The sequence below is a fragment of the Arachis hypogaea genome, chromosome 16 (genome assembly GCF_003086295.3).
Source record: "Arachis hypogaea cultivar Tifrunner chromosome 16, arahy.Tifrunner.gnm2.J5K5, whole genome shotgun sequence".
NCBI lineage: Eukaryota > Viridiplantae > Streptophyta > Magnoliopsida > Fabales > Fabaceae > Arachis > Arachis hypogaea.
In genome coordinates this window covers 25488972-25560480 of record NC_092051.1, presented here as the reverse complement: position 1 = coordinate 25560480, position 71509 = coordinate 25488972, and the positions used below count along the sequence as shown (strand labels likewise).

The window sequence follows — 71509 nt, the reverse complement described above, 5'->3', positions numbered from 1 at the left end:
AACAATTCGAGGAGTCTAAGCAGAACACATTCTTTATCAAGAGGCTCAAAGCAGTGCTTCATAACTTGATCCCTCGCCTTAAGGCTAGCCTTTCTGTTAATAACCATGATTTCAACGATTTCTCAGACGTTGATGGCCTTTTCAGTGAAGGCTTGCTCATTAAGTCCCGCTTGAAAGACGACCAATCTTCTGTCTTAAACAAAATCCCACTCCCAGAATTGGTCACTAAGATACAAGAATCCAGCCAGGGACTTCTTAAGTTTGACATCCCCAAGATTATTTCCCGTAAGTATATATAATATCCCTTATTTCTTTGTCTTTTAATTTCCCTTTCGATTTGAATCTTAATTGGATATCTCAATACTTCATTTTAATTTTTCAAATTATCTATCCTAAAATTATTTGACATACTTTTTATAAATTAAAATTAACAATGATATAATCTTATCTTATTATTAATATAAAATTTTAAAATATACATAAATATAAATTATTTTATTATAATTTTATTTATATTTAACTATAAACAAATTCAATATAATAATAATATTTATGATAAGTTATTAGATATATAAAGTAGTCAAAACATATACATGTACAAATGATATATTATTATTATTATTAAAATAATATTACACATTTAAATTTTTTTTATTAACTAAATTCAACCAAGTTAATTTAACATAACAAAAATTACATTCAAAATTTTTTTGTTAACTAAGTCCAACCAAATTGGTTTAACGTAACAAAAATCAGTTATGATTAGTATTATTTTAAATCTTATTATTTAACTTAGTTGAATTTGATTTATAAAAAAATTTGAACATTACTCTTCTTCTTCTTTCATATATATATATATATATAAAAAAGAAGAATTATCCATCTATGGACATTCGTTCTAATAATTTAATGATGAAAAAATGTGAATTTAAGTATTATGAGACTAGGCTACTGACAACTTCTAGAAAGATATGATAATTTTATATTAAATTATGGAGAAATATTAGAAGATAATATTTTTTGTTAATATTTTATTTTTATATTATTAAAATTTGAAATTTAATATTTAGTAGTAATTTAATCATGTTATATTTTTTTCTCATAATTAATCAATGATTAACAATATATACTTTAACGTGCATAGTGGACAAGTTTGCCTGGCTACGAGACGACGAATTTGCCCGCCAAGCAATAGCAGGAGTCAACCCTGTTAACATTGAGAGGCTTCAAGTTTTCCCACCCGTAAGCAAGCTTGACTCAAGAATATACGATATCCAAGAGTCTGCCCTTAAAGAAGAGCACATTTTAGGCCAACTTAATGGCATGACAGTACATCAGGTACCTGCCTTGGGATTACATGCTCTTCCATACGCACACACACACACGATTATTGATCTAAATTTATTTTTTTGAATTTTGCAGGCAATAGAGGAAAATAAATTGTTTATGCTAGATTACCATGATATCTACTTTCCTTTTCTGGAAGGGATCAACAGCGTTGACGGTAGAAAATGCTACGCTACGCGTACCCTATTTTTTCTGACACCCCTTGGGACTTTGAAGCCTATAGCTATAGAACTTAGCCTGCCTGGATCAAAACGAGTTGTTACCCCTCCTGTAGATGCAACTACCAACTGGATGTGGCAGCTTGCCAAGGCTCATGTTTGCGCCAATGATTCTGGCGCGCATCAACTTGTCAACCATTGGTAATTAACTAGCTAGAGCCATAGCCCCGTTAAATTCATCTTCAATTTCCATTATCAGTAAAATTGAATGACAAATTATTTTATATATGAATTAGAATTCATTATTTTTTATTATTAGTTAATCATTAATATTTAAAAGTATAGAATAAAATATGTTATTTGATTAATAAATTAAAAGAATTAGACTAAATAAATTAAATTAATAATCGAGTAGTAGCTAAAAATAATAAATTTTGATGACCTAGTATTTCTCTTATTTTGATATTTTTTTGATATATTAAAATTAACCATCAACTAATGTAAAATATGTATTAAATATAAAATATAAATTAAAAATAATTAAATTATATACATATTTATTATAAATAAATAATAACCGATTCAGGGACTAATTTTTTTTATGCACCTAGCAGCAATTTTGAAAAAAAAAATTGCTAATTATGTTATGTATTTATAGGTTACGCACACATGCGTGCATGGAGCCTTTTATATTGGCTGCTCATAGGCAATTGAGTGAAATGCATCCTATTTTCAAGTTGTTGGATCCACACATGAGATACACATTGGAGATCAATGGCATAGCTAGGCAGGCCCTTATCCATGCCGATGGAGTCATCGAGTCTTGCTTCACTCCTGGACGCTACTGCATGGAGATCAGTTGTGCTGCTTACAAGAACTTGTGGCGCTTTGACACGGAGGGCCTCCCCGCCGATCTCCTCCGCAGAGGAATAGCAATACCAGACCCAACCCAACCAAATGGCCTAAAGCTATTAATACAAGACTACCCTTACGCAACGGACGGGCTTCTCATCTGGTCTGCTATAGAAAACTGGGTCCGCACTTACGTGAACCATTACTACCATGGCCACGATGGCCAGCTTGTTTGCAATGACAAAGAGCTACAAGCTTGGTACTCAGAGTCAATCAACGTGGGCCATGCTGATCTCAGCCATGAAAGCTGGTGGCCCCCACTGAACAACAACGAGGATCTCGTCTCCATCCTCACCACCCTCATCTGGACAGCATCCGCACAGCATGCAGCTCTTAACTTCGGGCAATACCCTTACGGTGGTTATGTGCCAAATCGTCCCCCGTTGATGCGAAAACTAATCCCGGAAGAGGGCGAGGCTGAATATAAGAATCTCATAGCAAACCCGCAAAAGTACTTCCTAAACTCTCTACCGAGCCTGCTGCAGGCCACAAAGTATATGGCTGTGGTGGACACACTCTCCACTCACTCCCCTGACGAGGAGTACCTGGGAGAGCGGCAGCAGCCCTCCATATGGTCGGGCGATGCGGAGATCGTGGAGGCATTCTACGCGTTCTCGGCAGAGATCAGAGACATAGAGAAGGAGATTGATAGAAGGAACTGTGATCCAACACTTAGGAACCGCTGCGGGGCTGGTGTCTTGCCTTATGAGTTGCTTGCACCTACCTCCCAACCTGGCGTTACATGTAGAGGAGTTCCTAATAGTGTCTCCACTTAAATCATAAATCATAACATTAATTAATTCAACAAATTATTAGTCATCATGCATGTTATTTCTCACCATCTCATTCTACGCTCCATATTTTGTATATATTTAGCGGTATATATCATTTTTTATTTAGTAAGGCAATAATTCAAATAAACTTGTATTAAATTATGGGTCACACTACTGTAAAGATGTAAGGTACAGAGATTTTTTCTGAAATTTTTATCTATGGACACGTGTCTTTATTGTCTCTTGTAGTAATCAGCATGTGACCATGGCTGTAGAAAAACTGGTGGCTTGGCTAAAAGCACATTTGAGCTAAGTGATCATATATAAAAATTTGACAATTGACAACCTTATTTATTTTTTATTTGAGAGTTTTAAGAGTTTTGTTTAAGATTTTTTTTGCCTAATAACAATTTTATAGTAATATAAATTTCTAATGGAGGTTTATAAAAAAATATTTTTAACAAAGACTACACGTTTTTTTAAATACACTAGTGTATATTTCCGTACATTATACGAAATAATTAATAAAAATATATAATTTTTTTTATTAAAAGAGATTAAATAAAAATATATATAATAAGTATTATTATAAACATTTTATAAAATTATAATTAAAATCAAAGTTTAATTATTTTTAATATTAAAAATAATTAGTATTTATTTTAACTGATTTGGATTGATTGAGTGATCATCTCACTCGTCTACCTAATTAAGTATTAGAATTTCGAATCCCGTCTTGTGTATGTAACAACTCATTGGCTAGTGGCAGACCCTTAATAAATGGAGTTTCAATCCGTGGATAATTAGTTCTCGATCTGCCGAGTTGGAAAATACAGTAAAAAAAAATAGTATTTGTCTTGAAAGTAGAACAATTCTAATTGATGATAGCAATACTTATGGAGATTTGCCTTTGTTAAAATTTAACTGTGACAATTTTATTTATTGGTATCATATTTATTGAGGAAGTCAAACAATATGATCAACGTTATTACGGATTAAAATTTTATATTTTATTACATGATTTTCAAGCTTCTAAACTTATAAACTTATGTCATTACAAAAACTATTAGATTGATTAATATTTTTTGGCAATATTACCAAAACACTGTAGTTGAATATATTAATTTGTGTAAAAAGAAACTATAATAACTTTTGATATTCAATATATAATTTATTCTATTGAAAAATGAATTATTATTCCTAAATTGGAATATATGTTTTTCTCCATTTTTAAATCATTTTATTTGATAATAATTGCTATTAAAAAAAATAAATGACTATACTATTTTATAATATAATGTACAAAATAATTTTTTATTTTAAAATTAATTTTAGTTAGTGAAAAAAATTCAAAATATTTTCTTACAGGGATTTAAATTTAAATTTAAATTTAGAATTGATTAACAACTTACCTTTTTTAAAATTTTAATAACAAAAACAAAATTAGTTAGCTGCAAAATATTCAGTATTTAATAATTTTAATAATTTAAATTTTAATTACCAAAAATTGAGTTAGAAATTAATTATAATTTAATAATCGATGATATAATATATATATATTAGTACACAAATAATAATATCTAATATATCATTTAATTTTTTTAACAAGAGCTAATGTATAATTTATTGAGAATTGATTTATTGTCTAAATTTTTTTATAAACTTTGTAGTATATGAAAATAGTGATCTTATTTTTTATTATTATTTAAAATATTATTCATAATTTTTTATTATGTAATTAACTTAATTAATATTATTCATTGTCTTATATATTATTTATTAAATTATTTAATATTTATGTGGTTTAATGAATCAAACAAAATTTTAAATAATTTAATATCTATTCTAATTAAATTAAATATTTGATTAGTTATGATGGATGTAATTTAATGAATCAAATAAAATATTAAATGATGGAATATTATTTATTCTAATAAAATTAAATTAAATATAATTAATTAGTTATAATTAATACAGTTGAATGAATCAAACACGTTAAATTAAAAAATAATTTAGCTAACTTGTCTCTTAAGGACATATTTTAAAAAATATTTATTTTTCAATAATTTTTATAAAATATTTCTTTTTATAATGTTTTTAGCCTATGCTCTAAGGGCACAGTTAGCAGAGCCCATAAAAAATACTTAATTAGTTAATACAAATAATTAGTATACTTGATTTGGTTCAATATTAAATTAAAAGAAATAAATGTGAAAGGAAGAGATAAAGAAAAAGTGAACGAATAAAAATGTGTAGTTATCAAAAGACAATAAAAAAAATCTTTTTTATTTTTCTATTTATTAATTATTAATTTATTTAATTAATTTTGCACCATTTATTATATGTTATTCATCTTACAAATTAACACAATTAATTAGTTTAATTATAGATAATTATTTATAATTGATATAACTCATTTTACTATACTTTCTAAAAAATTAATTAAAAAGGCACGTTTTAATTTTTTGTTAAAGTAAAATAAAATAAAATACATAAATTGAATAGATATAAATTTGAAAATTATAAAATTTTATTAATAATTCAAATAAATTAGTACCATAAAACTGAATTTAATGTCTATTTAAAATAATTACTGAGCTTCTATTCTTCTAATTATTAATAATTTAAACATAATAATACACTATAACTTATTTTTTTATTTATTTTAAGTAATTACTAACATTTTATTTTTTTAATTATATTCTTGTCTTTTTTATCATACATGCTTTCGAATGGCAAAATTACAAACATTTTTTTAAAATGCTCAAATGCGTTATTACTTTCCATTAATGGCAAAATTACTCGGAGATTCAACGGGATGAACGCATATTGGATCAGATTGGATATAGCCAAAATTTCGATCCGATCTGCACTAAAATCATTGGATCCAATATCCACAGTTTTTAAGTTTGGATTCGCTCTGATCCGTACATTTGCGGATTGGGTCAGATCAGATATATTCGCAAAACACAAAAATATTTTTAAAAGTTTATTTTTATTGAAAAACCTATTATTCACTTATTGACTTGAGCATTGGAGTGTTTTTTACAGATATTCACTCCCTTATTTTTTTAATACCGACATATAATTCATCTCGATGAAAAAGCTTGCAGAAACTTATCGACAAACGAGCTATATAACCACCAACCTTCACAAAAATAATAATAATAATAACTCTAAACTTAAACCCAAATCTTATACTCTTAAATCTTAAACAATATAAGTTAAAGCTTACCCCCTAATGTGCAATAGCTTTTTTCTGTTTATCAAAAAGCAAAAAAAAATTACATTTTCAAAAAACCAAGATGACCCTCATTTTTTTGTTTAATGAAATTAAGTTCTTAGATAAAAAGAATTAGTAAAAATTATTTTTAGCATAATTATTAAATTCAGTTTGATTTTGTTAGTCGAATTGGTAAATTCAGTTTGACTTAGTTGATTGAATTAAACATTTGGTCATCAATCCATATTGGTCGTTAAAAATAATAACAAGAGGTCGGGTTCGACACAGGCTCCACTATAAGGAAGTCGGGAACGAGGGTTAGCTAGCAGATAACACTTATTTGAATAAGTAATTGCCCCTAAAATCTCTCAACCCACTTCCAAGAGTCAAACCTCAACTTCCCTAAGATAAAGGGACGGTTATCCTCCTTAAAAGGCGGAACTACTCCAACGGTGGTTATGGGTTCACCACTATAACTTGTTGAAAATAACTTAGTGTAAGTTGATTCAATTGGCACAAGTATTAGTGAACACATCTATTTTAAATTTTAGTTTCACACTTTTGACTATTTTATATTTTTTATCTATGCAATACCGATTTTATCGGTTTAACTAATAATTAATCAGTTAAACCAAATAAATAGTGAACTAGTAATTTTATCGGTTCGATTCTTACAACTATGATTCAACTCATTCTACTGATCGGTTTATCAGATTATGGTTTATGGTTGACTGACTTCGGAATACAAATTTCAATTTACAGATTCGGATTCAACATTCACATCTCATCCTCCATGGTTCAAGGTTTAGGGTTCACGATTCAACGTACATTATTACGATGTCCTTTTACTAAAAGAGATAAATACATCAACTGCGATTTATGATTCCGAGTATAATTTTTACGAAATTTGGTTCTCTGGCTCCCAGACCATGGTTCACCGTTTTCACGGTTGCGAATTTCTGGGTTCGGCTTGCGGGGTTCAGGTTCTAGAATTAATCTTGCTGTGTACTGTTCCAAAAAGGAATAACCAAATCAATTGACTTTTTACGGTTCAGGATTTGACTTTTAGAAATTTGTCTATATCGTTTCGTCTCTCAAGGGTATACAAATTGTGTTTTGTAGATTAGGGTTACGATTTTCGTTCTTTGGGTCTTCCAAGTTTGGAGTTCAAGGCTCATGGTTTATATGTTTCGTTATCATATTTATTATTTATTAAATAATTCGATATTTACTCTAATCAAATCAAATAATTAATATAATTAAATAAATTAATTAATTTGATATAATTAATTATAATAAATGGTAAAATTTGAATGTCTAATCAAATTAATTAATTGATATAATTAATTAATTATAATTGATTTGCTTTAACGAATCAAATGAAATAAATCAGGAAACACCTTAAGAGCATGTCGCATTAGTTCTGTTATTAAGTGCAAAAATCTTATTTTTATATAATAGAATAGATAAATAATAAAGATATTTTTTTAAATTAGTATAATTGTGTATTATTCATTAAATATTAATTGTAATATTGTAATATAATTATAATAAAAATATTTTTTTAAAATAAATTTATTTAGAGAAATATAAATTGGTTATTAATAACCGGTGCCATTATCATATAATTATCATATTATTATTATTATTATTATTATTATTATTATTATTATTATTATTATTATTAGTTGATTACTTTTTTGTTCTCGGGCCCATTCATTGCAAAGGCAAAGGCATGCAATGATCCAACTATCTATTTGGATATTGTCCAAAAAAACAAATTAAAACCAAACAGAGCCATCCACCATTCCAGCGTAGGAAGCTCGGCTCTGTAGTGGGTTAGCTTTCTCTGCACAATTCTACGCTGCTCCCACTATCATGGCTCATGGACACGTGTTGTTATTATCTTCTTCTAATGGGAATATCTGTAAATCTTTATACACTTGCATCTGTACATTATAATTATCCTTAAATTATTGGTATCATATTACACCACTGATTATGAATTTTTTTTTCTCCCTCAGTTATCTCTATTTTATAAGCATAGACTTTCTTCAACTTCCTGTTCATACCTCTTTTCATCAATCGTTTCTAAAATTTTTTTCCCCACTCAAACACTAAAAAATCACTTGAAATATATTAAATCATTATTTTAAAGAATTTTATGTTAATTTAGCTTTTTACGGCATAAAATATCTAATTTAATTATTTTGGAGTGGTACCTCCGAGAATTGAGTTTTTTGGATGGTTTGTGTTTGTGGGTAGAGTTAATTCCAATGAGAGGTTAAGTAGGCTAGGCATTATTCTGCCAACTGATAACATCTGTGTACTTTGTAACAAGGAGGTAGAATCGGTCAAGCATTTATTTCTTCTCTGTGAACTAACATCGCAGGTGTGGTGCGGTTGGTTGCGGTCCTTTGATGAAGTTTGGGCTATTCCTGATACCATAAGAAAACCTGATACCACAAGAAAACTGTTTGAGAGTTAGACTGGTTGGCATAAGCAAAAACAAGAGTAGAAGAGGTAGCTGACTGGGTTCTTTGCAGTGATTTGGAACATTTGGGTGGAATGTAACGCTAGGATCTTCAATAATAAGGAAGTAGTGTTCTTTTTGGTTGTTGATGACAATACCGGCATTGACAGGAATGTTATGCATTTCCATGTAGTACTTGTTGTTTGGCTTATTTGCTCTACTTTACAGTGTCGAGCTTCTTTGTTTCAAAAAAAATTAAATTGATGGTTAATTAACAAGGATTATTAAGAAAAGGGGAAAAAGGCTCACAACCAATTATTTTTAGGTAAAAATTTAGGTGAAGTCGACTTTACGTGAATTTAATACCTGACAGTCGTTAAATGATTTAACTGATTTGACTAAATTTTCATCTAACAGCTCTCAGGTATCAACTTCACGTGAAGTCGACTGTACCTTATTTTTATGCACAATTTACAACGACAAATTGAATTTCATAAAGAAGTCGTTCACTAAAGTATTAATTTGGGTGAAAATTTAGGTGCAATTTATAGGCAATAATTTGAGTATAGATAATAATTTTATTCTATTTTTTGAAAATATTTTTATTAAAAAATATTTTTAAAATATTTAATTAATCATATTTTTATTTTTATTGAATATAAAAGTAAAAATACTCAAATCAATCAATTAATTTTTTATATTTTTAATAATTTTTTTTAAATTATAATTTTAACATGTGTCGTAAAACACAAGATAGCAAAATTCATATTAAAAACTTTACTTTGTAATAATTTTTGCTTTAAAATTTTCTCCAATTAAACACCTTATAAATAGCTCAACTAGTTTCTTTGGACACTTGTTATTATTGTCAGGAACACTTGTTATAGTTTAAGCAATAACTTGTTCACGCTAAAACACTAGAATATTCTAAACACAAACATTTGGAAACCTCGGGCCAACAAGAAAATTACAAAGCATGGTCTAGTCATCTACTATCAAATGAAAGTGTGTAACAAATTTCAAAGCAGAGAAATTAATTGCATGCAAACAAAAAAGAAATAGGGAATATAGGGAATATAGTAAAATATAAACGTAAAAGTCTATTAGTGTGATTGTTTTGGCTTCGGTTCAAGTGAAAAAATTTTATTTTTTTCAAAAATAAAATATTTTTATTAAATGTTAAACATATTTAAATATATGTCAGTATTTTTGTTAAAAATTAATTATTTATATTTTTCTAAAAGTTAATAATATTTTATTTGAAAAATAGAAATATTTTTTTTTAAAATCAATCTAAATTGACTCTTACTCTGATTTATTTTTTGATATAAAAAAAGAAACTATACTGTTTTTATTTTACTTTATTTGTCACTTTAAAATATTTGTTTTTTAATACAAATTCATATCGTAAATATTATCAGATAATTATTATCATCATTAGTTAATTTGATACTCTTCTGTTATTAATATTAGTGTTGATTAATTTATACATTATTAAATTAAATATTTATATTATTAAAAAATTGTTGAAGATAGTTAATATATATATTCTAACCATTTTATGAATGTTATAGATATATATTGTTTTTAACTGTTTTTTTAAGGTTTAATTTAGATATATTAATAATTTAAAATATTTTATATATTTATTCAATTATATTTATGTGATTAAATTAAATAATTATTTTGTTAGTAATATTATATAATTAAATATATGTGTAAAATTTTATATTTAATGTATATCAAAATTAAATTATAAAAAAAACAAATGAAAAAGAGAAATGTTGTTCATTTGATCCAGAGGTGGTATTTTCAATTGTTGAAAATTTATGTACAATTGACTTCACGTGAAGTTATAGCTGAGAATCGTTAGATAAAAATTTAGTCAAATCAGTTAAATTATCTAAGAACTTCACATGAAATTAACTGTGAGTTTCCTCTCCAGATGGAGACATACGTGGTTGCTAATAAAGGGCAAAGCAGTCATGCAGCCACACCATACACATACAGCACAAATTCAAACTAACACCTCCTCAGCTTGGCCACCAAATTCCTAATAATATTGTAGAATTATACCTCCATAAATACAGCACCTATAAGCTGGTCCCCGATGCTTCAAACCTCTTCATTCCAAATTCCAAATTCCAATTATGGCCAATTCTCTAAGACTTGCCTTTCTTGTTCTTTTCCAGAGCTCGTTGGCTCTGTCTTTAGCTCACCGTTACCCAACCAAGTGCAGCTTTGACAAACTAGTCGCACTCGAACCCACCAAACGGGTTGAGTCTGAGGGTGGTTTTACTGAGTACTGGGACTCCAAGAATGACCAGTTTCAGTGTGTTGGAGTTTCAGCCCTTCGCTACTCAATCAAACCCAAAGGGCTCTTGTTGCCTCACTACATCAACGCTCCAAGACTTCAATATGTACTTCAAGGCACGTATATGCATGTTAAGCCATTACAATCATATATATAGTATCATACGCTTCAATTTGTTCTTTCTAATTAATTAATCATCTGATCTATCTTAGTTTCCATCATTGCATGCATGCAGGAACAGGAATTTTGGAAACGGTGGTTCCAGGATGCCCTGAAACTTTCCGAGAGCAAACACGGCACGGAGACCAGCATCAGAAAATCCATGCCACGAGGGAGGGAGATGTTATCGTAGTTCCAACTGGTTCTGCGCAATGGATTTATAACAGTGGTGAAACTGATATGGTTATATTTTCAGTCATAGACTCTGCCAATGAAGATAACCAGCTGGACCTGAAAGTCAGAGTAATAAGCTAATTCGTTAATCATTATTACCATTTCATATTGTTATTATTATTATTGTCGAATGTGTGTATATTATACTTAAGTATAGATAAAATTATTGCAGAAGTTTTTTCTAGGTGGGAAACCGCAAGAAGAGAAGGGAGAGGAAGGCAACATGTTCAGTGGATTGGAATTGAAGACAGTGGCGGAGTCGTTGGATATTGATATGGGGATAGCAGGAAAAGTGCAAGGAGTGGACGATCCAAGAGGTTCGATGATCATTGTGGAAGATGAGCTGGAGACTTTAAGCCCCGCGGTGGAAGAGAGTGGTAATGGTAACGGCCTGGACGAAACAGTGTGTACTCTGAGACTTGTTCATCAGCTAGCTGAGTCCACAGATGCTGATAAATACAACCCACGCGCTGGATTCTTGACTGCTCTCAACACCCCTAACCTTCCCGTCCTTCAATATGTCCAACTTGGCGTTGATCGAGGTGTTCTCTACAAGGTATATACATTATTGAAAATAAATAAGTTTTAATTTCTGACAGTAACAATGAATTATTGACGAGATGAATGTGCATGCAGAATGCTGTGATGGCGCCACACTACAATTTGAACTGTCACGCTGTGATTTACGGAACAGAGGGTAGGGGATGGATCGAGGTGGTGGGAGAAAATGGAAGAAAGGTGTACGAGGGAGAGGTGAGGGAGGGGCAGATACTGATCGTGCCGCAGCAGTTTGTGGTGGCGAAGAAGGCTGCAGAAGGCAGCGATGAAGGGTTTGGTTGGATAGCGGTAAAGACGAGTGATAACCCAATGATAAGCCCTCTTGCTGGAAAGCTTTCACTAATCCGGGCAATGCCTCTCCCTGTGCTCATGAACTCCTTTCGCTTGACCGCAGAAGAAGCTATCAGCTTGAAGAAGAGAGGGGAGCTAACTCTCTTTAGCCCTGACCCTGCCCAGACTCAAATATAATAATTAAGTTGCAGACATTCTGGGCCACTGTCTCTATCTATCTATGTATGGAATAAATCACTCCTCTTCTCTTCTAGTCCAGTGCTGGAACTAAATGAAAGAGCCAATCAAATGCTAAAAGAAAAAGGGCACCACTACCTTTACAAGTTAAGTGATTAAGGTTTATATAACAAAAATCTAGAAAACTAATTTTTAGGTAGTTACCATTAACTAATTTTAGGATTTAGATTTATAAATTAAAATTTAAAATTAAATATTTATGATTTAATGATTAAAATTTAAAATAAATAAAATAATGTTTAAAAAATTGATTACTTAACCTTATTCTAAAATGAATTCATAAATTTTTCCGGTGAAATAAATTTAGATTATATATGGTATGCAAGTGAGTGTGTCATGTATATCATGTATATAAATATAGGATTAGATTTATATTACAACAAGAAGGATATGATTTATAATAAAACTGAACGAGTACCTAAAAAATATATAAAGATAACGAATGTTGTGTTATATATTTTTTGATTGAAAAAATTATAAAAATAAAATTAAATATATAAATTAAAATTATAGTCGAATTTATATATTTTGTTAGCTTAAATTTATGAGTTGGTATGAGACTTTTTCTTGAATAAATTTAAAGAGTAGTTTAATAATCTATATGATGAAAAGAAAGAAGAGAAAAAAGGAGATTTTTTTAGTGATTTTCTTTCTACCAGAAAATAATATCATAAATTCGTAAAAATTATATGTACAATATAAAGTTAATATTTAGATTAATTTTTAAAGTTACACTTGTATCTCAATTTAGTTTTTTAATTTAATATTTGTGATTCACGTTAATCTTAAATTCTGCTTTTGTCATAATAAAACCAATATGAAATAGACAGATTATTATCACACTGAATTCTCTAATTATTATCTAATATGATAATTGAAAGTTTTTATTTTAACTTTTTTTTAAAAAGCCTTTAAAACACTTAAATGAGATTAGTTTTAGGATTTAAAAGTCTTCATATAAAAAAAATTAAGGTAAATCCTGCGTAACAGCCGTTAGCACGCCGCTAACATTTTCACCAGCACACCAAATAAAATAATTGAAATTTTAAAAATTAGATTAAAATATAAATATAATTTTAAGAACCAATTTGAATAATAATTCCACAATAATGTCATAAAAGTGATCAGACATAGTAATAATATCTACAAAATTAAACAAGTTAAAGTTAATAATCTAATCTATATCTATTCCAATCTAATGTAGTATATATAAAAAAAAAGTCACATATCCAAACAATAAAATTGGTAAGATCGATGACATTATGATACAACTTGAATAAATAGTAATGTTTTGAAAATTGAATTGGTGATCCAACTAGTAAAATAACTAAAAAAGTATATTTTTAAATATACTTTAAATATATTTTAAAATGCATCCAAATATATTAAAAAAGTATTTTTTATTAAAATATAATTGAATATAATTAAATATAAAAAATTACATATGTCTAATAGATATCAAATAAATATTATATTGGGTAAATTATATTTTTTATTTTTATCACTGAAGTTTGGCAAAAGTTTTAAAAATATCCCTAGATTTTATTTTGTTTCAATTTTGTCCCAAAAGTTTTCGATTTGCATCAAATATACCCTCAACGACTAAATTTTCAAAAAATTTAAGACTAATCTAACAATAATACATGAAAATTATGCTTGATTTGCTTGTGTTGAGGATTGTTCTTATAATATTATTGTTGAATTAATCTTAAATTTTTTAAAAAATTAGCTGTTAAGGATATATTTGATGCAAATCGAAAACTTTTGTGATAAAATTGAAACAAAATAAAACTTAAGAATATTTTTAAAACTTTTGTCAAACTTCAGAGACAAAAAATATACTTTACCCTATTATATTCAAAATATATCTATCATATATATACCGTAACTCAACAAAATATTCCGTACCTGATAGGTTATGTCGTTGTGGTTCAATAGTTAAGACATGTCAAGGGTATACCTATCAAGTTCTTCTCCTCTGCAATTACAAAAAGGCCTATCTATAAAATAAGTTAAATTACTTTACACAAACTTTAATATTCAGAAAGGTCACATGAGTTTTTTTTAATCCTCGTAATATTTTATAGTGATTTTTAATTTTAGTTGTTGTAAAAAAAAGTTAAAACAAATAAAATAAAATAAAAAAAAATATTTGTGTATACTCACGTCTAACTTGTTTATTTCCGTTAATAATTAACAAAAGGCCGGCTGACATATTATATTAAAATAAATTTTAGAAAACCAACAGTTTCAATAAAAAAAATTAATTGGTATTAATTTAAACTAAAATATTATATCCACACCAAAATTGAACTACTATATATTTTTTATAAATACATATACTAATTAATTTGTTTTTTTTAATACGTACTAGTTAATTTTGGTGGAGAGCTTACGTACTTGTTTGTTTTATTAGTTTTTGACTTGTTTGTGATGGGAGGCTTGGCAGTTGGCACTGGGCAGCAGCCAAAGCAGCAGTGTATCACCAACATAATGTCAACGATGGACTAATGGACAGGTTGTAATTTCGAATATGTCCCTTGATTCGGAGACCTCGACTGCCGCCACGTCCGGCAGAGATTGGTTCTTCCCGTCACCGTCGTTCTTTCGCTCTTCTTCTTCGCAATACGGCCGTCGATTCTACTCAAACCCAAAGCCTTCCTCCTCTCATCCGATCTCTAATCGGCCCCCGGCAGCGTCAGCCTCAGGCATCCGTCATCGCCGGAGAGTCAAATTCGCTCGGAATCCGACTCCCGCCCCCACTCTCGCTCCCACTCAGGAGCTACCACAGATATCCGATGCCAAAAATGCTTCCAAACACAACCTCTCTTTCCTTTCTCAATTTCGTTGCCACTTCGCACTCGCGGTAAGTAGCTGCTCAACCTTCTCTTTATCCATTCATCTATCTATCTATGTGTTTCGTTTGTTATAACTTCAACAATCGCGTGGTGTGGGAGCAGACGTTGACAATTGCTGCTTTATTGTTGCTGCTACTCAGAAATATGCATCTTCAGAGCCAAGTCAAAAAGCTGCAGGCAATTCTTGTTCTCTATAATGCTACATATATGCTCATTCTTTTCTGCTTAATCAAACTTTTATCCTTAATCATCTTCATTTACTTTTTTTTCTTTCGTAGGGTGAGATTCTCAACCTCAACCTCAGGTTACGTGCATTCCATGAGTTGGACTCCATGAACATTACGAGTTCCACATTACTGGGCGATCATTTTTCAAGTGAAAACTTGAGAAGAAATCTATCTCTCTTTTTCTCTTTTACACTTCTATTCATCCCCATTTTTATTTTCAAGTATATAGACTACGTATCAAAATCAAGATTTTCTGACAATATATCAGAACAAGTTTCACTAAACAAGCAAATAGCATACCGGGTTGATGTATTTTTATCAGTTCATCCTTATGCTAAGCCACTTGTGCTGTTAGTTGCAACATTACTGCTAATTTTACTAGGAGGATTGGCCCTTTTTGGGGTAACTACTGAGGATCTCGCTCACTGTCTTTGGCTATCTTGGACCTATGTTGCTGATTCTGGCAATCATGCTAGCTCCCAAGGATCTGGTCCGAGGTTAGTTGCGGTTTCAATTAGTTTTGGTGGGATGCTTATATTTGCAATGATGCTTGGACTTGTCTCTGATGCCATTTCTGAGAAGTTCGACTCACTGAGGAAAGGAAAAAGTGAGGTAGTTGAGCAAAATCATACTTTGATTCTTGGCTGGAGTGATAAATTGGTAAGATTCTGGAGTTAATTTCTACCGGATTTCATTGTAGTAATGAATTATTCGTTAAAAACAAAACAATTCAAACATATATATGTCAGCTGTTTATTTATTTATTTACTTTTATCAAGATTTTGTGCATCTCCGTTTGGATATTTTAATTTCTCATGTATCTGAACCACAATAATATGATTGGGTGTGCAGGGTTCATTACTAAATCAACTTGCCATAGCCAATGAGAGCCTGGGTGGAGGAACTGTTGTAGTGATGGCTGAGCGAGACAAAGAAGAAATGGAGCTTGACATTGCAAAAATGGAGTTTGATTTCAAAGGAACATCCGTCATATGCAGAACTGGGAGCCCACTGATTCTGGCTGATCTTAAAAAGGTATATGATTCTTCTTTATATTTTCATTTGGAATTGTTATTTCCTGTTGGTCTAGTTTGATATATGAATTCTAACATTTACCAACATATTAAGAGTGTAAACCAACCTCAAGTATCCATGTTGATCCATGTCTCACCAATTTCTGTTGAGGTCTGGCCAAGGAATTATTAAGGAAAGGGAATACCTTTCTTTAAGATGGCTATTTGTCTTAGTTTTACATGTTTTAGATAATTAAATGAGTTCATTGTTTCTTTTAGGTCTCTTTTCCCGCTTGAGCTCACACTATGTGATCTACAGGTATCTGTTTCAAAGGCGCGTGCAATAATTGTCCTTGCTGAAGATGGGAATGCTGATCAGGTCAGATTGAGTGAAATCCACTACAGGTATTAATAAGAAGGGACAACCATTAACTTGCTTTTAATCTGGTGCAGAGTGATGCACGTGCTTTGAGAACAGTCTTAAGCTTAACTGGAGTCAAAGAACGATTAAGAGGGCACATAGTGGTCGAATTGAGTGACCTGGACAATGAGGTCCTTGTTAAACTTGTTGGGGGTGATCTTGTTGAAACTGTTGTAGCTCATGATGTCATTGGCCGCTTGATGATTCAATGTGCCCGGCAGCCTGGTCTTGCACAGGTCATAGTCTACTACTTTTCATGATAAAATTTTAGTTATATGATGCATAAGGTTAATCTAGTTTGTTTTTTGCTTACTTTTTTTGTTAAAATCTTTTTAATAGAAAAAAAAAATTGTTTGCAAGCCTATGATTAGTTTATAGACCTGATTGGAAAAACTATTATGAGAAAATTGAATGTGTGTTATATGATGTTTAAAATTGTATAAATGATCTACAATATATCGTACTGCAATTATCACCCACTAATTGGTAGATACTAATTTGCTTAAACTGTTACAAGTCACATCTTATCGTATACGATAAATATGAACATATTGAGCCTATTTGGTTGAGCTTTGCCTTTTATGAAAAATACTAATTCAAAATCGGAAGTAGAAGTATTTTCTATAATAAGTAAGAGTTGTTAAATTCTTTGGATGTAAATAACATAGAAGTACCTTTTTTTTCTTTCAAAAAGTTACAATTAAGTATAGGGAGAGAATGAATATGAACATATTATACACAAAAAAAAAAAAAAAAAAAAAAAAAAAAAAAAAAAACTCAACAAACTACATTGTGGTTGATAGTTTACATTTACAAATTACAATGTATCATGTATCATTTATATTATTTTAGGCTTCTTCGCTATATTGAGATTTTTTTTATAGGATGATGTTGTTTTTATGACTTCCGTATGGTATGTTCTCTTAGTTTCCATTACAGATCAGTTTGTGATGATATTATGACTCTATCCCTTTTATGATATCTCCTCTATAATAAAGTTTAACCTGCTAGTAAGTGAAATGCAAACTTGTGGGCTTTCATTGTCAGATATGGGAAGATATACTTGGATTTGAAAATTGTGAGTTCTACATCAAAAGATGGCCACAGTTGGATGGAATGCAATTTGAAGATGTATTAATCAGCTTTCCTGCTGCAATTCCTTGTGGGATCAAAGCTGCAACATATGGTGGTAAAATTATTTTGAATCCAGATGACTCCTATGTTTTACAAGAAGGGGACGAAGTTCTGGTTATTGCAGAGGATGATGATACTTATGCCCCAGCGTCCTTGCCTATGGTGCTTTGTGAACTCTTAAGCATGACAGAACTGATAATATAAAAAATGGAATTCATTTTTTTGTTTTGTTTGTTAAGGTCTAATAATGAGCATTTCACAGACTGCTCAAAGAATAGTCCTAGCCCAAGAAGTCAATAATATTATATTTTGCAGATGGATGAGAACACCAAATGATATGGTTCCTTAACTCCATTCCTTGTTGATATCAGGTTTGGAAGGGAAGCTTACCGAAGGACTTTGTTTATCCAAAGTCTCCTGAAAGAATACTTTTTTGCGGTTGGAGGCGTGATATGGAGGACATGATCATGGTAATTCTATTTTTGGTTTAGGAACCTTTTCAAACTCATCACTTGGTTGTGACGAATTGAACTATTTTTGTGAGATTACTGTTACATGTTGATTGCTGACAGAGAATTTAGTGTTAAAATGGGTCAATCATCTTGCTGAATAGGTTTCTTGCGAAACTGCATACTTGAATGCCCTTAAAACTGACATTGATTTACATGATTCCAACATTAAAGGATGTGCCATGTTTGTCATCAATCATACCATGTTTTTATTTGTTTGAATTAATGTTCTTATTATGTTAGTAGTCTTATGTTAATAATCTATTCAGCTAGGCTTGTACAGTTTCACTACACTAGTACTTGATCCAGATTAATAAGTGCCGCTTGTCTGTATCTAAGATTTTAATATAAACATCTCTACGTATTATTTTTTATGAGCTATTATACTTTCTTATTTTGGTTGTCCAAATTCTCTCTGTTCCTTCTAGGTTTTGGATGCATCTCTAGCACATGGTTCAGAGCTCTGGATGTTCAATGATGTTCCTGAAAAAGAGAGGGAAAAGAAACTAACTGAGGGCAGCCTTGACATAAATCGGTTGGAAAATATATCTCTGGTTAATCGTGAGGGGAATGCTGTGATACGTCGTCACTTAGAAAGTCTTCCATTGGAATCATTTGATTCTGTATGTGACATTTATGAAATTCCTTTTTAGGCATTATTACTACATGTTATCCAGTAGAGATAATTATGGTAGTAGCATGTAGCTAGTGCAAGTAGGGTTAAAGTTATGCTATCATATATGGTGTTAGTTTTTAAATTGTGTCTATATAATTATGCCAATGCTATTTAATTATGTTGGCAACTTATTTTAGTTTCTGGCATTTGTAGATATTAATTTTGGCTGATGAATCTGTAGAAGATTCAGCAATTCAAGCTGACTCCAGATCTCTTGCCACGCTACTTTTAATCCGCGACATACAAGTGAGTATAGAGTATGGAGCTTTTTGCTACTCAACAAGCATTCTTGTCCTTAAACTGTAGACATAATGCACAGAGCTGTTAAGCTAAAGCAATAATAACATCTAAACATATTAATATGTAGGATTACATGATCGGATATTTTGGCAGAATTCCATTATTTGTTCTATATGGTTTTGTCTTGTGGCAATGCTGCCCACGATGTCAGATATCAAACTCCCATGATGCAGCATGTAGTCCACATTGTCCCATTAAATTGCTTTTAGTTCAGTATATTTATAATTGGATCATCATGTGTGGCTTCCTTTTTTTAAGTGTTACAACCATTATTGCTCAAGTTCTTTGGTTTGTATTCTAAGTCTAATTGGTTGAAAGAATTATAATTTTCTTCTTACTAAATTCAGAGGCTTTAGGATTCATCTACAAGGTAAAATTTCATGGTAGATGGTAATGTTAAGTTTTTTCTATTCTCTAGTGTCTTAGGCTAAAAAGTAATACTAGAATTTTCTGGGGAACTCCTCTGTCTTAGACTAATACTAGAATATTTAGTTATCTTTTCTTTAATGTTTTGTATCTAAAAAGTATGTATGTTTTGAGTTCAGGCTAGACGTCTTCCTTATGAAGCTATGGCCAGTCAAGCTCATGGAGGAAGCTTCTCAAAAGGCTCATGGATTGGGGAAATGAAGCAGGCTTCGGATAAAACAGTTATAATAAGCGAAATTTTGGATCCTAGGACAAAAAATTTGTTATCTATGTCAAAGATTAGTGATTACGTTTTATCAAATGAACTTGTCAGCATGGCTTTAGCCATGGTTGCAGAAGATCGGCAAATAAATGATGTATTGGAAGAGCTCTTTGCAGAGGAGGTACTGTTCTTATAGCAAGAACTGATAAACTAGTTATTTGATATTAGAGGAGCAAAAAGAGCAAGTTTTTTTAATTAATTAATTGTAAATGCGATATTATAATTTTTTGTTTTTAAATTACTTCAGTCTTTGATAGTTTAATCATTTCTTTTCTGGATCTTTATCAGGGAAATGAGATGCACATAAGGCAAGCAGATCTCTACCTCCGTGATGGTGAGGAATTAAGTTTTTATGAAATAATGTTACGAGCTCGGCAGAGAAGAGAGATAGTGATAGGGTACCGTTCAGTGAATGCAGAAAGGGCTGTTATTAACCCCCCAGCGAAAACTGAAAGACGAAAGTGGTCATTGAAGGATGTCTTTGTGGTCATTACTGAAAAGGAATGAGTTATTTGTCATTTGTGGGCAAGGCAAACGTGTATGTTATCCACACTGTTGATCTTGGAATTCTAAAGTGCTCTTGAATGCTCTGGAAAATGAAAAGAATCGCTTATTTGAAAAATGCTGATATATACTATACCAGTTCTGAAGTCTTGTGGAAAACACTTGTTTGCCCGAATAGTTGGTGCTTTTTGGTGCATTTTCATATGCCCGACTAAATTCTCTTGTAATGTCTTTATTTATTCATTTATTTTTATTTCAGATACTTCATCTAATGTGTTTTAAGTAGTCGTCTTGGTATTACTTCTAGGAGAACATTGTGGCTTTCTGAAATTGTTTGGAAGCCGTATATTTTGGTAATATGAAGGTAAGGTATCCTTTTTAGTTTTTATTAGTAGTTTCGCATTGCAATGGATTGCTTGAACCAATGCAAAAGTTTAGTTATCCAGTAGCATACTTTTTATACAATCTTCATAAAGATGATTGTTTTACTATTTATGGAGTTCTTGTGTGAAGTAAAACGGAAAAAAAATAAACAGTATACGTATTATTTAAAAGAACAGTGTGAAAATTTGTAACTATGGATTTTGTTATCCTACACTCATCATGAGAATTAGGAAGGCAAACATCTTCCATATTTTTACCCAACTTATCTTCAAATATGTAACCAAAATATTTTAAATTATTTACTAAGTTTATAGGCATACTTAAGATTATTGAGATAAAAACGTGGTATGGGTGAAAAATTGTTCTTCAATGCTGGAATCTATTAAAAAGAATATATATAATTAAAACTTTACAATTTTTACCAACTTCATAGGGACGGTTAAAATTAAATATTATTTGAGATAAAAATTAAAATTTATTCTAAATACAACCTACTATCTAAAAGGTCTAAATTTTTTTAGATGTAACCTATGGTCTAAAAAATCTAATTTCCACTCTTTGGACTCTTTTAAGGCCCACATATTTTTGGATCAGTTCCGTGCAGCTTGATACCGCCTTAATAGCTTTTCGAATTCATCCTCAAATTTATAACTACCCTCAAAGATTTAAGATCTAATAATTATCCAGCTAGTGCTATATAAAGAGGAGCATTCAACTCTTTCAGATATGGAATCCATCCTACTAACCTTGCATCTAAGATACCCACTAACTTGAGCGTTAGAGTATCTTTACAAGTCACTACCCCCTCTTTTTGTTGACGTTGCTTGGCAGCCATCTGTGGACCGAGAAACCAAATTGATGGTTATCAGTGGCTAAGAGAAGGGGGGTTGAATCTTAGCCCCCTTTTTACTTGATAATGCTTGCTGACTTTTGAAACCAATCTTGGAAACCTTTTGTCTTTTTATCTCATGATTAGCCACGAGACTTTTTCTTTTTTCTCGTCCCCAGCCACGAGACTTTTCTTTTTGTCTTGTCACTTGACACGAGATATTTTTGATTTTTGCTCCTGTGTAGTAGAAACAGAAATGGAGTAGAGAAGAGAGAAAATTGCACCCAGATATATCCTGGTTCAGCTGCTAAGTGCAGTGCAGCCTACATCCAGTCTCAATCACAAACATGATGGAATTTCACTATAATCTTCCTGATTACAGACTGTAAAGTGCTAACCCAACTTACAAGGGGATTCCCACAGAATCATGAAACACAACACAGATGTACAAAGGAACTCTAAGGACATCTATGGCTTTTTCTCTTAATTTTGTACTCTCTGCCTCTTTCCACTCTATGGCTTTTTCATTACAAACCTCACTGTTTACCTTTTTCCATGAGACTCAAGACATGACAAAATTAAACAAAAAAATTACAAAATGAAAAACATTGAAGGAGAAGAGGAAACTATTAGCTCAGGTAGCTCTGAGAACACTGTGCCTTGCACTCTCAAACTTTCTCCTTGAATCAAACCCTGACTGTTCACCCATACTTATAGGGAGAAGCCTCCAAGGTTGAAACCAATAAACCTAGCCAACTCCTTCTTCTCCAAGTAACAAAACTGGTTCGGCCAGAGAGAGAGAAGAGATAATCCATGCAATAACCAACATGCAATTACCTCTGGTCCTTCTTTGGTCATCACTCTTCATCAATCTAAGCTCTCCATCCTTAGCTTGCTCTCCAAGATGGATTTCTGGCCCTTGATGCCTCATGATGATGATGACTTCTTCTGCTCCACTTTTGCTTCCTTCCTCACGTAGCCACCCTAGCTACCTTCTGTGATGAGTGAACTCAAAAGTAGTGACAAGCCATCTCCTCCAAGATCTTCTCTTTGCTGGCCGAATCTCCTTCTCCATTTTTGGTATGGAGGAGCCAAGATCTCATCACCATATCTTTCCTTTCATGGTTGCAGATCTTAGCCACTACATTTTTTATATTTTCTTGCTATCATTATGATGGCCTTTAGACGTGCCTTTCCTTCTTTTCGGTAGCTCAATGTAGCTTCCGTGGCTTGCTGTGTAATGACCGAAGAGAAGAAAGAATGAGAGAGAAGAAACAAATGAAAGAGAAGCAATTAAATGAATTAGTCAAAATGAGTGGAAAAAGTTGCTTTTACTTCCCTTGCTTGAGTGGCGTGTTGCATCAACAAATCAATCATGACACTCACACACTCTCTCATTTATGTTTCCAATGCATGTATTAATTCTCTTCAATAAAGCTTTGAGTTCCATTACATGCTTAAAGAAGAGATCCGTTGAAGGCCTTAGCAAATGATAACATTTGCTTTCCTAATGAATTTATTTTCGGATCATGCATTGGGGGAACAATTTTGGGCTTGTATCAATAATGAGTAAAGCTGGCCCAATTAAACAAAATATAGTTTCAGCCACAATAATTTAACATCAAGGCTGAATGAGAATTATTCCAATGGACTTGCTTAAATATTATGTTGTTCATAAAGGAATCTGCACAGCAAAAATTATTACAATTAATATACTTTAATAAAAAATAATTTAATAATTTTGCTGGTAATAATGTTTGATCATCATCAATTTAAATTAGAGTTTTCCAAACTCATCAATCTCTCCCTTGATGACAAACATTATTAAAATTGAAATGGAAAGAAATTTAAAGATTAGAGTATAGAGTACTCCCTTTGAAGATTTGTTTTTCTCCCCCTTTCAAATTGTCACAAGACTCCCCCTTAATATTTGCCATTCTTATCAAGGGAAGCACTAACATGTAACAGTTTTAATCAAGCTCAAAGTAACAATGTTATTCAACATATTAATTTTGAAATGTTGAATGCTTGATTTATGAGCAGAGTTGGATTGATAATCAAAACTCATTTGTTATCATAAATTGATTTTCTGCTCAAACTTTACACACATCAATTGAGTACAAAGAAAAAAAATGATGTTTAAAAGATTTTCAAATATTTTCCAGTCAAGATATCAGAGCAATATTATTATGGCAAGGAAAATATTTTTGGAACACATATGATCACATGGCAGCTTTTAGATTTTACATATCAAAGTTTAAAGGAACTGCCAAAAAAATTATCAAGCCAGCATGTTTACCAAGATGAATCAGAATATTCTTATTTCAATAGAGGCATGCATATTCATCAAGATGACTCAACAACTAGGCATTCATATAATCAAAACAAATGCATTGCCAAACATCATAAACCAAATGCATTTCCAGCAGTAGTAATCACAGTGAAACAAATCAAATATTATTAACATGTATCCTTTTAACAAGGGTGATCATGAATTTTCAAACGAAAATTTCCTCCACAAATCAAATATTATCAACATGTATCCTTTTAACAAGGGTGATAATGAATTTTCAAACGAAAATATCCTCTCCTGTTCCCCTGTTCATCCCCTATTTTTCATTTCAATTTTCAACACTTTCTCCCCCTTTTGTCATCAAAGGGGCACCTGCAAGAAGATTTAACATGAAAACAGAATATGCAAAATATAACCCAAAAGTGTCTACAAAGTATCGCAGAGTTATTGTTCCAACGGAAACAAGCCAAAACAAAGTACCAAATTGAGCCTAAGTGTGCCAATATCAAACAGTAAACATAAGTTTAATCATCAGAGAGATTAAAGTCAGATCCCTCGGCCCCTGCTTCACTACCCACTTCATCATCCAGGCTTTCTAGCATTAGACCGACCCTTTCTTGGCATTTCTTCCAGGCAGACTCATTTTCATATGCAAGTTTGCGTGCAGACTCATGAAATTGAACCATGAGATCGGACATGTTTGAGAATTCTATGAGAATGTCTCGGAGGGAATCGGTCGCCTTTGAGGATTTTGGCCGGCTTTCAAAATCATCATCCGAAGCCATAGATTTCTTTCCCTTTTTAACAGCGCCGCCTCCTTTGATCATAGAGACTTTGTTTTCTACATCCTCATTTGTTAAATCTACCTTAAAGTACTCAAAGATGCATGTGAGAAACATTCCATAAGGTAAATTAGCCTTTTTTGTACTCTTTACAGACTCCCACATATGTCTAATCATGAGATAACTAAATGAAATAGAAGATGAAGTAACGAGAACAAATATTATGAGACAATCAGATACGGTTATCCTGTTATGAGAGCCACTCTATGGGGTAAGAATGTGAGTTATGATGCGGTGCAGTAGTGAGTTGGTTGGTCCAAGAGCCTTGTGAGTAGGAACGGTGCCGTCTAGTCCAAGAGCTTGATTAAAACTTTTACAGGTTAGTGCTTCCCTTGATAATAATGGCAAATATTAAGGGGGAGTCTTGTGACAATTTGAAAGTAGGATACCATAATCTAAAATTACAAGTCCCCTTAATGTATCTAATGATGCATTTAACAGCCGTAAGATGGGATTCTTTTGGTTGAGATTGAAACCTTGAGCAAACACCCACACTTTGGACAATATCCGGTCTAGAGGAGGTAAGGTACATAAGTGAACCTATCATTCCTCTATACCTTGTTTCATCCACATCTTGGCCATCATCATCCTTTTCAAGTTTTGTGTTAGGGTGCATTGGTGTACCCATTGGTTTGGAATTTTCTAGGCCAAACTTTTTGATAAGTTCTTTTGCATATTTTTCTTGGTGAATAAAAGTACCACTAGGAGTTTGTTTGATTTGGAGACCAAGAAAGAAAGTTAGCTCTCCCATGAAACTCATCTCAAACTCACTAGTCATAAGTTTTCCAAACTCTTCACACAAGGATACGTTGGCCGATCCAAATACAATGTCATCAACATAAACTTGAACAAGGAGTATATCATCATTAGATGCTTTAATAAATAAAGTAGTGTCGGTGGTACCCTTTGAAATTGATTTTCCAACAAGAAAGCACTAAGCCTTTCATACCAAGCTCTTGGAGCTTGTCTAAGACCATAAAGAGCCTTAGATAGTTTAAAAACATGATTTGGGAAATCTTTATGTTCAAAACCGGGGTGTTGAGCCACATACACTTCTCTATCAATAAATCCATTAAGGAAAGCACATTTAACATCCATTTGAAACATTTTGAAACCTTTATGGGTAGCATAGGCAAGAAGCAACCTAATTGCTTCCATTCTAGCTACCGGAGCAAAAGACTCATCAAAATCTATACCCTCTTCTTGATCGTAACCTTGGGCCACTAATCTAGCCTTGTTACGAACAACTTGTCCATCCTCACCAAGTTTATTTTTAAACACCCACTTAGTACTCGTAACTTTCTTACCATCCGGATGAGGTACTAGTGTCCAAACCTCATTCTTGTCGAATTGAGCAAGCTCTTCTTGCATTGCTTTGACCCAAGATGGATCTTCAAGAGCTTGTTTGACATTGTTGGGCTCCATTTGTGACAAGAGGGCAAAATTACTTGGTTCGGATTGCCTTTTGGTGGAGGATCTTATTGTTACTCCTTGAGAGGGATCACCAATCATGAAGTCATGAGGATAACCCCTCATAGACTTCCATTCTCTAGGCTTCCAAAGTGGTGTTGAGCTTTGATGAGTTTATGGTGGTCTCACTGTTTCAGTTTCTCGTGTCTGCTCAGGAGATAAAATGAAAATGTCTCCTCCAATCTGACGAGACAAAACTGGATTGGCAGATTCTTCATTTTGAGCAGATTTGGGATTTTCTTTACTTGTTCCAGCATCTTTACCATATGAATTATTATCTATCACAACACTGGGAATTAAATTAGAATCACAAAAAGTAACATGTATGGATTCCTCTATGGTTCTATGCTCTTTGAGATAAACTCTATATGCCTTGCTTGTGGTGGAATATCCAACAAACATTCCTTCATAGGATTTTGGATCAAATTTTCTAAGGTTTTCTTTATTGTTAAGTACAAAGCATTTGCATCCAAAAACATAAAAGTACTTAAGATTTGGAGGGGTTCCTTTCCATAGCTCATAAGGGGTTTTCTTCAACCCTTTTCTAATGATTGTCCTATTCAAAATGTAACAAGCTGTATTCACAGCTTCAGCTCATAAAAATTTAGGAATCTCATTCTCACAAAGCATAGCCCTAGTCATCTCTTGAAGGCTCCTATTCCTTCTTTCAACCACCCATTTTGTTGGGGGGTTCTAGGACATGAAAAGTTATGAGAAATTCCTAAGTCATCACAAAATTTTTCAAAATCTTGGTTTTCAAATTCTCTTCCGTGATCACTTCTTAAATGAGCAATTTTTAAATCCTTTTCATTTTGAATTTTCTTGCAAAGAGTGGAAAAGGCATGGAAAGCATCATTTTTATGAGCAAGAAAAAGTACCCAACCAAATCTAGAGTAATCATCTACCACCACAAGACCATAGTGTTTACCTCCTAAGCTTTGAGTTCTTGTTGGACCAAAAAGATCAATATGTAACATCTCTAATGGCCTTTTGGTTGAAATTCCATCTTTTGGTTTAAAGGAGGATTTTACTTGTTTGCCCAATTGACAAGCATCACAAGCAAGATCCTTATCAAATTTGATATTTGGAATTTCTCTAACCAGATTTTTCTTAACAAGCTTAGAAATTTGGTACATGCTTTGCATGACCCAACTTTCTATGCCATAGCCATTTTTCAGATTCAAGAGATGTAAAACATGTCACATTTTGTTCTTTCAAGTCCTCAAGAGTTAATCCATACACATTATTGCATCTTTTAGCTTCAAATAAAATATCCCCAGTTTTCTCACAAACAACCAAACATAAAAACTTCTTAAAAATAACTTCAAAACCTAAATCACACAATTGGCTAACACTAAGTAGATTATGTTTCAAACCATTCACAAGAAGGACATTATTTATACAAGATGAAAATTTTTTACCAACTTTCCCAACAGCCACTATTTTTCCTTTTGCATCATCACCGAAAGTGACAAGTCCTCCATCATATTCATCAAGCTTTATGAAGAAGGTTGTCTTTTCGGTCATATGCCTAGAGCATCCGCTATCCATATACCACATAATTCTCTTTTCGTTTGGATGCTAGGCATACCTACAAAACAAGCTTAAGTGACCTCAGGTATCCAAATCTTCTTGGATCCTTTTACGTTAAACCATCTCCTATGTCCTAAGCCATTGTAATAAAAAACAACTTTATAAACTTTATCACCAATCATTCTTTCACCAAAAAAATATTGAATAGGAAAGTGTCCATTTCGATTGCATAGTCTACAAAATCTTGGAGTTGCTGTTTTGTTAAAGTAGGTGGGGTCTTGAAATCTTGTATCATTAGAGGATGAAGCAAAGTTTTCAAAATGAGATTTTTCAGCAGATTTATAAAACCCCAGCCCAGCCTTATCATAAAGAGGTTTTTGACTAGCCAAGATTTGATTAAGATTTTCAAAACTTTGAGTGAACTTGGCTAAGTCTTCCTTAAACCTTTTAACCTCTTTAAGCAACTCTTCATTTCTTTTAAAACAATCTACATATGCAAGAACGGAATGATCACTTTCACAGCTCTTAATTTGGGCTTTTAACTGCTTATTTTCGTCAACAAGATCACAAGCAGTTTCGGCCTCCCTTACTTTTTCTTTAAGAAAACTGTTTTCAGCTTTAAGAATGGTGATTTGTTGTTCAAGTTCTTGATTTTCCAACAGGAAGCATCTTATTTTTTCAGAAAGGTGGTCTATCATGAGATGAAGATCTTCAGTGTTAGGGTTATGAAAGACTACCTGATCTATGTGATCTGCCATGAGACAAGGTTGTGACTTGGTCTCGGATTCCTCATCATCATCATTCGAGTCATTTTCCAAATCTTCCCATGAAGCCATCAGTCCCTTCTTCTTTCCTCTTTTTAGCTTCTCTTCCTTCTTTAACTTGGGACAATCAGATTTGAAATGCCTCGTTTCCTTGCAGTTGTAACAAGTTACTTTGCTAAGGTCTTTCTTCATTTTCCTTGAGCTGCTGCCTTTGCCTTTGAGCTTTACCATTTTCCTGAATTTTTTTGCAAACAACACAAATTCATTTTCAGATGAGTTATCACTGGATTCATCATCCAGAGGGTTAGTGACAGATGAAAAAGCTATTCCTTTCTTTTTTGAATCTTTTTTTAAGTAGGTGTTTTCAAAAGCAAGTAAATTTCCTCTCAAATCATCATAAGTCATAGAGTCAAGACCACTACTCTCAGAGATAATTAAAGCTTTTGTTTCCCACTCTTTTGTGAGACATCTCAACACTCTTCTCACTAGTACAAATTCAGGATACTTAATTCCCATAGCATCCAAGCCAACAATAATGGTGTTGAAGCGCTCAAACATCTCATCAATGGATTCTCCTTCCTTCATTGCAAACATTTTGTACTCTCTGTTTAACATATCTATCCTGATCTTTTTCACAATGGTTGTTCCTTCATGAGTAACTAGGAGTGTATCCCAGATTTCCTTTGCTGTTGTGCAACGTGATACCCGTCGGTACTCCTCAAAGCTGATAGCACAGTTGAGCAGATTGATAGCTTTGGCGTTGAGCTCCACCTTTTTTCTATCTTCATCCGTCCAACTTGCTTCTGGTTTAAGAGAGACAACTCCTTCGGCACTTGTAACAGTTGGATATTTAGGGCCTTCCAGGATGATCTTCCAAAGTCTATAATCCACTGCTTGTACAAATATCTTCATCCTCTCCTTCCAATAGGTATAGTTTTTCCCATTGAAGATAGGAGGTCTGTTGCTTGATTGTTCTTCGGTCAGATTGTAGGACACCACATTTGAGCCACTGTGTTCTGCCATGAGGATCTTTACTCCAAGCTGCAAAGCTTGATCTCTTTGAGACCAAGCTCTGATACCAATTGATGGTTATCAGTGGCTAAGAGAAAGGGGGGGTGAATCTTAGCCCCCTTTTTACTTGATAATGCTTGCTGACCTTTGAAACCAATCTTGGAAACCTTTTGTCTTTTTATCTCGTGACTAGCCACGAGACTTTTTCTTTTGTCTCGTCCCCAGCCACGAGACTTTTCTTTTTGTCTCGTCACTTGACACGAGATATTTTTGGTTTTTGCTCCTGTGCAGTAGAAACAGAAATGGAGTAGAGAAGAGAGAAAATTACACCCAGATATATCCTGGTTTAGCTGCTAAGTTCAGTGCAGCCTACATCCAGTCTCAATCACAAACATGATAGAATTTCACTATAATCTTCCTGATTACAGACTGTAAAGTGCTAAACCCAACTTATAAGGGGATTCCCACAGAATCATGAAACACAACACAGATGTACAAAGGAACTCTAAGGACATCTATGGCTTTTTCTTTTAATTTTGCACTCTCTGCCTCTTTCCACTCTATGGCTTTTTCATTACAAACCTCACTGTTTACCTTTTTCCATGAGACTCAAGACATGACAAAATTAAACAGAAAAATTACAAATGAAAAACATTGAAGGAGAAGAGAAAACTGTTAGCTCAGGTAGCTCTGAGAACACTGTGCCTTGCACTCTCAAACTTTCTCCTTGAATCAAACCCTGACTGTTCACCCATACTTATAGGGAGAAGCCTCCAAGGTTGAAACCAATAAACCTAGCCAACTCCTTCTTCTCCAAGTAACAAAACTGGTTCGGCCAGAGAGAGAGAAGAGATAATCCATGCAATAACCAACATGCAATTACCTCTGGTCCTTCTTTGGTCATCACTCTTCATCAATCTAAGCTCTCCATCCTTAGCTTGCTCTCCAAGATGGATTTCTGGCCCTTGATGCCTCATGATGATGATGACTTCTTCTGCTCCACTTTTGCTTCTTTCCTCACGTAGCCACCCAAGCTACCTTCTGTGATGAGTGAACTCAAAAGTAGTGACAAGCCATCTCCTCCAAGATCTTCTCTTTGCTGGCCGAATCTCCTTCTCCATTTTTGGTATGGAGGAGCCAAGATCTCATCACCATATCTTTCCTTTCATGGTTGCAGATCTTAGCCACTATATTTTTTATATTTTCTTGCTATCATTATGATGGCCTTTAGACGTGCCTTTCCTTCTTTTCGGTAGCTCAATGTAGCTTCCGTGGCTTGCTGTGTAATGACCGAAGAGAAGAAAGAATGAGAGAGAAGAAACAAATGAAAGAGAAGCAATTAAATGAATTAGTCAAAATGAGTGGAAAAAGTTGCTTTTACTTCCCTTGCTTGAGTGGCGTGCTGCATCAACAAATCAATCATGACACTCACACACTCTCTCTCATTTATGTTTCCAATGCATGTATTAATTCTCTTCAATAAAGCTTTGAGTTCCATTACATGCTTAAAGAAGAGATCCGTTGAAGGCCTTAGCAAATGATAACATTTGCTTTCCTGATGAATTTATTTTCGGATCATGCATTGGGGGAACAATTTTGGGCTTGTATCAATAATGAGTAAAGCTGGCCCAATTAAACAAAATATAGTTTCAGCCACAATAATTTAACATCAAGGCTGAATGAGAATTATTCTAATGGGCTTGCTTAAATATTATTTTGTTTGGCCCATAAAGGAATCTGCACAGCAAAAATTATTACAATTAACATACTTTAATAAAAAATAATTTAATAATTTTGCTGTTAATAATGTTTGATCATCATCAATTTAAATTAGAGTTTTCCAAACTCATCACAAATAAAAATCCAATGGCCTCTGATCACTCGTATTCATAGAATTTACCAGAAGCCAATGGGGAACACGTCCCCTTGGAGAACTATCAGGCAAATGGTGGACGAATACAGAGTGTGGTGCATACTGAGATGCACCCAATCATCAGCTACGACACAGCTAAAACTCACACTACAAGAAGAATGCTGAATACCGTCGAATTTACTGTCAGATTTAGCGTCGGACATTAGTAGTAGATTTATTGGTGGATTTGGCAATAAATTTGTTGGATAAAAAAAGTACCATCGGATTCGATTTTCTGATGGTAAATTTGCCAGTAATGATTGGAGAGGAAAAAAAAAAGAAAAAATGGCGCGATCATTACCGTTGAATTTACCGGCGGATAAATCCGCCGATAATCCGAATTAGTGCAACGCTGTGTTTTGGTCATTCGCAAAGCAATTTTCCGGTAAAGCCGACAGTAATCTTGCCCTAAATTCAAACCGTGAATCCTCTCCCCCTCATTTTTGAACTACTCTCTCTCTTTCTCTCTCTAACCTTCTCCTCTCTCTCTCTCCCCTTCTGTTCCTCTCCCACAAGCCACCTCCGGCAGTCCTTCCACCAACGTCGACCACTACCAACAACGTTCAAAGACTACGTGGACTTTTGCGCTGTGTTGGTCGCTCTATCACTGCCATTTTTATCGCTCCCGCCACTGTTGCCGTCGCCACTGTTGCACCTCTGTCGCCGTTGCTCCTTGTATCGCCGGAGCTGCCTCCTTCCTCCCTCCAGTTATGTTGTCCTCCTCCTTCTTCCAATTATTTTTTAATTTATTTTAAAAAAAATCCTAATAATACAATCTTGCTGGTTGGTCACCGTCGCCACCACTTCGCTGTCTGTGCTGCCACCACTTCGTCGAAGCTGCCTCCTTCCTCCCTTCAGGTATGTTGTCCTCCTCCTTTTTCTTTTTTTTTTTCTTTTTTTTTTTCAGATTTAGTTCATCTATTAGTTTAGATTTAGGATTTTTTAATTCTATTTTGATTTAGGGATTTTTTTAATTCTATTTTGATAATTTTGTGTTTGAAATTTTGTTTATAATTCTAATTTTGAATTTTGTTTTGATGATTTTGTGTTTATTATTATGATTTCTGTTTATTGTTCTGATATCATGAAGAATAAAAGTGATTATTTCTATATTTTTAAGGGCTTATTACTTAAGTTTTCATTAAAAACGTTGCTAATATATTGAATGTTTGAAAAGTACAAGTCAATTTGGGAGTTTTGAGAATCCTAATTAAGGTTGAGGTTGGTGTGGTTGATTTTTTTGTGTAATTGAATTTTCAATTTGAAAATGATGAGGATCATATCAGAAAGAGTTAGAAATGCCATTAATTATTAGTATTTCTTTAGTTTTTTTATTATTTAGGTAGTGTTTTTTCGTTATTGTTTTTTCAAAGGGGTAGGGTGTTCTTGATAAGAAGACTTATTCCATGAAACTGATAATTTCATTCTTTTCTATTGTACTGCTACTAAATAATGTTATGTGGTTAAAAACTATAGACACTAGAAAGCTGGATTGAATTCATTTGCTACTTAGCACAAACCAAAAAGGTTCCTAAATTAAGATTTCTGCGAAAAAAGAGGTATCTCAGAGATAGAATTTTTTATTTTATTCAAATTTTCTTAGGCAAGGCTATAATGCATTAAAAATTTAACACGGTCTTATATCCTGTTATAAGCATAAACAATATCGTTGTTTTTATTAAGAGGCCATCAAACTATGAAATGATCTATTTATTTAAGTTCGATAAATTTTTTCTCAAGTTTAACATATATATTTTTGTTGTATAAACAGATCATTGATAAAAAGAATAGAGAAAAGGACAAATAGATCCCTAACCTTTTGCCCCGCGGACATTTTTGTCCCTCACCATTGAAAAATACTTTTAAGTCCCTGACCTTCACAAAACTTGGACGGATCAGTCCCTGACGGAGGCATTTGGACGGATCAGTCCCTAACGAAGGCATTTGGACGGAGGGACTGATCCGTCCAAATTTTGTGAAGGTCAGAGACTTAAAAGTATTTTTCAATGGTCAGGGACAAAAATGTCCGCAGGACAAAAGGTTAGGGACCTATTTGTCCTTTTCTCAAAAGAATATAGAGCAATATCAATATTCTACTTACTGCAGGTAATATGCATGAATTACATTTGTATTTTATCATTAAACATTTTATCCACAAGTTTCAAAGTCAGCTTTTTAATATGCATGAATTACGTTTTTTTGTTTATAATTATTTTTTGAATTAATTAGTTGATTGTTGTTAATTGTCTGATTTATTATAAGTCCATTAAACATTTTATTGACTTATTGTTTATTGTTATCAATTTTCTAAGTTTATTATTATCTGAGTTAATTATTTTCTGCGTTAATTAGTGTTGTATTTTCTAATTTATTAGTTTAAAAATTATTGAATTTAAATATTTAAAATTAAGTTTACCGTCGGTTAAATCCATCTGTAGTTATTAATTTAATTATTAATTAATAATATATTACCATAGGATTTACAGGAGAAAATCTGATGGTAAAAATTATCAGTGAAAATATTCCGACAGTAATTAGCGGCGAACGAAAAAATCCATCGGTAAACAATTACCGGCAAACTTTATAGCGTCGGATTTATCCCGATGGTCATTACAAGAAAAACGTTGAGTACCGTCAGATTTATTGTCGGATTTAGCATCGCACATTAGCATTGACTTTACCGATAGATTTATGGACATTTTCATGCGGAATTCGTCAAGTCAAATCGTTACAGGAAAATTTTTTATTCTGACGGTCATTACAAGAAAAAATTGGCACGAAATGTACCGTAAGATTTACCGGCGGAAAAATCCGCCAGTGAACCTATTTTAGTGGAACGCTGCGTTTTTGTGACCGCAATGCGTTACCATCGGATTTATCTGCCGGTAAATTCGACGGTAAGAAGTCTTAAAATTGAAAGCGTGAACCCCCTCCCCCTTCATTTTGAATTCTCCTCTCTCTCTCTCTCTAACCCTCTCCTTTCCTCGGCACTCCGTCAGCCCTGCCGCCGCTAGCTCCTTCTGTCGTCGCTGATCCCTTCTGTTGCCGCCTCCTCTCCCCCAATCCTAGGCTCTTTTTGGAAGTTTCAATGTAAAAGCTAAGAAAAACTTAATAGACTAGGTAAGGTCTATGACTCGCTTGAAGGAGGTAGCTCTCAAGTAATGGATTTCTCTAAGGTGCAATCGGGTAGTAAGAAGAAGGACCTTTAACAACGGTGATTTGGTATTACGCTACAACAACATCGGAGCCGCTAGGCCAAGGGAAGGCAAGTTATCACCAAACTAGGAAGGATGATACCAAGTTCGCGAGTCCTACGGAAAGGGAGCATACAAACTCGAGAAACTTGACGATATCAAGATCTCGAGATCCTTGAACGTTGCTAATCTTAAGAGATTTTATTATTAAGGTCAAGTGAACGTCGCTATTCATTTAGCATTTATTTGATTTAGATATATTTCGTTTTTCTTTAACATTTGTTCTTAGTTTTATTTTACCTTGTAAATGGGATTGATTTGCAAATTCATTAATAAGTGGGTACTCTTTCCTCACCTAAGGAACCTGTTAACGACGAAGGAAGGTTTTAACGATGCCCAAGCATTTTATTATTTCATTTCTATTTATCATTCAAATCGGTTCCACGGGAAGTGATTAATCTCAAAGCCATTTTGCCCATAGTAACGGATATCCAACACAATAAAGCGAAAAATGGTAAAGTATACAACTTGGCCAATAGAAACGATAAAAGTGTAGTAACTTAACCAAGAATACAAAATAGTTTCATCGGCCCCTTAGGTAGCAAACAAACATTCTAGACAAATATACAAAGTAGATAAAAGAGAGAAAAATAAACTAAGCTTTTCTCTGGATGGGAATATTAACAATTTGCCCATCCTTTATAATCTTACAAGCGCCAAGAAGTGAGACATCAATATTAGGAGCAAAAAGCAACACATGTGATTTTAGGATATCTTTATTTGTCAAAAAGTACTTTCTTAGCATTCTTCACAATCTCCATGTTCCTCTTTAAACCAGTAGCTACCTCCTCTGCTTCTTTAGCTTTCTTCTTTGCTTCCTTGGCACGACATTCAGCTGTTGAAATCTACAAATGAAGCTCTGTCGGTAAGCCGTTGGATTTTATTTCTGCATCCTTAACCTTCTTTTTAGCATTGATCTTTGCAGTCTCAACAGCCTCTTTCCATGCCTTCAAATTCACAAGATAAGTTTGAGATTGACACAGTTTCCCATCTAGCACGTGAGATTAAGCAAGAATAGGCTTTGCCTTTCGAACAATTGCTGCAGAATGACGTAAGGAACAATAAACCTACTTTGCTTGTGCGGAAAAATCACAATCCAGGAAAAAGTTCTCAGTCTCAGGAAGAAAATGTTCAATTATGAAACCCAGGGAATCAAAACATTTCTACATCACCATTGGAGAGATGTCATCTTTACCCTTACTGTTGCCCCCTACTTTTCTTCCATTTTTTCTTCTTGGGATCAGGGTCTAGGATGACATGCAGGTCGTCATCTTTTCCCGCGCCATGAGATATGTCATGCTGAAGGATAGCGTCAGAAGTTACTTTTCTCGGTAGCATTCTCGTCCTCTTCTTCTTGCTCCACCTCACGAAGGTTGGCCAAAGTCACGTGTCCACCATCCATAGCAACTACAAAAGAAAAATTAGCAAGTTAGAATCATAAGCTTGAAAAATATAAAGACGTCATAGGAAACAGCATGAAAAGAAAAAGTAGAAACCTACCGATGTACTGATGTTTAGCTTCACGGTCACCCATGTCTAGCCAAGGATTAAGGGCACTAGTTCCTCATATCACACAACACATCGGCGACATTCCGACCTACTTAGAACAAACCTTGATACGTGACCTTTATCAAATAGTCAGCCCCAACGTCATAGTTCCTGTAAGTCGGAAACCTCCTCTAACCCTCCCGAGTTAACCGAAAAAAATGTTATCCCCTAGCCATCCTAACCTTAAAGTACTGCTCCTTGAATTCGTGAAATAAATTTTCAAAGAGCCCAAAAATTTTACGATTTTAAACTGCACAAAAGGACATGTACCCTTTATAATGTTTTCCTCCCGATTCGGTATGGTCAAAAGGAAAAAGAATAGGAAAACCTCCAACTCGAAGCAACTAATAGTAGCCTAACTATTAGGATAAAGTTAGGAGGGAGTCACGGAGCAATGGTTAAGGAGGGCAATGACAAAGGGTGAAAACAGGAACCTAATCACCAGTATAGTTAACATGAATTTGTAAACCTACATCCAATCCGGAATGTGCAGGGCCGAGAGATTTATATAGCAAGCACACTCCTGCACGTCTGGGAAGGAAAGGTCATATTGTTCCTCTACAGTACCACCTCCACATATAGCCCCAATTTCTCGAAGCTCTTGCAAATCACCCTCACTGGGCCGTAGAGGGGTTTCCGTCACGTCAGAAGTACACTAATAGTAAGTACTGGGAACTCCTAGGTCAAGAAAAACAAGCCCCCGAGGTTGGAGATTAGGAATCCTTCGTGCAATACCTACAAATGGGAGAACCACCACTATCATAAGCTTAATATTGTACTTCAACAAAGAAGATTAAGCCATTCAATTAGCTATTCCTACTTAAAATAAGACTACTCCACAAATACAATAGTGGTACCCCTTATTTTTACCGGATAATCTTATTATGAAAATCCAAAATTCTCATAGTTGCTTATTAAACTAAGAGCAAAATACAAAAGCAAAAATGTAGCAAGAGAAAATTAGTAGAAAAGGGATAATGAAAAAGGAACAAAATGTACTAGAAACAAATGAGCACAACTTCTTGTGAGCCGTAGAATAGGCAGAATGAAAAAGGGAAGAAAAGAGAAAGAAACAAGACGAAAGTAGAAAGGGAAGATCAATTAAGAAAATGAGCGGTTTTCAAAAGCTATATAACTTTAGCGGGCACGAAGGAAACCAATAGCCTGGGGGGCATGATTGTAATTACACTTGCATTTAGCATTAAAAATTCACTCACATCAACTGATGTGACACCTCCAGAAGCGTGATCAACTGACCACGAGCATATAACCTAGAAGCTTCAGATCAATCGCAGCAGATTCACCATATATAAATTTAATTTAAGCTAAAGTATACTTTTTGTTACTAAAGTTTGCTAAAAGTTTTAAAATATTCTTAAATTTTATTTTGTTTTAATTTTATCCCATATATTTTTTATTTGCATCTTAAATTTTCAAAAAAACTTAGGACTAACGCAGCAATAATGATTGACAACCAAGAGTCAACGATAAAACCACATCTGACTTGTTATGTTAAAGGTTGTCGTTGTAAAGTTGTTGCTAAAATGGTCTTAAACTTCTTGAAAAATTAGCTAACATGGGTACATTTGATACAAATTAAAAGTTTTTAGGACAAAATTGAAACAAAATAAAATTTAGAAATATTTTTGAAATTTTTTTAACAAATTTTAGGAGCGAAAAGTATATACTTTATCCTTTTAATTTAATTTAAAGAGGAGTTTGATCTTTTTCAAAATAAAGATATGAAAAATGTCAATTTCCTCATGTATGTTTGGAGGATAGATAGCGAAATCTCGAAACATTTTTTTGTTTTCCACAGTATTACTGAGCTTGACAAACCAAAGATTAATCTAAAGATTTATCGTTGGCTAATGGATTGCGACATAAACAAGACGAGATTGAAATATCCGATACTTGTTTAAGTAAATCAGCGAACAGACAGCTCAACCATCCTAAGTTGATTAATAAATCAACCAGGGAGGGACTCAGGGGGGGAGGGGACAAGTAGTGGCCTTGGCCCTCTAACAAATTTTAAAAACTCATACTATTATAATAAAGGTATTGTATAGAGTAAAATTTAATAGTATAGTGATAGTAAAAAAAAAGTTACTATTCTTTATGAGGTTTAAATTTTTTTACATATATTTATATTATTTGTATTTTTTATTTAATTTAAAATTTTCTTTTACATTTCTATTATTAATATTAATTTTAACATTTATAATCATATAAAAAATACTTTAATATTATTTATAATAATATTATTTTTAAATTTTATTTAGTTGTTTATTTTTTAATTAATTTTTATCCCTATTATTATATAAAAATACTTTAATACATTTTAAATTCATATAACAAAACTGTTATTGCAATTAACTTGTATTATTTTATGTTATATTTTTTAATTATATAAAATATAAAAATATAAGTTATTGTCACATAAATACTTAATAAAGTAAATTAATTAACAAAATATTTAAAAATAAATAATTTTATATTTTATTAGATGTAAAATCATAAAAAAATTATGAAAAAATTATAAAAATTGAGATAATTTTTTTATTTGACAAGTATTTATTAATTTTTTTAATTAAAAAATTAATTATAATTATACTATTATCAAATATATAACATTATATTTGATTATACAAGATTTTAATTTTCGACCCCTTCACTCTTAGATTCCTGGATCCGTTAATAAACTATTTTTAATATTCTATTAAAATTATATATTTTATGTTACAATATTTGTATTGTTTAGTAGTCTTGTGCTGTTCTTTTTTTTTTTGGACATGAGTCTTATGTTGTTTGAATCTATACAAGTTTTTCTTAAACTATTTTTTTATGCAATAAAGACACGCTGCACTTACAGCATTCTTAGAAAAATTGGATAGTCATCCGTTGGGCCCGCGTCCATCTTCGTCAATCATAGTTCATAAAGTCATCCATCTATGATCCTATCACGACCCCAGAAAAAAACCTATGATCTCGCTGGGGCTCTGACCAGTGTAACAGTACCACCCCGAAACTAATTGAACAAGAGTGATAATTTGAGAATTGTTCTTGGGGTTATGCTTGACGAATCTCCCATCTCACTGGTATTTTTCCTGTCATAGTCCACCCGCTTCTAAAAAAGGTAACTGCCAGTGTGGTCTAAGCTGAAGCAGCTTCTAGATCGTTGTGACATGGCTCAAGAATCACTGACAGAAGCCCCAGACATGTGCCCTTCTTCCTCGCACGCAGATCCATCTCTCTCCAGAAACCTTTCCTCTAGCCGGCTCAACGCACAGGCTCCTGAATTCGTGCCCACGCGACCTACTACTCGGCTAGTGGTGCCGCCGCCGCCTCCTCCTCCGCCGCCTTCTGGTATGGTGCATGTTTATCCACCACCCCCGACTTCACCCTTCCACGTACAGATTCAAGGTCACGTTCCAGCCGTCCAGAATCACCACCATCATCATCTTGCTCATCAGCATCATCATCATGTTCAGGCTCACTACCGTTCTCACCATCACCCGCATCAGTATCATGTTGGCACCGATTCCGGTGTGCCGCAAGTTCAGCAGTCTCACGGCGAGTCAGATCACACTCCTTCTTCCAAAAGCAAGCTATCTGAGGAAGCTAGTCAGAAGATTTTGAATCAGGTCTACTTTAATGTCCAAATTGAATGGATGCTCTTTCTTATGTTCTTTGAATTATGCAAGTAGGCGGAATATTATCCTATTGATATTACCCGTTTCATCTATACATTTAGGTTTTGGATGTTAGACTTTGTTCCATTATGATGGTTCATAACCATTCTTTCATTCCAATTCAGCGTTTCGTGTGAAAAGCACTCCACTGATCAAGTTAGGTATTATATTTGGATTGGGAGTTTAGTAGTTTGGAGGGAAGGGTTAGTTTTTTGTTCCTAAACTTAAAGAGGTTTTTATATACTGTGTCTATAAAAATTAATAAAGAATGATTTGGAAGTTTCTTGGATTTGAAATTTCGCAGGATAAATTTTGGGTGTTTCAACTGCAATTGTTTTCATATGTGGTTGTTGCAACTTGAGTTCTTTGAAACTGCTTTATTGTGGTTGCAAGTGCAGTTGTGTACCACAGTTTAAAACCAATAAATGGTGCATGATAAATAATCCCCTATTCCCCTCCTCTACTTTCCAAAATCCACTCTGCAGTCATTCCCTCGTCTGAGTGCCGTAGAACAGTAACTCATATTGGCACAAATTGATCACCACACCTGACCTGAGGAAGCATTTTTGGAAGGGGGAGGTTTGGTAATTTTACCTGTAAACTGGCTCTCGGGCACAATTGGATGTGTTAATTCGGGCTGAAATTTGATAATGATGAGGGTCGGATGCTTTATTTTTTTATTGGAGGGTGGGGGTGGAGATAAAATGGATCGTGATAAAATTTGGTCTCTGATAAGTTTATGAAGAAACTGCAGCTTTACGCTGCCTCAATATCTTTTTACAGTATGAAGCTGAAATAGCAGATTAATCTTCCATTTCTTTTTTTTCCCCTTTGGTTCATTGCTGTCATTGTTCTAGATTAGCTGATGCCTGATGTTGGAACAATTCACTGCTTATGATAGTGGGTGTGCGTTGATGTATTCAACTGCCTACAATAGAACTTCATTACCCCTTTTTTTTCCTGATTAAATATCAGCTATAGAGTGGCATTTAAAATCTGCAAGAAGCTGAAATTTTGATATGTTTTACTCAAAAAAGTCTTCAGGAGTCCTAAGTTAGCACTTGGCACTACTATCAAGTTATATATCTATTATCTGAAATAGTTTACTTTCTATAACATAGACAGAGGGAAGCTTTTTGTTGTTGAAATTTTCTGAAATTTTTGGGAAATTGAATAACTCAATTAGCTGTCAAGAGTGCTTTTGGATCATGAATTTCAGGTGGAATTAGTACTTTTCTATAATGGATTTCTGGTGGAATTCTAGAACATTAATGCCTTTTCATATTTGGCAGAAAAGGAAATTTAGAATGGATAACAATCAAGGGAAATTTTTATTTTTTGTTACATATATCTTTCTCCGTCATAGAATACTTTAAACTGCCGATGTTGAGGAATGGTTGGGGGATGGTGCACTATGTGAGGTGCAGGAAGACATTGTGTATCAGTAGCTTCCCTTTTTAGTATCATCTTTCTTATTTTGTTACCAACATTTACCTCCCCCAAAAAATGTCTTTTTAGTATAATCCTTGATTTCTTGACTGAATGCTGGAACTTGACTATTATATTGGTTTATCTAAATATGCCATAATTTGTAGGTGGAGTATTATTTCAGTGATTTAAACTTAGCTACTACTGATCATTTAATGAGGTTCATCAACAAAGATTCTGAAGGTTTTGGTAAGATGTATATTCTGTTTCCTTCTTTTTTTTCCCCTTGTGGCAGAATCACCATGAACCAAAGCATTTTATTCTACTACTGCCAGAACTTCTTTCTAACTTTAAAGAGAGGAATGGGATGATGCAGTTTCTACTTAAAGATTATCATATTTAGTGAATTGTTTTTTGTTCTGTAATAAGATGGTTGCTAAATGGTTTAAAGTTTTCATGAGCTGCGATTTTTGTATTAATGCTTTTCTAAAACTATGCAGTTCCTATATCTGTTGTTGCATCTTTCAAGAAGATCAAGGCCCTCATAACCAGTCACTCTCAACTTGCGACTGCTTTGAGGAACTCGACAAAACTTGTAAGCTTCTTCACTCTCATACTTCATGAATTAATATTATCAAGCTCATGTTCTTCTCTATGTATCTTTTCGTAATTTTATTTTTCCTATTTTTGGTATCTTGTCCAGGTAGTAAGTGAAGATGGAAAGAAAGTCAAACGCCAGCATCCCTTAACTGAGTCTGATATAGAAGAGCTACAAGTTAATTTTACTAATATTCTGTGACTGGCTATAGATTATGCTGGACAAGTTATTGATGAGCAAACAATTTGTTGAATGGATTAAATATGATACTAATATTATACATGCTATTCATTCTTTCCCTTGTAATATGCATGCTATTTATTCTTTTCATAATATTTTAATTAATGACGTTTCTTTGGTTACTATTGGTGGCTCTTAATTAGACTTCTTTCCTCTCACTTTCTCTAACATCTAGGATTATTTTTTGTTGTAGTCTCGTATTGTTGTAGCTGAAAACCTACCTGAGGATCATTGCCATCAGAATCTTATGAAGGTGTTTTCTGCTGTTGGGAGGTATTATTGCAACTTGTAACTTAAGCAGCACAATGTTTGTCACAGTATTCTTTTTCCCATAATCTTTTTAAGTTAGGTATTTGCTACTAAATTTTAAATTTCTGTCATTTTGCATTTGATTCTGCAGCGTGAAGACCATCCGGACATGTCCTCCTCAAACTTCCAATAGTGGTGCTTCTTCAGCTTCAAGATTGGGAAAAGTTGATGGCGTACATTTAGCTAACAAGGTCTACATACATACATGCATGCATAAATTCATCTACTACTGGTTCATCTGTTGAGTTACCATGCTCTGTTCTTGTTTCCATTATGTTTTGGCAAAAGTTCTCCGATATATACTTTAATTGACTGGTAAAATGACCATTTAATGGTTCTCCATAGTCCTTAGTATGATACTATGGTTTCCAAGTATAGACATGCCTACCTTTGTTTGATGCAATCATTTTTGGGCATTGACATTTGATTTTGGATTGCAATTTATGGGAGTTGAGTAGACAAGTAATGAGAACCTTTACCTCTCTTTTTCATGGAGAGTATTAATGAAGTGTATGTAATTTTTGAATCTAACACAGCTTTCTGTTCCAGTTGCATGCATTTGTTGAATATGAATCTGTTGAGCTGGCTGAGAGAGCAGTAAGTACCATTTTATTTCTGAGTTAGCAAACTGCGATGGCATTTTTGGCATTATGACAAGAGTTAGTACTATTGGCAGGTTGCGGAGCTGAATGATGAGCGAAACTGGCGGAGTGGCCTCCGTGTTCGTCAAATGGTTAGATGCATGGTATACAATTAATTTTCTTTGAATATAGGGCATTGACAATCATAATTCTTATTTTCTTATCTACAACAGCCGTATCCTGTTATTTTAATAAAATTAAAATTAAAATCCCTCTCTAGTTTGGCCTGATAAGGCGACTCAAGGCTGAGGAGTCTTCAAACTGTTGGATGGATAGATCAATATTCAATATAGTTTAGACTTTAGACATAATATCTCTTTAATATTTCATGTTCAGCCAAAACCTTCTCAAGGACGGGGAAAGAAGGGATTTGATACTGAAGCTAACTGCGAGGAGGATTATACTTCTCTTCCCGAGCAGCAGGCAAATGAAAAACCAGTAGAAGATGCTCCCGTTGCTGATACTCATACTCATGGACATGTGGTAAGTGCTTGGATATTTTGATTGCTGATTATGTGATATACCAAGTCTTTGTTGCTTAATGGCGAATGATTACATGGATACTCTATCCATAACCAGTTAATTGGTTTTGGGTTTGTTAATTGGACTTACGGTTTCTATGCCTTGTCTTTATATATATTTGTTCATTTGGCAGGAAGAACATGCCTATGAAAAAGAGAGTGGGCAGAGGAAAGGGCGTAGCCGGGGCAGGGGGAAGGGTCGTGGCCGAGTTCATAGTCGTGTGAATAATCAATTGGGAACACAAACTTCCAATTCCAATAATTCAATTCTTACTGAACAAGTCGTCGCCAAGCAACCTCCAGGGCCCCGGATGCCAGATGGTACAAGAGGATTTTCCATGGGTCGGGGGAAGCCCATAGCTGTTAATATACCTTGAGCATAATATTGTGCTACTGTACTTATAGCGAGTTTATTTCTGGGGCAAGTCTGAAGCAGATATTTAATGAGGGAAAAGTAGAAAAGTGAAATCAAAGGATAGAACAAAGTAGTCAGTCTGCCCGTTGCCTGTAACGTGTGAACAACTAGACATGGTGAATGGTGATATAAGAACTCGTCAAACGGTCAAACCTCTTGTCGTTCCATTTAAGGCCATTATCGATCCTTATGTATTCCCATCTGACCAGTATAGAAAAATACATCCTATTTTTCTAGTGAGATGTAAGGCCAAAGGAACCCGGCACCCCAGTATATTGTCAAAGCAGTATTAAAAATATGAATTTGGAGTTCAGTTCAATTGGTTATTCCGAAATTGGAAACCCGTTATTGCCACATGTAGTGAATTCAACCTGTGAGTAGCTTCTAGCTACTTGTTAACAGTTTGATACGGTAAGTTTGAACTTCCAAGTAGAGTAAGAGTATATTACTTTATGAAAAAATAATATAATTTGACTATTAATTTGTTTAGGTAAAAAACACTGCACCTAACACAATCAAAAACAGTCCAACACTAGCATGACACCGTTGAAATCCCACATCCACAGTCAACGTCACCATTACCAACTCCAACACAGCACACATTCACACCGTCGAAGCCCTTTGGAATATTGCATCGTTGTTGGCTGCACCAGCCTCGCCAACATCTATCTTCATGCTGTTGTCCCGTAGTGGAGCTAAGGAAACAGATCTAGTGTGTAGCGAACAAATCAATGCTTGATGTCTGGTGGTCTCTGGTTTAGTGACCGTGAAGAAGACAAAGGGAAAACGATGGAAAAATAAAATGAGATGGGGTGGTTAAGTGGTGCCCCGGTTGAAGGAGGCAGTGATGGAATTTTAATTTTCAAACTATCTTGAAATTGGGTTTTTCAAATTAGAGAGGAAGAGGTGGTGTGGGTGCTTGTGTTTGACTCTGGAACTCTGTTGGAACTGGTGGTGGTACCGTTGGGTTAAACCAGTTTAAATATTGCAATATACAGTACGCATCAGCACTTTGTTTAACTGTTAATTGGATTATTATCGGGACCCGGGAGGACTAAGTTGATTTACACTTATAAACAACAGGAACAAGAGTACATTTACTATAAAAAGAGAAGAGTAATTGAATTATTTATTTTTTAAAAAAATTGAATTACGAATAAATGGAAACCTATTCTGATGCAAGCACGATGAAAGCTGGAAAATTTCATCCTAATAATGAACAAAACTAGTAGTTTACACTCAGGCAAGCTAAATGAAACAAGAGAAATTGAAAGGGCAAGAAAGAGCAAAAAAAAAAAAAAAAAGGAAGCAGGGGAGGGGGTGGATGGTGGAATTGAGAAATGGGAATCATGGAGAGCCACTTTCGGATCGATCAAAGTGGAGGAGTTGACCACCACATTTTGGGCAGTCTTCAACCTGTTTGGGCACCATGAAATACATGAGACAGCTCTTGCACCCAGCCACAACCAAGACATTACCCTTATTATTACTATAACTACTACTACTACTGCTACTGCTGCTGCTACTATTATTCTGCTTTTCTACTTGTCCCAGCTCTTGGTAACACTGGTCTTTGGATGAAGAGGGGCATGACTCCGATGAAGACTCTTCGCTATCGTACCAACTCTCTTCTTCTGACTTGTAATCCCTACTCATACTGCTACTGTATTCTGCTACCCTCCTTGGATCCTCCTTTGCTTTCATTCCATTCTGCCAGTTTATGTAATAAATTTCCCCCGTCTGTACATGTATATAAGTACACAATCAATACATTGTTCATTCATTCCCACCAAATTATATGCAGATAACTTCTATAAAAAATCATCTTCTAAAAGGAAATAAGCACCCAACCGCCAGGACTAGCTAGAAAGACTCAATCTTCACAATTCAGATATCGAACAAATGTTCAGGACATCCGATTAACTAAGGAAAGCCGGACCTTCCCCCAAAGAGTAGGCAAAGCAAAAGGACATGACAAGCAATCAGAAAACTAAAAATAATCTTAACTTTCTAGGGGCTTCATCTGTGCGGTTGCACTATTGTTTTATATAATGAAGAACCTAGAGAAGAAAGAGGAGAGGATTCAATAACCTTCAAATCTAGGCATTGTTCCCAGTGGTAAGGGAGTGATATATGGGAGTTGAGTTCTAGAGTAGTGTCAGAGTTGGAGATGCGGTTGTTCAGGACATCGTCTGAGCTGGATGAGATTCCTATGCCAGCTTCGGCATCTGCCTCTGCATCTGTGACTGACCCTTCTTCCCTTCTGCTCTCATGGCTATGGTTGTTTAAGGAACAATTTTGAAGAGACCTCTCTAATGAAGCTGTGATCGCCTCCATCTCCATGTTCTGAGCTGAAAAATGGTTTCCAACAACTATTATGAAAACCACAAACATATACATATATATCCAAAATATAATCTTAAATTTTCTTCTACTTCCTTTTCTTTTTAATCTCATGCATTATATTCAACGTATTAATTAAATGGATGTACTCTTCCAAATAAACGATATACATTCAGATACTCTATTGCTACCTGTGATGTGACAGCGAGCAAAATCAAATAGAGTCCTGCACTAGAATACAGCACCAAACATAGCCTTAGAGACTCTCAACTATTTGAAAAACGCAAGACTAATCACAAGAAAACAGCCACCGATGTGGCATCGGTCAGTAATATTCTGAGAGAACAACTCAATATCCCTCAGTAAAAGATCACAATACTGACAAAAATAAGAGAAGCATGAGAACCAGTAAATTTCAAATTGCCTCCAATGAACCCAGCTCAAGTAACAATCATGCACAAACCCCTTTTCTTTTTTCGCAACTAGGAACATAATTCATGTTAATGAATCAAACATCCAAATGTTCAACCAAAAATGGAAGCAAATTCATAAACTTCCAAGCCATTGTAATCCATGAGAAGACAAGAACCATCAGAAAGGGCATTAGTCACCCACGCAGCAACTCAATCTGAAAAACGTGATCCAATACCAACATTAAGGAGCACGGGGTAAGAAACAACAAGTTCCAGCAACACAGCAACCCATCAGTATATGCAGCAACAAATTAGGATGACATTGATGTTCCAGCATATATTTAAACAGCTCTACTAACATTTAGAGGCAAGGAAAGTCCAGAAACAATATGACAGGCACAATCAAGGAGCAGGAAATGACCATCAGAAATTACAATTTCATCAATTTTGGCCATAACCCAATTAAAAATCACAATGGTAACACATGATTAATCCAAAGAATCTAACCCGGCAAATTGACCCAAAACATAAAGGAGTTGAAGTTTAAAACCAACACAACAATGAGAAATCTGCACAATACTCCACAATATCCCAAGAGAAATCACAATGAAACAAAAGAACATGACAATAATCAGGCACACGACGTAAGAACCACTTAAATCAACCAGGAATAAACTTAGCACATAAACTATCCATCATCAGGAAAATAAGGGAAAAAAACTTGAGAAGTATATTTACCAAATATCATAACCCTGACTATAAGTTGCTCAGAAATTCCCCAAGCAGAATGCCAGGAACAAAGTATAGGAGCAGAGGAAACCAAAAACCAAATACAGAAAAACTCCAGCCCCAACATCATTCAAGAAGAAGAGTTAATGATCTATTTTTCAGGATAATCTCAAGCAATAAGAACGCAATTAAACTCCATAAACAGAATGCCACAGGCACAAGCACAATCAAACGGCCAGAAATCAATGAATACAGCAAAAGACAGAGGAGAAGAAAAGAAAGGAAGGAAAGAAGGAAGGAAGGAAGGAAGGGGTTAATTGTTTACCAGTAAGGGTTTGGAGGTCCAAAAAGAGAGGTGGCTGGAAGCAGCAGCGAGCGGGGCAGAACCGCGAAACGCAAGGGAAGATATTAGAAAGCAGAAGAGTGGAGAGTGGGTGTGGATTTTAAGGGAAGAATTAGAGAACACGCGCAATGAAGCGGCGCGTGTGGAAGGGTCATGGTAACCGTAGGGTAGGAGGTGTCAGCTCCAGGGAACCACTGTGGGATGCATTTTGTCTGGCTTCGCTGCTTTCACTGAAAAGAGAAAGTGGAGGTTGGTGCAGAATGGAGATGGTCCAAACGGGACTGTGGACTGTGGACTGTGGCTGTGTCTCATAGGCATAGCTGGACTGTAAGAGAATAAAAGAATCTTTTCTTTTCCTTGTTTGTTTGACAAAACAGCAGGGAATCTATGGATAAAGGCCGCAGTGACAGTGGCAGCAGGCACCATCGCCTTGTCGTACCACAAAGAAAGAGATTGATGGGAGGTGTAGGGAATACAGACCTTTAGACTACTATGGACTATGGACTTGGTCCTGTGTTGTGTGTTCCCCCTCTCTATAATTTTGGATAAATTGTTATTTTTATCTAAAATTTTTTATAAAAGAATAAAATTAATAGAAATTATTTTTAATATAGACATGACGAAGGTGTTTTGATTGAATATTGACAGCATTATAAAAATGTAAAAAAGATATCGTATTACCATGTGTTTAATACGTATCATACGTGTTATAACGCAAGACCCTTTGTGTTGACTTTTCATCTGTAAAATTCACTCACATATAATTAAATCAAATAATTTTATTTTCAACAAAAATATTAATATTTTTTTATATATAAAAATTAACCTAAAATTAACGTTATACTTATAAAAAATAAATTTTATATAAAATTAATATTTTGTTAAATTTTTTAAAAATGTTAAGTAAAATTTTAAAATTATCTTTATTCTTCATCTTCAATCATAGATACATCTCTTTTTCTTTATCCTAAACTTTTGTCATCTTTTATTATTACTAATTTTTTTCTACTCTTCTACTACCACTCCAATACTCCATTACCACTCTATGTCTCTTCTGTCTTAAATTTCACAACCTCCCTTTAAAAAAATAAAAATATCCAAAAGTGAATATGACAAAGCACAAATTTTATTTGGTTTTGGTTAGAAAATAAAGGAGAATATGAAGAAAAAAATGTCGAAGGAATAAATAGAAAAAACAAAACTTAGTCAACACAATCTGTTTTAATAATGCCCTGAAAGAAAAGAAAATATTTTAAGTGTTGAATATTACATAATCTTAGTTACACATACTGAAGTGGTGGGCTCTTTTTTTTTTTTTTTTATATGAAAGTAAAAGTAGTGATATATTTTAACATTGTAATTTTTGATATTTTTTAAAAGTGTGGAAGATACACAAATCGAAGGATTCAATTTCTATACTTCAAATTTTTTAATTTTTTTAACAGAAATTCATCGGTCCAATTTCTGTTTTCTCACAAATCTCTCGGTCCGATTTCTGTACTTCTCACAAATTGGACGGTCCGATTTTTGTTTATCTAATTAAACGGTTCCACATTTGAGAATAACACCCTATCAACCCACATTTTGAAAAAACACCGTTGCTACTCCAATATCAAAAACAAAATCTGGAAGTGGTGTAATAGCAGAAAAGAAAAAAGACAGTGACAATAAAAAATTGTAAAAATCTAGGTTGAAGATGAAGGATAAAAATAACTTAAAAATCTTAACTTTTTTAAAAAGTCATAAAAAATATAAATTTTTGGTATTTTTGTTATCGACGTTATACAAGAAACATGAATAACGCAGAAAGCTATGTAACTCCAGGTCTAAAAAATGACTAAAGGTCATATAAACGTATATTCAACATCAAATACAGGGGATAATAAAGAGCACATAAAACGGGAGCTCTAACACAAGTAAGATAACTACTATTCTACACCAAAAGCACACTTCTAACTTAAGCTTCGAAGTGTCATCGCAGGTTGCCCCCTGGCTTAGACTGTGAACAATCAACCTCGGGTCCTCGAATTCTCGTGAGTTCGTACCACGAGTCAGGTATGAACATTGACACCGTTTGTGGGATCTAAAATTGCTTGCACCATAGCTGGACACATGATCCAATCAACCATTAATCCTGACACTCCACTCAAGGAAACAATTCATGAAGACGGGCATGAAACTGATCCCAACCCCACTCATGAACGCCATGACCCTTTGGGGTTTGAGCGCAACAGTGGAGAACGTCGTATAGTTAGTTTGGGATCGTAAGACTATGACCATGCCATGCAGGAGATGTGCCATAAGATGCAGGAGATGCAAGAAATGCAAAATAAGATGAAGGAGTATTCCGAGGGTTACCTGAAACTGTAGGTCGATCTCGGATGAGATCTGCTGTGGTGGCCGGAGCTGTCGTGTCCGACTTGTTGAATCTGGTGGCGGAGCTGTCGTGTCCGACCTGGTGGAACTGAAGGAGCTGGAGATGCTGCTGATCCTTCGTCACCGGAGGATGGTGGTACCTGCAAGAGACTCCGATACTTAAGTTAGCATGGGCTTTTAGCAGGTTTTTAGTAGAATCAGAGTATGAGTTATACCTGGGTGCTCCAGTGTATTTATAATGTTGTAGAGTGATCTTTTCTGGAGATAAGATAGTTATCTTATCTTATCTTTGAGTGAAGTCATCTTTATCTTTAGGGGAACCGTCCTTATCTTTCTAGGCTTTGGCTGTCTTTAGATTTGGGCCGTGTTCCTTTGTCTGGGCCTTCTTGGGCCTCTGTAGTGATTTGGCCGACCTCTTTTATAAAGAGGTCGGATAATCCTGGTCTGAACAGTTCGGTCGACTTGTCGTTAATCAGCCTGGGTCGCACAGCTCGGATCCGGGCATGAATAGTTCCCCTGCTTGAGCGTGGTCTTCCTCTCGAGGTCGTGTCTTTTCAGACTTTTAACCACTTCTTGGAGAAGCCGAGCTCGAGCATTCTTTGTTGGGCCCGTTTGTAGAACTTCCTTTTATTGGTTTGAGTGCGGAATGTCTTTCTCACTCCTTTAACTGCATCGTGTGTTTGCGTTTTACCTAGGGAACGTGCGAGGGACTTTAAGTACTCATTAATTCCCTTTTGCTGTTTCCTTCTTCCCTCTTTCTTATTTCACTTTCGAATTTTCAAAGTGTCATCCCTTGTCATCCCTTCAGTTTCCCTTCTCCGTGCTTACTGTAACTTCCCTTTTTCTCTTTGTTCCTCTATTTCGTCTGTGACTCTTTGTTCTCTTGCCCCAAGCTCTCACGTCTTCGTGCCCTCCTTGCCTTCAGGAGTAGTTTGTGGGTTTGCCATCGTTTCGATCTTTCGTCGCCTTCTTTACAGGTTGGTTTTCTTGGCTTTTTTCCATTTTTGATACTTGGACTTTATGAGACTTTTACCTTTGCTTGTCTTTGTGTTGGAGAGTTTTTCTTTGCCTGCTGTGCACTGTTTTAAGGTTTCTTTAATTCTGTATGAATCTTCCTTTCGTTTTCTGCTAGCTAATGCTTCTAGGTTTTTGAATTTTGTTTATTGCTTCTGATCGTATCTTCTTGATTTGCGCCTTTGATGATTTTCCCTTTGCGTGCTTTGATGTTTGACAATTTGCTTTGATGATATGCTGTAAAAAGGTGATGACTTTGATATATTATTTTGTGTTTCTTCTTGTGGAATGTTGCTGTCGAAGGAGAGTTGTTTTCTTGTTTGAGGGATGTCGGGATGTAAGTCGCACTCTTTTTTCTGAAACCTTACTCTGTTGTTGCCTCCAAAGGGTGCCCCTGGATTTTGGTGTGAGTCCTGGGGTTTTCTTTTGCTGTTTGTATGCTTTAGCCCGAGTTGTATCCATATTTGTTCGAGATGCTTTGGTTAGTAATCCATTTTCTTTTTCTTACTGTAGGACTAGTTGACCCATGTTGTCTCGCAAAAATATTGTCGAGACCTCTTCCAAAGTCCCCGAGGGCATGTCGGACTGGCTGGACTCCCTCGTGTTGATGTGTGTCTCTGTGGTAAATGCTGAGTATTGTGTAGAGTTGAGGAAACATCACAGGATTTGTAGTAGTCAGGAGCAGGAGAAAGATTATGAGCTAGTAGCGCCTGATCCCGATGAGAGGGTTTGTTTCCCGACCTCGGTCCAGGGGGAGCGTCCCTTCTTTTATGCCTATGACTATTTTTTCAGCCAGCTGAACATTACTTTTCCTTTTACTCCTTTTGAGACCAATTTGTTGTGGTCGTGCAATGTATCTCCATCCTAGCTTCACCCGAATTCGTGGGGCTTCCTTAAGATCTTTCAATTACTGTGTCAAGAGTTGGATGTTAAACCATCTCAAAATCTTTTTCTTTACCTCTTTGTTTTGACTAAACCCGGCGTGGCTAAGAAGAAGGATGCTTGGGTATCTTTCCGAGCTGCCCATGGAAAGAAAGTTTTTTCGATGTATGATGAATCTTTTCGCGATTTCAAGAATTATTTTTTCAAGGTTCGAGCTATTGAAGGAGCCCGACCTTTCTTTTTGGATGAGAATGGTGAGCCCAGCTTTCCTTTAGAATGGCAAAAGAATGTAGTGGTGTCTAGATATACTTGGGAGATGTTGGACGAAGTTGAGCAAGCCTTTGTAACTGTGTTGGAAGAGAACTGGGGGCAGCCTCCCCATCTTGATACAAAGAAATTCCTAGGAGATCCCTTACTTCTCCGAGCTGAGCTGGGTAGTGGTCGACTCTTTTTTGTATCTGTTGTGCTTGTTTATTTTGTCGAATTTATTCTTTTTCTTTCCAATTTATAATTTGGTTTCTTGCTGTGTATTTTCAGATATGATTAAAAATAATGACTCCATGAGGGCCTTTAAGAAGGCGAGAAAGGCTACGGCTGCCCAGAACATCTCGGCTAAGGCGGCTGGAGAAGGATCTTCTCAGGTTCCTCCTAAAAAGTCGATATTGAGCACTTCTAGGTCGAGGAAGATGATTCCTACTCCTCAAGTCCACTTGGTTAATCCTCCCGAAGCCTCTGCTGCTACCTCTTCTCCTACTGCCGTCCCTTCTCTAAAATGACAGAGAACTGTTGAGCCTTTCAATCTGGATGCCCCTGACTTTGATGCTATCGGGTTTGTTGATCAACAAAATTGCTCCTTATGGTGTTGTTCCTACTGACGATGTATCCATTCTTCGTCATTTGGACTTCATTACCCGGAGCAGTATAAAAATGGCACACATGGGGGCAGCATTATTTCGGACTGCCCAGGATGTTCTAGTTCACGCGACAAAGGCTTTTATGGAGGAGGCCAAGTCGGAATATGACAGGATCAAGGGGTTAAAGGAGGAGCTCGAAGTGAAGGTGGCTAAGCTGGAAAAGGAGTTGGAAGGTGAGAAGACTCGGGCTACTACTGCGGTGGCTTCTGCAAACCTGGCTGAGGAGATGGCGTAAAAGCATAAGGAGAGCTATGTCCTGACTTATGGCGAGATGATAGAGCTCAGGGAGAGGTTGGAGTCTGCTCGGGCTGACTACACCGAGCTCCAGGGCCATCTTGTAGGTAGCATGAATGCTGCTTATAAGAATTTGAAGGCTCAGGTTCGAGTTCTTGCGCCCGAGCTCGACCTCACCCTATTCAGTTTGGACAACATTGTAGAAGATGGTAAGATTGTCCCTGATGGCCCTGATGACGACGATGTAGATGTAGACCCTCCTCCTGTGCCATCTGTCAAAGCCCCTGCTGCCCCGGCATCTTCAACTCCTACTGCTGAGGTCGGCCAGCCCGAGTCCGACCCTGATGTTCAGATCTAGAACCGGGATGATGGGACTGTAGATGCAGTTCCTACGAGGATCATCTATCCTTCATCGACTCAAGATGCTGCTCCCGATGAGAACCTGGATCTTTGATGAATTTTATTTGATGTTTTGTACTGCCCGGTCTGTGGGCTTTTGAACTCTTATTTCTGTAACTTGTGGTCTGCTTGACTTGGATATTTTCGTCGCTTTTCTATAGCAACTCTATGTAGAAAAGCAAAGTAATTTCTTTAAGCACTTGAGGTCGGCTTTTTCGGGTGGCCTCTTGAGCCTTTTATTATGCCAGTTTTGTTCTTTTGTGATATGCTTTGTATGCAGCATTGTTCAGCACTTCCAAGCATCTTTAGAATGTTGGCATTTTGATGTCCGACCTCTTTTGATATACTTTTTTTTTGTTTTCTGTGTTTTAGTCGAAATGGCTTTCGAGGTTAGCTTCGTTCGACTTATTCTTCGTAGTACTCCCATGGTAAGTCGATTTTGGTGAAGTTATGGTTGAGCCGTGCCTCTTCTAGCGCGTGTCTTTCACTAGGCTTTTTTAGTAATCCCTTGGGTTTACTTTTTTACAACTCTGTTGCTTGGTATTGGCTTTAGGCTGACTACTTCATCTCGGATGAGATCTGCTGTGGTGGCCGGAGCTGTCGTGTCCGACTTGTTGGATCTGGTGGCCAGAGCTGTCGTGCCTGACCTGGTGGAACTAGAGGAGCTGGAGATGCTGCTGATCCTTCGTCACCGGAGGGTGATGGTACCTACAAGAGACTCCGATGCTTAAGTTAGCATGGTCTTTAAGAAGATTTTTAGTAGAATCAGAGTATGAGTTATACCTGGGTGCTCCAATGTATTTATAATGTTTATCTTTAGGGGAACCGTCCTTATCTTTCTAGGCTTTGGCTACCTTTAGATTTGGGCCGTGTTCCTTTGTTTGGGCCTTCTTGGGCCTCTGTAGTGATTTGGCCGACCTCTTTTATAAAGAGGTCGGATAATCCTGGTCTGAACAGGTCGATCGACTTGTCGTCAATCAGCCCAGGTCGCACAGCTTAGATCTGGGCATGAACAGTGCCCCTGCTTGAGTGTGGTCTTCCTCTCGAGGTCATGTCTTTTCAGACTTTTAACCTTTTCTTGGAGAAGCCAAGCTCAAGCATTCTTTGTTGGGCCCGTTTGTAGAACTTCCTTTTATTGGTTTGAGTGCGGAATGTCTTTCTCACTCCTTTAACTGCAACGTGCGTTTGCGTTTTACCTAGGGAACGTGCGAGGGACTTTAAGTACTCATTAATTCCCTTTTGTCATTTTCTTCTAAGTTATTTCTAGTAATCCATTTTATGTGGGCCTTGTCAGGTCTCTTTTTATGGATTACTTTTTTATAACTTTTTGTAGCTTTGTCGGGCCGACTTCATCATGTCGGTCCCTTCTAAGTTATTTCTAGTAATCCATTTTATGTGGGCCTTGTCAGGTCTCTTTTTATGGATTACTTCTTCATAACTTTTTGTAGCTTTGTCGGGCCGACTTCATCATGTCGGTCCCTTCTAAGTTATTTCTAGTAATCCATTTTACGTGGACCTTGTCAGGTCTCTTTTTATGGATTACTTCTTTATAACTTTTTGTAGCTTTGTCGGGTCGACTTCATCATGTCGGTCCCTGGTGCACGAAATTGTGATCATCAATGGCGCCAAAAACTTGGTACGCACAATTGTAATCTCAACTCTTTATCACAACTTCGTACAACTAACCAGCAAGTGCACTGGGTCGTCCAAGTAATAAACCTTACGTGAGTAAGGGTCGATCCCACGGAGATTGTCGGCTTGAAGCAAGCTTTGGTCATCTTGTAAATCTCAGTCAGGCAGATTCAAATGGTTATGGAGAATTGATAATTAAAAGATGAATAAAACATAAAATAGGATAGAGATACTTATGTAATTCATTAGTGAGAATTTCAGATAAGCATATGAAGATGCTTTGTTCCTTCTGAACCTCTGCTTTCCTATTTCCATCTTCCAATCATTCATACTCCTATCCATGGCAAGCTTTATGTTGGGCATCATCGTTGTCAATGGCTACTTCCCGTCCTCTCAGTGAAAATGGTCCAAATGCGCTGTCACTGCACGACTAATCATTTGTCGGTTCTCAATCATGTTGGAATAGGATCCATTGATCCTTTTGCGTCTGTCACTATGCCCAACACTCGCGAGTTTGAAGCTCGTCACAGTCATCCCTTCCCAGATCCTACTCGGAATACCACAGACAAGGCTTAGACTTTCCAGATCTCAGGAATGACCGCCAATTATTCTAGCCTATACCACGAAGGTTCTAATCTTAGATTAGAAACCCAAGAGAATATACTCTAGCTGTCATCCAATGACTACGTTGAACATCATGTAGATCGCTTTGTGGTTGTCAGGCACGCGACCTTGGCTAAGCGAGTAACGAAGATTGGGTGATTGTCACGGGTCACCCCTTCATTCTGACTTAACTGAATTAAGTACGAGAGTATATCTTGGAGAAGAAGTAGGTGTGAATTGAATAGAAAATAGTAGTACTTTGCATTAATTCATGAGGAACAGCAGAGCTCCATACCTTAATCTATGGTGTGTAGAAACTCCACCATTGAAAATACATAAGAACAAGAAGTCTAGGCATGGCCGTAAGGCCAGCCTCAAACGTGAACATATAAGTTCCAAAGATGAAAAGTGTGTAAAGGTCTCTGAAAGTATGTAAAGGTCTCCAAAAGTATAATAGCAAGAGGTCATATTTATAATACTAGTAGCCTAGGGTTTACAGAAATAAGTAATTAATGCAGAAATCTTCTTCCGGGCCCACTTGGTGTGTGCTTGGTCTGAGCATTGAAGTTTTCACATGTAGAACTTTTCTTGGAGTTAAACGCCAGCTTTTGTGCCAGTTTGGGCGTTTAACTCCAGCTTTTATGCCAGTTCTGGCGTTTTGACGCCAGAATTTTTATGCTAATTTGGAACGCCAATTTGAGCCATCAAATCTCAAGTAAAGTATAGACTATTATATATTGATAGAAAGCCCATGATGTCTACTTTCCAACTCAATTAACAGCGCTCCAATTGGGCTTCTGTAGCTCCAGAAAATTCACTTCGAGTGCAGGGAGGTCAGAATCCAACAGCATCTGCAGTCCTTTTTCAGCCTCTGAATCAAATTTTTGCTCATGTCCCTCAATTTCAGCCAGAAAATACCTGAAATCACAGAAAAATACACAAACTCATAGTAAAGTCCAGAAATGTGATTTTTATTTAAAAACTGATAAAAATATAATAAAAAGTGACTAAAATATATTAAAAACTACCTAAAAACAATGCTAAAAAGCGTATAAATTATCCGCTCATCACAACACCAAACTTAAATTGTTGCTTGTCCCCAAGGAAATAAAATCAAAGTAGGATAAAAAGAAGAGAATATACAATGACTTCCAAAAACATCTATGAAGATCAGTCTTAATTAGATGAGCGGGGCTATTAGCTTTTTGCTTCTGAACTTTTTGGCATCTCACTTTATCCCTTGAAGTTCAGAATGATTGGCATCTATAGGAACTCAGAATTCAAATAGTGTTATTGATTCTCCTAGTTCAGTATGTTGATTCTTGAACACAGTCACTTTATGAGTCTTGGCCGTGACCCTAAGCATTTTGTTTTCCAGTATTACCACCGGATACATAAATGCCACAGACACATAACTGGGTGAACCTTTTTAGATTGTGACTTAGCTTTGCTAGAGTCCCCAATTAGAGGTGTCCAGAGCTCTTAAGCACACTATTTTTGCTTTGGACCACGACTTTAACCGCTCAGTCTCAAGCTTTCACTTGACACCTTCACGCCATAAGCACATGATTAGGGACAGCTTGGTTCAGCCGTTTAGGCCAGGATTTTATTCCTGTGGGCCCTCTTATCCACTGATGCTCAAAGCATTGGATCCTTTTTATTTCACCCTTGCCTTTTGGTTTAAAGGGCTATTGACTTTTTCTGCTTGCTTTTTCCTCTCTTTTTTTTGCAAGCTTTTCACTGCTTTTTCTTGCTTCAAGAATCATTTTTATGATTTTTCAGATTATCAATAACATTTCTCCTTTTCCATTATTCTTTCAAGAGCCAACAATTTTAACATTCATAAACAACAAACTAAAAAATATGTACTTTTCAAGCATTCATTCAGAAAACAAAGAGTATTGCCACCACATCAAAATAATTATTCTGTTTTAAAATTCAAAATCCATGCACTTCTTTTTCTTTTTTGATTAAAATATTTTTCTTTTAAGAAAGGTGATGGATTCATAGAACATTCATAACTTTAAGACATAGACACTAAGACATAATGATCATATAATAAAGACACAAACATAGATAAACCTAAAGCATAATTTTCGAAAAACAGAAAAATAAAGAACAAGGAAATTAAAAAACGGGTCCACCTTAGTGATGGCGGCTTGTTCTTCCTCTTGAAGATCTTATGGAGTGCTTGAGCTTCTCAATGTCTCTTCCTTGCCTTTGTTGCTCCTCTCTCATGACTCTTTGGTCTTCTCTAATTTCATGGAGGAGAATAGAATGCTCTTGGTGCTCCACCCTTAGTTGTCCCATATTGGAACTCAATTCTCCTAGGGAGGTGTTAATTTGCTCCCAATAATTTTGTGGAGGAAAGTGCATCCCTTGAGGCATCTCAGGGATTTCATGATGAGGAATTTTCTCATGCTCTTGCCCATGAGTGGGATCTCTTGTTTGCTCCATCCTTTTCTTAGTGATGGGCTTGTCCTCATCAATGAGGATGTCTTCCTCTATGTCAATTCCAACTGAATTGCAGAGGTGACAAATGAGATGAGGGAAGGCTAACCTTGCCAAAGTAGAGAACTTGTCCGCCACCTTGTAGAGTTCTAGAGATATAACCTCATGAACTTCTACTTCCTCTCCAATCATGATGCTATGGATCATGATGGCCCGGTCTATAGTAACTTCAGACCGGTTGCTAGTGGGAATGATTGAGCGTTGGATGAACTCCAACCATCCCCTAGCCACAGGCTTGAGGTCATGCTTTCTTAGTTGAACCGGCTTCCCTCTTGAATCTCTCTTCCATTGAGCGCCCTCTTCACAAATGTCTATGAGAACTTGGTCCAACCTTTGATCAAAGTTGACCCTTCTAGTGTAGGGATGTGCATCTCCTTGCATCATGGGCAAGTTGAATGCCAACCTTACATTTTCCGGACTGAAATCTAAGCATTTTTCCCGAACTATTGTAAGCCAATTCTTAGGGTTCGGGTTCACACTTTGATCATGGTTCTTCGTGATCCATGCATTGGCATAGAACTCTTGAACCATTAAGATCCCGACTTGTTGAATGGGGTTGGTGAGAATTTCCCAACCTCTTCTTTGAATCTTATGTTGGATTTCCGGATATTCACCCTTTTTGAGCTTGAAAGGGACCTCGGGGATCACCTTCTTCTTGGCCATAACTTCATAGAAGTGGTCTTGATGCACCCTTGAGATGAATCTCTCCATCTCTCATGACTCGGAGGTGGAAGCTTTTGCCTTCCCTTTCCTCTTTTTAGTGGTTTCTCCGGCCTTTGGTGCCATAAATGGTTATGGAAAAACAAAAAGCAATGCTTTTACCACACCAAACTTAGAAGGTTTGCTCGTCCTCGAGCAAAAGAAGAAAGAAAAGAGTAGAAGAAGAAAATAGAGGAGATGGAGGGGGGTTTTGTGGTTCGGCCAAGGGGGATTAGTAGTGTGTATGATGTGTGAAAATGAATGAGGGAAGATGGGTTTATATAGGAGTAGAGAGAGGGGTAGGGTTCGGCCATGTATGGGTGAGTTTGGGAGGGAAAGTGGTTTGAATTTGAATGGTGAGGTAGGTGGGGTTTTATGATGGATGGATGTGGATTGGTGAAGGGATTATGGAGAAGAGGGTAGGATTTGATAGGAGAGGGGTTTTTGGGGAAGAGGTATTGAGGTGATTGGGGAAGGGTATTTGGGGGAGAGTGTTATGGAAGGGTGTGAAGAAGAGAGAGAGAGAGAGAGACGAGGTAGGTGGGATCCTGTGGGGTCCACAGATCCTGAGGTGTCAAGGATTTTGCATCCCTGCACCATGTTGGCATGCAAACGCCCCTTGCTTGCCAATCCTGGCATTAAACGCCAGGTTGCTGCCCATTTCTGGTGTTTAACGCTAGCTTTTCTCCCCTTTCTGGCGTTTAACACCAGCTCTGTGCCCATTTTTGGCGTTAAACGCCAGCTCTATGCCCCTTTCTGGCGTTAAACGCCCAGAATGGTGCCAGACTGGGCGTTTAACGCCCATTCTGCTATTCTTACTAGCGTTTAAACACCAGTAAGCTTCTCCTCCAGGGTGTGCTATTTTTTAATACTGTTTTTCATTCTGTTTTTACTTTTTTAGTTATTTTTGTGACTTCACATGATCATCAACCTACATAAAATAACAATGGAAAATAAGTAGATATAATAAAATTGGGTTGCCTCCCAACAAGCGCTTCTTTAATGTCAATAGCTTGACAGTGGGCTCTCATGGAGCCTTACAGATACTCAAAGCATGATGATGGCCTCCCAACAGAAAAGTTAGAGTTTGAATGTAGGGGCTCTATTTGACTCTGCATTGAGAGAAGCTTTTCATGCTTCCTCTCCATGGTTACAGAGGGAGATCCTTGAGCCTTAAACACAAGGGAGTCCTCATTCACTTGAAGGACCAATTTTCCTCTGTCAACATCAATCACAGCTTTTGCTGTGGCTAGGAAGGGTCTGCCAAGGATGATGGATTCATCCATACACTTCCCAGTGTCTAGGATTATGAAATCAACATGGATGTAGTGGTCTTCAACCTTTACCAAGACATCCTCTACAAGTCCATAAGCCTGTTTCCTTGAATTGTCTGCTATCTCTAGTGAGATTTTTGCAGCTTGTACCTCAAGGATCCCTAGCTTGTCCATTACAGAGAAAGGCATGAGGTTTATGCTTGACCCTAGGTCACACAGAGCCTTCTCAAAGGTCATGGTGCCTATGGTACAAGGTATTGAGAACTTTCCAGGATCCTGTCTCTTTTGAGGTAATCTCTGCCTAGTCAAGTCATCCAGTTCTTTAGTGAGCAAGGGGGGTTCATCCTCCCAAGTCTCATTACCAAATAACTTGGCATTTAACTTTATGATTGCTCTAAGGTACTTAGCAACTTGCTCTTCAGTAACATCTTCATCCTCTTCAGAGGAAGAATACTCATCAGAGCTCATGAATGGCAGAAGTAAATTCAATAGAATCTCTATGGTCTCTGTATGAGCCTCAGATTCCCATGGTTCCTCATTAGGGAACTCCTTGGAGGCCAGTGGACGTCCATTAAGGTCTTCCTCAGTGGAAATCACTGCCTTTTCCTACTCTCTAAGTTCGGCCGAGTGGGTAATGTTGATGGCCTTGCACTCTCTTTTTGGATTCTCTTCTGTATTGCTTAGGAGAGTACTAGGAGGGAGTTCAGTAATTTTCTTACTCAGCTGACCTACTTGTGCCTCTAAATTTCTAATGGAGGACCTTTTTCAGTCATGAAACTTTGAATGGTTTTAATTAGATCAGAGACTATAGTTGCTAAGTCAGAATGGCTCTGCTTAGAATTCTCTGTCTGTTACTAAGAAGATGATGGAAAAGGCTTGCTATTGCTAAACCTATTTCTTCCACCATTACTGTTTGTTGAAGCCTTGTTGAGGCCTCTGTTGGTCCTTCCATGAGAGATTTGGGTGATTTCTTCATGAAGGATTATAGGTGTTTCCATAAGGTTCTCCCATGTAATTCACCTCTTCTATTGCTGGGTTCTCAGGATCATAAGCTTCTTCTTTAGATGAAGCTTCTTTGGTACTGCCTGTTGCTGCTTGCATTCCAGACAAACTCTGAGAAATCATATTGACTTGCTGAGTCAATATTTTGTTTTGAGCCAATATGGCATTCAGAGTGTCAATCTCAAGAACTCCTTTCTTCTAATTCGTCCCATTATTCACAGGATTCCTTTCAGAAGTGTACATGAATTGGTTATTTGTGACCATTTCAATGAGTTCCTGAGCTTCTGTAGGTGTCTTCTTCAAATGAAGAGATCCTCCAGCAGAGCTGTCCAATGACATCTTGGACAGTTCAGACAGACCATCATAGAAGATACCTATGATGCTCCACTCTGAAAGCATGTCAGAAGGATACCTTCTGATCAATTGCTTGTATCTTTCCCAAGCTTCATAGAGTGATTCACCTTCCTTCTGTCTGAAGGTTTGGACTTCCACTCTAAGCTTACTCAATTTTTGAGGTGAAAAGAACTTTGCCAAGAAGGCATTGACTAGCTTTTCCCAAGAGTTCAGGCTTTCCTTAGGTTGTGAATCCAACCATATCCTAGCTCTGTCTCTTACAGCAAAAGGGAAGAGCATAAGTCTGTAGACCTCAGGGTCAACCCCATTGGTCTTAACAGTATCACAGATTTGCAAGAATTCAGCTAAGAACTGATGATGATCTTCTAATGGGAGTCCATGAAACTTGCAATTCTGTTGCATTAGAGAAACTAATTGATGCTTAAGCTCAAAGTTGTTTGCTCCAATGGCAGGGATAGAGATGCTTCTCCCATAGAAGTCGGGAGTAGGTGCAGTAAAGTCACCAAGCACCTTCCTTGCATTGTTGGCATTGTTGTTGTTTTTGGCTGCCATGGCTTCTTCTTGTTTGAAAAGCTCTGTTAGGTCCTCTACAGAGAGTTGTACTTTAGCTTCTCTTAGCTTTCTCTTCAAGGTCCTTTCAGGTTCAGGATCAGCCTCAACAAGAATGTCTTTGTCCTTACTCCTGCTCATATGAAAGAGAGAGAAGAAGGAAGTATGGAATCCTCTATGTTATAGTATAGAGATTCCTTGAGACGTCAGAGGAAAAGAAGAATAGAAGGAGGAGGTAGAGAGGAGAGAATTCAAACTTATAGAGAGAGGGAGTCCGAATTGCACATTGAGGAAGAGTGCTAGTCCCTTTAAATAGAAAAATGTGAGAAGGGGGGGAGGAAGAATTTTCGAAAACAAATTAAAAAGATTTTGAAATAATTAAAAGAAATATTGAAAAATTGATTGATGATTTTCGAAAATTAATGTTGAGAAAGTAGTTAAATGATTTTAAAAAAGATTTTGAAATTAGAAATAAAAAAGATATGATTGAAAATTATTTTGAAAAAGATGTGATGGAGAAGATATGATTGAAAATCAAATGAAAAAAAGAAAGTTTTAAAATTAAAGTTGATTACTTGACTAACAAGAAATTAGAAGATATGATTCTAGAATTTAAAATTTGATCCTTTCTTAATAGGCAAGTAACAACTTGAAAATTTTGAATTAAATCATTAATTGTAGCAAGAATTTTCAAAAATAGTAAAAAAAATATAAAATGGAAAGAAATTGATTTTGAAAAGATATGATTTGAAAAAGATTTGATTTTGAAAAATTATGAAAATTTGCAAAAGATTTGAATTAAGAACAAAATCTTACCTCTTGTGCCATCCTGGTGTTAAACACCTAGAATGGTATCCATTCTGGCGTTTAACGCCCAAAATACTACCCTTTTGGGCGTTTAACGCCCAGTCAGGTACCCTGGCTGGCGTTTAAACGCCAGTTTTCCTTCTTCATTGGGCGTTTTGAACGCCCAACTTTTTCTGTGTAATTCCTCTGCTGCATGTTCTGAATCTTCAATTCTCTGTATTAATGACTTGAGAAGACATAATTTTGAAATTTTTTTTTGAGTTTTTTAATGATGAGAAACAACAAAATAAAACTAATCATGGAAAACTAAGATCAAATAAACAAAGCATGCAAGACACCAAACTTAGAAATTTTCATATTAGATACACCAACAGATTGAGAATGCATATGAGAAACAACTAAACACACAAAACAAGAGAATTTAAAGATCAGAGCAAGGAAATCATCAAGAACATCTTGAAGATTAATGAAGAACATAATGCATGTAATTTTTGAAAATTAGAAGAATGCAATTGACACCAAACTTAAAATTAGACACTAGACTCAAACAAGAAACATAAAATATTTTTGATTTTAAGATTTAAAATTTTTTTTTGTGATTTTTCGAAAATTATATGGAAAAGAAAATAAAGAGATTCAAAATTTTTAATAAGAATTCCAGGAATCATGCAATGTTAGTCTAAAACTCCGGTCCAGGAATTAGACATGGCTCACTAGCCAGCCAAACTTTCAGTGATAGCTTCGATCTAAAACACTAGACATGGCCAATGGCTAGCCAAGCTTTAGCAGATCATTACTTTCAATAGCAAAATTGATAGAAATCAATAAGCTCTTGTGATGATAAGTTGAAACCTCGGTCCAAAAGTTTAGACATGGTTTCACAACCAGCCAGACTTCAACAAATCATCATGAAACTCTAGAATTCATTCTTAAAAACTCTGAAGAACAGAATAGAAATTTTTTTTTTGTATTTTTGAAAATTTTTTTCGAAAAAAAAAAGTAAAAAGCTTAAACATAAAATAAAATTACCTAATCTACGCAACAAGATGAACTGTCAGTTGTCCAAACTCAAACAATCCCCGGCAACGGCGCCAAAACTTGGTGCACGAAATTGTGGTCATCAATGGCACCAAAAACTTGGTACGCACAATTGTAATCTCAACTCTTTATCACAACTCCGCACAACTAACCAGCAAGTGCACTGGGTCGTCCAAGTAATAAACCTTACGTGAGTAAGGGTCGATCCCACGGAGATTGTCGGCTTAAACCTCTACTTTCCTATTACCTTCTTCCAATCATTCATACTCCTTTCCATGGCAAGCTTTATATTGGGCATCACCGTTGTCAATGGCTACTTCCCGTCCTCTCAGTTAAAATGGTCCAAATGCGCTGTCACCGCACGGCTAATCATCTGTCAGTTCTCGATCATGTTGGAATAGGATCCATTGATCCTTTTGCGTTTGTCACTACGCCCAACACTCGCGAGTTTGAAGCTCGTCACAGTCATCCCTTCCCAAATCCTGCTCGGAATACCACAGACAAGGTTTAGACTTTCCGGATCTCAGGAATGACCGCCAATTATTCTAGCCTATACCACGAAGGTTCTAATCTTAGATTAGAAACCCAATAGAATATACTCCAGCTGTCGTCCAATGACTACGTTGAACATCATGTAGATCGCTTTGTGGTTGTCAGGCACGCGACCTTGGCTAAGCGAGTAACGAAGATTGGGTGATTGTCACGGGTCACCCCTTCATTCTGACTTAACTGAATTAAGTACGAGAGTATATCTTGGAGAAGAAGTAGGCGTGAATTGAATAGAAAATAGTAGTACTTTGCATTAATTCATGAGGAACGGCAGAGCTCCACACCTTAATCTATGGTGTGTAGAAACTCCACCGTTGAAAATACATAAGAACAAGAAGTCTAGGCATGACCGTGAGGCCAGCCTCAAACGTGAACATATAAGTTCCAAAGATGAAAAGTGTGTAAAGGTCTCTGAAAGTATGTAAAGGTCTCCGAAAGTATAATAGCAAGAGGTCCTATTTATAATACTAGTAGCCTAGGGTTTACAGAAATAAGTAATTAATGCAGAAATCTTCTTCCGGGCCCACTTGGTGTGTGCTTGGGCTGAGCATTGAAGCTTTCACATGTAGAGACTTTTCTTGGAGTTAAACGCCAGCTTTTGTGCCAGTTTGGGCGTTTAACTCCAGCTTTTGTGCCAGTTTGGTCGTTTAACTCCAGCTTTTATGCCAGTTCTGGTGTTTTGACGCCAGAATTTTTATGCTGACTTGGAATGCCAATTTGGGCCATCAAATATCGTGAAAAGTATGGACTATTATATATTGCTGGAAAGCCCAGGATGTCTACTTTCCAACTCAATTAAGAGCGCGCCAATTGGGCTTCTGTAGCTCCAGAAAATTCACTTTGAGTGCAGGGAGGTTAGAATCCAACAGCATCTGCAGTCCTTTTTCAGCCTCTGAATCAGATTTTTGCTTAGGTCCCTCAATTTCAGCCAGAAAATACCTGAAATCACAGAAAAATATACAAACTCATAGTAAAGTCTAGAAATGTGATTTTTATTTAAAAAATGATAAAAATATAATAAAAAATGACTAAAATATATTAAAAACTACCTAAAAATAATGCCAAAAAGCGTATAAATTATCCGCTCATCAGTCCCTTCTAAGTTATTTCTAGTAATTCATTTTATGTGGACCTTGTCAGGTCTCTTTTTATAGATTACTTCTTTATAACTTTTTGTAGCTTTGTCGGGTCGACTTCATCATGTCGGTCCCTTTTAAGTTATTTCTAGTAATCCATTTTATGTGGACCTTGTCAGGTATCTTTTTATGGATTACTTCTTTATAACTTTTTGTAGCTTTGTCGGGTCGACTTCATCATGTCGGTCCCTTTTAAGTTATTTCTAGTAATCCATTTTCAGGGCTAGCCATGCCTCTTTTCTATGGGTTACTTTTTATAACTTTTTGTCGCTTTAATCTAGTCTGACTTCTTTTATGTCAGTCCATTCTAAGTTATTTCTGCTAATCCATTTTTTATTTCAAACCTCGTCAGGCCTCTATTCATGGATCGCTTTTTATAACTTCTTGCATTATTCTGTTTTTGTCGCTTTTCATCTTGCTGATTTTGATCCTCGTTTGGCCGACCTTTGATGAATTCGGTTTTCATCTTCGCCGACCTTATCATGATCGAGCAGTGGGTTTGGTTTTCACTTTTGCCGATCTGTAGCTTTATAATCGGGTGATGAATTTTTGCATTTCAGATTAATGCGTCTTGATAAAGAGGATTTGTAGAAAATCTGAAAAAACTCTATTCAAATAGAAAATATGCAAATATATACATGTGGGTGCTCACCCTTCTTAAATTAGGTAATTTGTAGATCTTGGCTTGGCGCCTCATTAAAAAACCTTCTTTAGGAAAAAGAGTGTACCTTTGTCCTAAGATCTTTTATTATCTTTTAACTATAATACCTTCTTAGGTTGCAGGCATGCCATGACCTTGGTAGCTCTCGCCCCTCAAGTTCGGATACTTTGTAATAGCCCTTTCCCAATACCTCTGTGACTCGGTATGGTCTTTTCCAGTTAGCCGCCAGCTTCCCCTCTCCGGGTCGACTTGTTACGATATTTCGGATTAGAATGAGGTCATTGTTGGCGAAGCTTCGCTGTACTACCTTTGTGGTGGAATGAGGAGTTGTCCGATATGCCCATAAGACTTGTGGGAGCTCTTCAGCCCATGCTCCCTTTCCGTCTTGTAGTCTCCATTTTAATCCAGCCAATATGACTTTATTGGCGACTTCTGCCTGTCCATTAGCCTGGGGATGTTCTACGGAAGTGAATTGGTGTTTTATTTTCAAGTCGGCCACCAATTTTCTAAAGCCTATGTCTGTGAATTGAGTGCCATTATCTGTGATAATGGAGTAAGGAACCCTAAATCTTGTGACAATGTTTCTATATATGAATTTTTTGACTTCTTTGAGCAGTGGCGTTAGCTAGGGGCTCTGCCTCAATCCACTTTGTGAAATAGTCTACCCCTACGATGAGGAACTTGACCTATCCTGATCCTTGGGGGAAGGGCCCAATGAGGTCGAGTTCCCATTTTACAAATGGCCAAGGTGAGGTTACACTGATGAGTTCTTCTGGTGGGGCGATGTGAATATTTGCATGTTTCTGACATGGTGGACATGTCTTTACGAACTCTGTTGCTTCCTTTTGCATAGTCGGCCAATAGAATCTGGCTCGGAGTACTTTTTTGGCGAGAGCTCGTGCTCCGAGATGGTTTCTACAGATGCCACTGTGTACTTCCTCTAAAACTTCCTTGTATTGGAAGTTGGCACACATTTTAATAGTGGCGTTAAAATCCCTCTCTTGTATAGAGTATTGTTTATGATGGTATAGTATTGTGCCTCCCTTTTTAACCTCTTTGCCTCCTTTTTATCTGTAGGGAGTGTTTCTATTTTGAGATAGTTAATTATGGGAGTCATCCATCCTTGATCCATACTTGTTATGGCTAGGACCTTTTCTTCTTCCGAGATTGACGGGTTCTACAGTATTTCTTGGATGAGGCTTCTATTGTTGCCCCCTGGTTTGGTGCTGGCTAGTTTTAAGAGTGCATCAGCTCGAGCATTCTGTTCTCGAGGTACGTGGCGGACCTCATATTCCCCGAGTTGTCCGAGCTGTTTCCTGGTTTTGTCCAAGTACTTTTTCATGGTGGGATCATTGGCTTGGTAGCTCCCTGCTTTTTGTGAGGTGACTACTTGTGAGTCGCTGAAGATGATAAGTTTTTGAGCTCCAACCTCCTTAGCCAGCTCCAAACCAGCTAGTAGTGCCTCATATTCGGCCTGGTTGTTTGAAGCAGGGAACCCGAATTTGAGGGAAAGTTCGATTTGGGTTCCCTGAACGCTTTTTATTATCACGCCTGCGCCACTTCCGATTTTGTTTGAAGAGCCGACTACGTAGAGATTCCATTCTGTGGGAATTCCCAGAGTGTCAGTGTATTCAGCAATGAAGTCGGCCAGATATTGGGACTTGATGGCCGTCTGAGCTTCATATTGTAGGTCGAACTCGGATAGCTCGACTGCCCACTGTAAAATCCTTCTGGCTAAATCTGTTTTCTATAGAATGCCTTTTATGGGCTGGTAAGTATGGACTTTGATCGTGTGAGCTTGAAAATATGGTCGAAGTCGTCGAGAAGTTAGTATGAGAGCGTAGGCGAACTTTTCTATCTTCTGATAGTTTAGTTTGGTCACTTGTAGGGCTTTGCTGATGAAGTAGATGGGCTGCTGCCCATTTTTGTCTTCTCTGACTAGTGCTGAGGCTATTGCTCGATTTCCTACTACGAGGTATAATACAAGTGGTTCTCCCTCCCGTGGTCGAGTTAGAATAGGTGGTTGTCCCAGGAACCGTTTGAAATCCTAGAAGGCCTGCTCGCACTCCGTTGTCCATTCAAACCTCCTTCCCTTCTTTAAAGTGGCGTAGAAGGGGAGAGATCTTATGGCTGATCCGGCTAAAAATTTGGACAAGGCTGCCAGTCTTCCATTGAGTTGCTGTACCTCTTTGACGCAGGCCAGACTTTTATGTCGAGTATTGCTCGACATTTATTTGGGTTTGCCTCAATTCCTCTTTGTGTGAGCATGAAGCCCAAGAACTTGCCAGCTTCTACTGCAAAAGTGCATTTTACTGGATTGAGTCGCATACCGTGCTCTCTTATGGTGTCGAACACTTTGGTGAGGTCAGAAAGTAGCAATTCTTCACTCTGTATTTTTACCAACATGTCATCTACATATACCTCCATGAGTTTCCCAACGTGGTCTGCGAAGACTTTGTTCATTAATCTTTGGTAAGTATCTCCTGCGTTTTTAAGTCCGAATGGCATGACGACATAACAATAGTTTGCTTTTGGGGTTAGGAACAAGGTTTTTTCCTAATCAGGTGGATACATTGGGATTTGATTGTATCCTGAATAAGCATCCATGAAAGAGAGGTACTTGTATCCAGAGGAAGCATCCACTAGAGTGTCGATATTTGGGAGTGGATAGGGATCTTTTGGGCAAGCTTTATTGAGGTCGGTGTAATCAGTGCACATCCGCCATTTCCCATTTGACTTTTTCACCAAGACAACATTGGCTAGCCATAGGGGGTACTTGAATTCTCTTATGAATCCTGCCTCCAGTAGAGCTTGTACCTGTTCTTCCACAGCTTGGGATCTTTTCGGCCCGAGCTTCCTACGCTTCTGCTGTACTGGCCGAGATCCTGGGTATACTGTCAGTTTATGGCACATTAGCTTGGGGTCTATGCCTGACATGTCTGTGGCCCTCCACGCGAAGAGGTCGACATTATCCCTTAGGAACTGTATCAAGGGCCTTTTTACCTCTTCCTTTAGGGTTGCCCCAATATTTGTTGTTCTGTCCAGGGTGTCTCCGATCTGGACTTCTTCGACTTTGCCCTCAGGTTGTGGGCGAAGTTCTTCCTGACCTCGAACTCCCCCGAGTTCAATGGTGTGGATTTCTTCCCATTTGCCTCTGAGGTTCAGACTTTCATTGTAACAGCGTCGTGCTATTTTCTGATCTCCTTTTATCGTACCAATCCCTTCTGGGGTTGGAAATTTCATGCATAGATGTGGAGTTGAGACTACTGCTATGAGCTGATTTAATGTTGCCCGACCTATTAGGGCGTTGTAGGCTGAGCTTATGTCGACTACAATATAATCTATGTTGAGTGTCCTTGACCGGTTTCCTTTTCCAAAGGTTGTGTGTAGTGAGATGTATCCAAGTGGTTGGATTGGAGTGTCTCCTAGTCCAAATAAGTTGTTCGGATATGCTCTGAGCTCTTTTTCCTCTAGGCCGAGTTTGTCGAAGGCGGTTTTAAACAAGATATCAGCCGAGTTTCCTTGGTCCACTAGTGTGTGGTGGAGGTTAGCGTTGGCCAATATGATAGTGATGACCATGGGATCGTCGTGTCCCGAGATGATACCAGTCGCGTCCTCTTTAGTGAAAGTAATAGTAGGCAGGTTGGGTGCCTCTTCTCCTCCCTCGATGTGATATACTTCTTTCAGGTATCTTTTTCGAGATAATTTAGAGATCCCTCATCCTGCAAATCCTCCATATATCATGTGGACATGTCTCTCTGGGGTACGAAGTGGCCGCTCAGTTCGGCCGACTTCTTCGTCTCTTCTTCTTTTTCTGGGCTCATCTGTTTTGCTGGCTAAGTACCGATCTAGTCTCCCCTCTCTCACCAATTTTTCTATGACATTCCTCAAGTTGAAGCACTCGTTGGTGGGATGTCCATAAATTCGATGGTATTCATAATATTCTGTCCGATTTCTGCCTCCTTTTTTGCTTTTAATTGGTCGAGGTGGTGGAACCTTCTCAGTGTGGCATAATTCTCGATAAACTTCCACAAGAGACACCCGAAGGGGGGGGGGTGTAGTTGTGGTATTTCTTAATCTTCTCTCCGTGTTGGTCTTCTTTCTTCTTGGACTCTTTATCCTTATCCCGAGATGAGTAGGAGAATCCGGATTTTGAGGTCTCTCCTATTCGAGAGTTTTCCTCCATGTTGATGTAGTTCTCATCTCGTTCCTGCACTTTATTTAGAGATGTGGGATATCTTTTTCATATGGAGTGACTAAAAGGTCCCTCTCGTAGGCCATTGATGAGGCTTATAATGGCTGCTTCTGTTGGCAGACTTTGTATATCCAAACATGCTTTGTTGAATCTTTCCAT

The 71509-nt window shown here is 36.0% G+C and overlaps 5 protein-coding genes across 9 annotated transcripts in view; 4 read left to right on the top strand and 1 right to left on the bottom strand.

The window, feature by feature from the left end:
- Positions 1 to 3551, top strand: part of LOC112758622 (linoleate 13S-lipoxygenase 3-1, chloroplastic) — a 6923-nt gene extending 3372 nt beyond the window's left edge. The window contains exons 4-7 of the mRNA XM_025807335.3: positions 1 to 285; positions 1145 to 1338; positions 1423 to 1706; positions 2164 to 3551. The exon at positions 1 to 285 is cut by the window's left edge and continues 57 nt beyond it. Coding sequence (XP_025663120.1) covers positions 1 to 285; positions 1145 to 1338; positions 1423 to 1706; positions 2164 to 3193 — 1793 coding nt within the window. The 3' untranslated portion in view covers positions 3194 to 3551. The remainder of the gene's footprint in view (positions 286 to 1144; positions 1339 to 1422; positions 1707 to 2163) is intronic.
- Positions 3552 to 10972: 7421 nt separating this feature from the next.
- Positions 10973 to 12770, top strand: LOC112758621 (11S globulin subunit beta). The gene is made up of 4 exons (XM_025807334.3): positions 10973 to 11316; positions 11436 to 11662; positions 11766 to 12149; positions 12230 to 12770. Exons 1-4 carry the CDS (start codon positions 11037 to 11039, stop codon positions 12617 to 12619), a joined length of 1281 nt encoding a protein of 426 aa, XP_025663119.1. The 5' UTR covers positions 10973 to 11036; the 3' UTR covers positions 12620 to 12770.
- A 2271-nt stretch (positions 12771 to 15041) lies between these two features.
- On the top strand, positions 15042 to 21397 carry LOC112758620 (ion channel CASTOR). Its single transcript, XM_025807333.3, has 12 exons — positions 15042 to 15545; positions 15640 to 15714; positions 15816 to 16424; positions 16617 to 16799; positions 17097 to 17156; positions 17231 to 17434; positions 18246 to 18494; positions 18704 to 18802; positions 19270 to 19464; positions 19671 to 19763; positions 20363 to 20626; positions 20794 to 21397. Exons 1-12 carry the CDS (start codon positions 15213 to 15215, stop codon positions 21010 to 21012), a joined length of 2583 nt encoding a protein of 860 aa, XP_025663118.1. The 5' UTR covers positions 15042 to 15212; the 3' UTR covers positions 21013 to 21397.
- An 18229-nt stretch (positions 21398 to 39626) lies between these two features.
- Positions 39627 to 45012, top strand: LOC112758616 (la-related protein 6B). Of its 2 annotated transcripts, XM_025807324.3 has the most exons (10): positions 39627 to 40493; positions 42137 to 42218; positions 42470 to 42564; positions 42673 to 42744; positions 43001 to 43080; positions 43208 to 43307; positions 43666 to 43713; positions 43793 to 43861; positions 44094 to 44240; positions 44413 to 45012. In XM_025807324.3, the coding sequence occupies exons 1-10, from the start codon at positions 40035 to 40037 to the stop codon at positions 44653 to 44655; spliced, it is 1395 nt and encodes a 464-aa protein (XP_025663109.1). In that variant the 5' UTR covers positions 39627 to 40034; the 3' UTR covers positions 44656 to 45012. The 2 variants fall into 2 exon arrangements, with proteins under 2 accessions (XP_025663109.1, XP_025663110.1); XM_025807325.3 differs by lacking the exon at positions 42673 to 42744 and having other exon boundaries at positions 39681 to 40493; positions 42470 to 42567.
- Positions 45013 to 45789: 777 nt separating this feature from the next.
- On the bottom strand, positions 45790 to 49051 carry LOC112758617 (protein CURLY FLAG LEAF 1). Of its 4 annotated transcripts, none has more exons than XM_072220092.1 (4): positions 48504 to 49051; positions 47228 to 47664; positions 46785 to 47044; positions 45790 to 46433 (listed from the first exon to the last, which is right to left on the bottom strand). In XM_072220092.1, exons 3-4 carry the CDS (start codon positions 47034 to 47036, stop codon positions 46041 to 46043), a joined length of 645 nt encoding a protein of 214 aa, XP_072076193.1. In that variant the 5' UTR covers positions 47037 to 47044; positions 47228 to 47664; positions 48504 to 49051; the 3' UTR covers positions 45790 to 46040. The 4 variants fall into 4 exon arrangements, with proteins under 4 accessions (XP_072076193.1, XP_025663114.1, XP_025663115.1 ...); XM_025807329.3 differs by having other exon boundaries at positions 47228 to 47267; positions 48504 to 49047; XM_025807330.3 differs by having other exon boundaries at positions 47228 to 47262; positions 48504 to 48612.
- Positions 49052 to 71509: the final 22458 nt, after the last annotated feature.

Coding starts and splice junctions, on each gene's coding strand:
- LOC112758621 (XM_025807334.3), top strand. CDS start 11,037: ATGGCCAATTCTCTAAGACTTGCCTTTCTTGTTCTTTTCCAGAGCTCG. Junction 11,317..11,435: donor ACTTCAATATGTACTTCAAG/GCACGTATATGC, acceptor GCATGCATGCAG/GAACAGGAATTTTGGAAACG. Junction 11,663..11,765: donor AGCTGGACCTGAAAGTCAGA/GTAATAAGCTAA, acceptor AAATTATTGCAG/AAGTTTTTTCTAGGTGGGAA.
- LOC112758620 (XM_025807333.3), top strand. CDS start 15,213: ATGTCCCTTGATTCGGAGACCTCGACTGCCGCCACGTCCGGCAGAGAT. Junction 16,800..17,096: donor TTCTGGCTGATCTTAAAAAG/GTATATGATTCT, acceptor TGTGATCTACAG/GTATCTGTTTCAAAGGCGCG. Junction 20,627..20,793: donor AAGAGCTCTTTGCAGAGGAG/GTACTGTTCTTA, acceptor GATCTTTATCAG/GGAAATGAGATGCACATAAG.
- LOC112758616 (XM_025807324.3), top strand. CDS start 40,035: ATGGCTCAAGAATCACTGACAGAAGCCCCAGACATGTGCCCTTCTTCC. Junction 42,219..42,469: donor CAAAGATTCTGAAGGTTTTG/GTAAGATGTATA, acceptor AAAACTATGCAG/TTCCTATATCTGTTGTTGCA. Junction 43,714..43,792: donor TTGAGCTGGCTGAGAGAGCA/GTAAGTACCATT, acceptor TACTATTGGCAG/GTTGCGGAGCTGAATGATGA.
- LOC112758617 (XM_072220092.1), bottom strand. CDS start 47,036: ATGGAGATGGAGGCGATCACAGCTTCATTAGAGAGGTCTCTTCAAAAT. Junction 46,434..46,784: donor AACAATGCCTAGATTTGAAG/GTTATTGAATCC, acceptor ATACATGTACAG/ACGGGGGAAATTTATTACAT.